Below are 70,984 nucleotides of genomic sequence, written 5' to 3'. Positions count from 1 at the left end.
TATTTCTGAATACATGAATTCAACAAATACGCATGCTTTCCAGGCATATGTATAAACAACAATCATAGCTGACACAGTAAACAAGTAAACTCATTCTGTAAAAGTAAATCTAAATCAGTTCCTTTGGGGAAGAGTTTGTGGTTGTTAAGTGTAAATCCCTTTTTTGTGACAATTTGTGTGGCTTCCATTCTGATTTTCTTTATTGTTGAGCTTCCCCTTCATTTCGCCTCTTTGTCCTCTTCTTTCACTGTGAAAACATAATAATTTCATGCAATATAGAATTAATACAAATAAATGCATCTGCAACTGTGTACTGCTTGCGTTACTGCAGAAAAGAATACAGATGGGAATGAAGCAGAAGAGTGAATGCAAACTCACTTGTAGTTGGTTCCTCTGCAGTCTTAATTCTGTGGCCACATCCCCATCCCCATCCCCATCATCTGCTGCCCTCTCTGTCGCATCTCTTGCATTGCTTTTTCCTGATGTTTCATTTTCATGACCTCTGCCTCGTATCTTTCATTGTCTATCCCAAAACGTTGCCCTTTGTTCGTAGCTACGACGAACTCTATGCACTGCAGCAACTGTGAGACCTGTCTGACATCAGCCCTGTCAGTATTGTTGATACGATAATACCTGTAGCTGCATTTGTCCACAACCCACTGAAGGGGCGCACCTTCACTATAAATGAACTGCTCAATGGGTGTTTCTCCCAGCCAGTCCCCACAGGTAAACAGCACCATGGTGTGATTCCATACATTCTCACCAAGAAGCTCTACGTGATCTTGCAGTGCTGCCCTGTGGGCCTCTGTGAATTTCTTGTCTGCGCGTATCACCAACAGCAGAGCATGGACTCCTGGAGGAAACACACACTGCAGATGCTGCTCTTGAACACTTACAGGAGTTTGAGCGAGACGCTCCTCTCTACCCCAGCCTGGTGTGTTAATAACAGTGACCTGCCTCCCTACCACTGCTCCGATTTTTGTCACACATAAGGCAGTTTTCTGACTACTAAACTCCTCTCTACCCAGGATGGTGTTTCCAACTGACCTTTTCCCTTCTTCTGCAGACCCCAGAAGCACTAGTCTAATGTCTGCAAGATAATGAGGGTTTCCTGGAAAACAGAGAGAAAGACGGGTAAGAATTAGGGCCGTCAATATCTTATCAAATGTAATCATGATTACTCAGTAATAAGAAATAATAATCAAAAGCCACAGTTAATGGCAGATTAACCACAAAACCATCCTATTTTTACTTGTTAAAATGTACTATAAAACAGCAAGTGTTAATACTCTTGTCAATATGGGAGTGAATACTGAATTAATAATACAAAACAATGACAGAGACTGTCCAATGACAAATATTGTCAGAAACCTTCACAGGTAGGCTAAAGCAAATAGCTTTATTTTGTATTTATATACACTATGGGTAAAGAAAATGTCATAGCAGAACCTACGTTATTGGTGTCAAAATATTTGTGACATTAAAAAAATTATTTGCATTATCGCATTCATGTAAATGAACTGTACCAGGTTGGGTAATTAGGACCTTCAAATACAATGGAGGGGTTTGTATCACCCTGAACGCCCAAACCTAACTTTGTACCATTTACCATTTTTATAAGGCTGAGACACAAAGCCATCAATAATTTCACAGAGAATATTAATGTGAAACTATTGGTTTGCCAGTGCAATGGTAGCTAGTAGAACTATAGCTATTTTAATAACATGTCCAGCCAATGGTCAGTTATCAATGGGAGGCCTAATCATTCATAAGGAGGTGACAGCCAAATGTCTCCACCGACAAGAATTGAGTATTTTGCATTTAAGTTGCGCAATATCTGTTTAAAAAATCACCTTTCTTCACTGAGGGGTACTATTTTTTAGGATTTTAGGCATAAATCTGAAAGTCAATCAAGTCGATCTAATAAAGCATTTAAGGACGGTTAAACACATGCTGTCTAATAATGGATCAATACTAAAGGAACAAATACAAAATACAAGTGCACTTACTAGTTAATGGTGCACCGGCCTCCATCACTTATTCCTGCTCTTTAACAGTTTTAGAAATCTTTGTCGACACCTACAATATGAACACATTGCAGAGTAAATGCAAATGAATACAATTCTATTGAGAAGATACTTGTAAATTCATACTGAGCACCTTCAATAAAGAAAACAATAATTTTCAGACATCGTTCTAATATAGAAATAAAAAATCTAAAATTGTATTTGCCAGTAAGTCTGACACAAAGTAAAGGGTAAAAGTATTAAACTTAAAGTAAAAGCATGAAAGTATTTCAATAAATATCTCTTTAACTGTAAGAAATGTGAATATTTCTTTAGACTGTTTCACTAAAATCTTATTATTAGCTTGCGGAGTGACTTACTTTACTTGCAAGCCTGCAATACAGAAAACCTGCAATCAAGAGAGAGTGAAACCATTTGTCATTTATGACCCTTGCACTTCAGAATGGATAGGGAAATAGATCAATGTCAGTCATATGTGTTTTCATCTCTGAAAAGAGCACTAATCTCAAAAGAACACTGAAACAATAAGTACTGCGATGATGAGAACTTTACTTGTTTTTTCCTCCATTCCCCCATGGTCTGTCATTGTAAATCACAATAACAACATCAGAAATGCTCACATACGTTTTGAAAGAAGCTAATTGATTAAGGATTGCAGATTAACTGCATAAAGTGACCATGTGCACTACAGTCATACGTTTAATACTATCAAAATATACAGCTTTCAGTTTTCACTGTAAATCAGAGAATATTCGTAGATTTCTTTTTACCTTAATGCTGGTTGAAGCCAAGTAGAAAAATGATCCCAGAGCAATCCCAGAGCAAAGTCTCTATGATATAGATAATAAATGTAGTTGATTATTAACACTGAAACACTGAATGTGGATAGTACACACTGAAATTAAAGACAGCCCTCCCTTCAGTGCTCCTGAAGCAATGTTGTTGATTGTGTGTTACTTTCCACAGGGGGAAAGGTGATTCTTGAGGTGAGGTGATCCACAGGTGATTTTTGGCACGATTTCTCCGCTTGTATATGAGTTGCAAATGCAAATGCACCAAAACAGCAGGTGGCGCTACAGGGGCATCTGCTTTCCATTCAGCTCATGAAATGGCTGGTTGGTCATGTGACTAGAGAACAAGAACGTTGATTTGTCTTATTGTTACATTAGTCAGGAACTATTCAGATTCTGTTGTTTAATTATTTTTAAATCTTTATTATCAGATGGTATTACAGATAGCACAGATGTATATCGCACAGATACACATCCAGACTGCACTTTTCCCTTAAATTTTCTATTTTTGATATCTGGATGCACAATCACGTTTCAGCTCCCAGAGCTTATCTTGTGTAAAGGAGGATAACAGCCCTTTACTTGGTCTCCTACTTTCAGCCTTTGTACTCTAAACGGTCTCCAGTTTCACTTTGTTTTTCAGTACATAACTTGCTGTGTCTACATCCATGTGACTGACATCCTTTAAAAAAGACCCTCCAGAGACATATTACTTAATCCCCAATATCTAACTTTAAACAAAAAGTAAATGCAGGTTTATAGTCCTGATGACACGAGTTGCTCAACAAAAATGAAGAGGGTCTTGGAACGGCGTATCTTCTGTGGATCTTCATACTCGCTGACAACAACCTCGCTCAGAACATAACATGTAATTAATTACATGGCAACTTAGATACCTAGAAAGCTAACCTTGCCGTAGCTATGATAAGTCATTTTTCTTTTTAATCCTGGTTCCAGCCAATCAGATAAGAAAATGAGAGTACAAACCCAGTGCAAAGTTCTTGAACGAAATGTTCTTGTTGTGGATCATAAAATGACATTATTATTGTTATCATTATTAAAAATTTGACTTACCATTTCTTAAATGAAGTCCTGACTTAAGACACTACAACTGTTGTATGCAATTAAATATGAATGAATATTCAGATTGCCAGTTATTACACTGTAAATTAAATCATCTGAAGGTGTTGTTCTTTGTCAAATCATCAGTTCCTTTGCTGGGTAGCCATGTAAGATGTGGGATAATGAATGGCCAGTGCTAAGGGCCAGTAGTCATCACAAAATGAACCCCCTCAGTGTGATACGCTAAGGGCTGTCTGCTCAACTTGTTATGGTTTATTCCGTGTTTGGCTGAATGTTAACTGTTGCACAGCCTTTGTTTTTCTGGCAGTTGTTAAGCAGTACATTTTGGAGGTCAAAACACAAAACCGTAAAATGAAGTGTAATATGTTTAATCTTCTCATTTGTATTTAAGAATTTTAAAACTATTATCTCAGTTTTATTTTACAGGGACAGCGTTACATTTGGTTGTATTAATTTAGCTTTGTTCTCTAAACAAGTGAAAGAAACCTATGCAAAGGCAAAATATTCTCACACATACACACACACACACACACACTCACACTCACACTCACACTCACACTGACACACAGTCACAAACACAAACACATATGCCATATATCTACACAATATTCACAAGCATCACCATGCACAATTTTTTGTCCTTAAATGTAATTGAAACACATATGTTGGGTATTTTATGATCATGATCCCAGGTCTTCAGACACTTGTTACATCTGGGCAGTTTTTAAATCAAAATACAGTCACACACTTTAGAATTCATATGAACTATCTTGAAACTGTCTGTCAATTTCCTTTTGTGTAATTCTGAATACATGCCTTCATCAAATACGCATGCTTTCCAGGCATATTACATATTTATAAACAACAATCATAGCTGACACAGTAAACAAGACTCATTCTGTAAAAGTACATCTAAATCAGTTCCTTTGGGGAAGAGTTTGTGGTTGTTAAGTGCAAACTCCTTTTTTGTGACAATTTGTGTGGCTTCCATTCTGATTTTCATTATTGTTGAGCTTGAGCTGTTGAGCATTTTGTCTCTTTATCCTCTTCTTTCACTGTGAAAACATAATAATTTCATGCAATATAGAATTAATAGAAATAAATTAATCTGCAACTGTGTACAGCTTGTATTACAGCAGAATAGAATAGAATACAGGTGGAAATGAACCAGAAGAGTCAATGCAAACTCACTTGTAGGTGGTGTCTCTGCACTCTTACATCTGTTGAGCATTGGATCATCCCCCATCCCCGTATTCTGCTGATTTCTCAGTCGCATATCTTTCATTGCTTTTTCCTGATAAAACATTTTCATGACCTCTGCCTTGTGTCTTTGACTGTCTATCTCAAAACATCGCCCTTTGTTCATAGCCACTACACACTCTATGCACTGCAGCAACTGTGAGACCTGTGTGACATCAGCCCTGTCAGTATTGTTGATACGATAATACCTGTAGCTGCATTTGTCCACAACCCACTGAAGGGGCGCACCTTCACTATAAATGAACTGTTCAATGGGTGTTTCTCCCAGCCAGTCCCCACAGGTAAACAGCACCATGGTGTGATTCCACACATTCTCACCAAGAAGCTCTACATGATCTTGCAGTGCTGCCCTGTGGGCCTCTGTGAATTTCTTGTCTGCGCGTATCACCAACAGCAGAGCATGGACTCCTGGAGGAAACACACACTGCAGATGCTGCTCTTGAACACTTACAGGAGTTTGAGCGAGACGCTGCTCTCTACCCCAGCCTGGTGTGTTAATAACAGTGACCTGCCTCCCTACCACTGTTCGACCTTTTGTCACACATAAGGCAGTTTTCTGACCACTAAACTCATCTTTACCCAGGATGGTGTTTCCAACTGACCTCTTCCCTTCTTCTGCAGACCCCAGAAGCACTAGTCTAATGTCTGCAAGATAATATGGGTTTTCTGGAAAAGAGAAGGAAAGAGACTGGTAAGAATTAGTGCTGTCAATATATTACCAAATTAAATCATGATTCAATATCCAGAGTTAATTGCAGATTAACCACAAATCCATCCTACATCCATCCTAATAATACAAAACAGAGACAGAGACTGTCCAATGATGAATATGGTCAGCAACCTTCACAGGTAGGTTACAGTAAATAGCTTTATTTAGTATTTATATACACTTTGGGTGAAGAAATAGGTCATAGCAGAACCTGCGTTAATGGTGTCAAAACACAAAATTAATCACGTTCACGTAAATTGACTGTACCAGGTTGGGTAATTAGGAGCTTGAAATACAAAGGGAGGGGTTGTACAATATGGAGGGGTTTGTATCACCCTGAAGGCCTAAGCCCAACTTTGTACCATTTTCATAAGGCTGAGAGACAAAGACATTAATAATTTCACTAAGAATATTAATGTGAAACAATTGGATTGCCAATGATCAGTTATCAATGGGAGGCCTAATCATTCATAAGGAGGTGACAGCCAAATGTCTCCACTGACCAGAATTTAGTATTTGGCATTCGAGTTGCACAATATCTGTTAAAAATCCATTGATCTTCACTGAGGGGTACTATTTTTTAGGATTTTAGGCATAAATCTGAAAGTCAATCAAGTCGATCTAATAAAGCATTTAAGGACGGTTAAACACATGCTGTCTAATAATGGATCAATACTAAAGGAACAAATACAAAATACAAGTGCACTTACTAGTTAATGGTGCACCGGCCTCCATCACTTATTCCTGCTCTTTCACAGTTTTAGAAATCTTTGTCGACACCTACAATATGAACACATTGCAAATTTGAATTGCCAGTAAGTCTGACATAAAGAAAGGGGTGAAAGTATTAAACTTAAAGTAAAAGCATGAAAGTATTTCAGTAAATATCTCTTTAACTGTAATTTTTTTTTTATATTTCATCAGACTGTTACAATAAAATCTTACCATTAGCTGGCGGAGTGACTTACTTTACTTGCAAGTCTGCAATACAGAAAACCTGCAGTCAAGAGAGAGTGAAACCATTTGTCATTTATGACCCTTGCACTTCAGAATGGATAGGGAAATAGATCAATGTCAGTCATATGTGTTTTTATCTCTGAAAAGAGCACTAATCTCAAAAGAGCACTGAAACAATAAGTACTGCGGTAAAAAGACTTCCCGGGGGAAAAAGTCACATCTGTTAGTTTTCCTACAGGCAAGAATTACACTTAGTTGTCGGTTTACCATTTAAATGAGGCAACTTCCTGAATATTTCACTGAATGTGTCTGATTAAGTTTTTCAGTGGATGAATTGTGAACTTTACTTGTTTTTTCCTTAATTCCCCCATGGTCTGTCATTGTAAATCACACTTCAATTCTATGTCTTCAAATAGCAACATCAGAAACTTTCCCATACGTTTGGAAAGAAGCAAGTTAATTAAGGATTGCAGATTAACTGCATAAAGTGACCATGTGCACTACAGTCATAAGTTAAATACTAGCAAAATATATAGTTTGCAGTTTTCACTGTCAATCAGAGAATATTCGTAGGTTTTTTTTTACCTTCATCCTGGTTGTAGCCAAGTACAGAGGAAAATGATCCCAGAGCAATCCCAGAGCAAAGTCTTGGTATGGATAATAAATGTAGTTGATTATTAACACTGAAACAACCTGAAAGTGTGCACTGAAATTAAAGACAGCCCTCCCTTCAGTGCTCCTGAAGCAACGCTGTTCATTGTGTGTTGCCTTCCACAGGGGGAATCATAATTAAAGAGTCCTTGAAGGACCAGACAATATCTGAACTCATCAACCCAAAGTACCACCCTTTTAGGTTGTGGAAAACCCCTCAACAGAAAGCTGTGCACTAAACCTAATTTCTTTTGCAGGCACCATGGATATGACTCCCGTCCCATACAGTATAACTTATGATCCTTAGAATACTCCACATCACTGAATGGACCCAGAAGCTTCAAATAGGCTTCATCCAATAGCTTATGCACATGTAGCAGGACGGATTTAAGCTGACGTCACTGCGCCGTCTGTTAACTTCTCCCCGTCCGTCTAATTTGCCAGTAATTAGGCGGCACTCTGTCAGTCTGTACAGCCCCTATAAATGAACAACGAGGTGCCATATGGGCATGCGTCGTATTCCACGGTACCTGTGGCGTCAAGCTCAGGTCCACCAGGTTGTGGAAGCGCTGAGCCTTATTTGGTTGGGTTCTCGTTCCCAGCTGTGCACCTGTATTACTTCGAGTTGGATCGTACGCTCGTTGTGCGCTACATACAGCTAGCGGACGCATAGTTGCAGCTGCATGTCGTCATGCGTTCCTTGCCGTTGGATGCTTGGAATTGGCCTGGGTGGTTTGACGCTGCTGCTGTTTTGCTTAGAGTTACTGTTTGCTGTTCGTTTGACTTCACGTCTCGTCCTCCTTGCAAGCAGCTTCTGTCCGCAACAGCTGCTGCGTGCGTGCGTGCGCGTGTGTGTGTGGTTGTTTTGGTTCTGTTTGTTTTGTGTTCAATGTTCTGTTGGCTGTGCTAGGTGCCCAAGGCTAGGTAGTCCATCCTTCCCCATCATAGTGATGGTAGTATCTCCCGTGTGCGATTTTGAGCTAATTTGATGTGTGTGGATTCACCTTTCACTAGGTTTATGTGCATTTGGTGTGAGCAGTGCACGTTTGCTTTGCCCTCCTGGAGGTAATACCCCACTTCTTAATACTCCTGCCTGACTGCTAAGCCTCAGTCCTGTGTCTGTGTTCTGTTCATTTATCTGTTGTGTACGTGTTACTTGTCTGTCCTATTGTTACCAAATTGTGTGTTTTGGTACTTTGTATTGTTGTTATTAAATAAAACATATTTATTATTTATGGAACCACGTCTCCAGCTTCCTCAGTTTTACGAACCTGTGTGCCCCTAGTGGGCTAGTTTGATTCCACCTCAACTATTTCCCTGGGCGCAACTCCCAGGGTGGCGTAGTCGTGCTCTCTTTAGTCCTAGCTCCACTCTATTTTGTTATGCCACACACAGATGGGTTTGGCCCATATGTTTTGTTTGGTATACTTTACTTTACTGTTCACATTCTTACAAAAATATAATTTCAATAAGGCAACCCGATTTAGCCTCGGTTTGATAATGCTTAATCCGGAATAAACCCTCTTAACCCTAGGTTGGTTTTCAGCTTTGAGGCTCTCCTCTGGACGTGTCAAACTGTGCTCCTCTTCTGTGCTCCTCCACTGTGTCTCTCCACTGTTGCTCTCCTCTGTGCTCCTCCACTCTGTCTCTCCTCTCTGCTCCTCCTCTGTGTCTCTCCACTGTGGCTCTCCTCTGTGCTCCTTCTCATTGCTCCTCCTCTGTGCTCTTTCTCATTGCTCCTTCTCTGTGCTCCTCCTCTGTGTCTCTCCACCTGTGCTCCTCCACTGTGCTCCTCCTCTGTGTCTCTCCACCTGTGGCTCTCCTCTGTGCTCCTTCTCATTGCTCCTCCTCTGTGCTCTTTCTCATTGCTCCTCCACTGTGCTCCTCCTCTTTGCTCCTCCACTGTGCTCCTCCACTGTGCTCCTCCTCTGTGGCTCTCCATTGTGCTCCTCCTCTGTGGCTCTCCACTGTGCTCCTCCTCTTTGCTCCTCCACTGTGCTCCTCCTCTGTGGCTCTCCACTGTGCTCCTCCTCTGTGGCTCTCCACTGTGCTCCTCCTCTGTGGCTCTCCTCTTTGCTCCTCCTCTCTGTGCTTCTCCTCTGTACACGTTGCACTGTGCTCCTCCTCTGTAGCAAGCACTCCAAATTCCTGTTTCCACAGGATGAAACCAAATGTAGCATTTCCTTTAAAACAAAATAAATAAAAATAAATGCTGACGAAATGCTGAACAAAAATAAAACACTGAGTTTTCATGGATTGTTCCTGGTGTTTTTCCCAGCAGCACAATGGATCGCAAACTCAGTCACAATCTAGAAGGAGTTTGAATCCATTTTACCTGCTTCAATGCAAGATTGCCAACATCCAATGTTTTCTATGCTTTTCTATGTTTTCAAGAGTACTTAGAAGGTCTACTATCTATTTAAAACCCAAGGTGTTAACGAGGAAATCAGCTAAATACAATCAGACATTCCGCATTCACCCATATCATGTTCCCATTTCTCCAATGTCCACATCCTCTGATCCAAATCTCCTATCGTCAAAATGTGTTTTCCAAAAAGCATATAGAAAATATCTAAATTATTATTCATTCAATGTATAGCTCTACTTCTGCCAGGATGAGTCTTGCATCAATATTTGAATCTCAAGAGGTCGTAAGTGGAGACTGCTGTTGCCACTATGGCTGACGGTCACGAATACCACAATTCATAATTTTGAAATAAGCATCGACAGTCCTCAAGGTCTGCACTCAATCTCCATGCTCAGAGGTCTAAAGCGGGGTCCTGCTGCTGCCGCTGGGGCTGACAGACACAAATACCACAATTCATACATTTTCCATGAGCATCGACAGGCCTCCAGGTCTGTTCTGTTTGGACCCTGTCCATTGCCTTTGCCGCTATGTTTGTCTTTACTTTAGCAAAGCGTAATTTCTTGCAAGTGCCATTTTAAAGCATTTGATTATCAACAGATCACATTAAAGTAATTTGACTGTGTATTCTGTTACCTTACTATTAGTAATAAGTTTTGTCTTTACACAGTTTTTCTAGATATGTTATAAGAAAACATATTAATATCCTCTATTAATCTTTTACCACACTCCTTTTTCATACAGCCCTTTTCACTCTTGCTTATCTGATTTATGGTCATTTTGTCAATCATTACTGAATTCAGACTAATCAACTGGGCCCTCAAAATGGAAGACATTTTCAGACATTTTATCGGTGTCTGCTTCGTCGTGCACATGATGTGGGCCGTAGGTGGCGGACACATAGAGGACAGTGAGGAGACGTTCACTGCACTCGCCAAGACGTGTATTGGAGAATCACGGGCTGCTGCTTTATGACACCACAACTTGTGCCTTGTTAAACAATAGTGTAATCAAGTAACAAAGAAACCTTTTCGGAGGTAGACGTATGATAATAAATGAAATCTGAATATAATACAAATGATTGTATTTATTGTTAGTAGTCTGGTCTTCATGAAAGGTGAATCACAGTTGTGGCACAGCAAATACAATCTTTTCAAATAATGTTGTTTATACAATTGTTGATTTTGGTAGGTAAGTAGCTATGTACCAAATAGGATGACATATAGTCAGTATGGAAAATGGACTCCCTCGGTGTGATACACTATATCCTAACGGTACAGTAGTGCCTGATCATTTGGACAGTGTTATGTGACATTAATGGAGAATGTCATTGTGATGAATTACTCAGTAATTAGACAAGACTCTTTTGAGATGTTCTAGCATGTTTTTAATCACAAGATATGGGAAGGTAAATGGCAACAAATATACCAACATGCCCCAGATATGCAAAGATTAGCTATGAATCTAAAGTCAGACACCAGGCTGGAACATCCAGCATAGAAAAAGATAATTTAGAGCTTGCATTCTGGCACACTGGATTTCACAGGTACACTGTATGTAATGAAGGAGGCCATCCATAAATATGTGTCATGTATGTCGTTTGGAGGCAATACAAAGATATTTATCAGTACTGCAGTTTTTAGCATATTTACACTTTAGTAGGAATTCTGTCATACTGAAGTATGCGCACGATTAACCAGGACCAAAATTAGCACAAAAAGACAAGGAGAATGAGATACATTCATTCAATTATACAAAATGCCTATTTTTTGTAGTGTGTGGTGTCAATTGTCAATCAGAATTTCTAACAGGCTGTCATGTGAGACAAATTATATATTTCACAGAAATCTCATATAGTAGTAAAACAGTGTTTGTAAAAACATTCAAAAGTTTTTTGCTTTAAAACATTTTGTTCAAATTAGCAGCACTTCAAATGTCATATTATTGTCACTGTGATTGGCATAGTTTCAGTCATCTTGTCTGATTCAGAATTCCATGACCCTGTTATCAATTATTGTCTGAATTTCATTCGCAGGTCCTGCCTCTTTTTCTACTGTCATGCTTCTCTTATCTGCTCTCCACCTCTCTGCTGTCTGGCTCAAAATGGCCGCTATTGTTTCGGGACACCATATGATCAATCTTTTCTAGCAGTTCTGTCACCTGTCTGCACTCATCTTTGCCATTACAGTTGAGCACATGGTACCTGTTCCCACATCTCTCAGTGAGCCACTGGAGAGGCTTGCCTTCGCTCTCAATGTACTGCTCAACTGTGATATCTCCCAACCAATGCTCACATGTGAATAGTACCATACAGTGGCTCCAGACCTTCTCGCTGAGAAGCTCCAGGTGTTCTTGCATTGCTCTTCGGCTTGCCTCCGTAAATTTTAATCTCACACTTACAACCAGAAGAATAGCATGAGGCCCTGGCGGACACATAGACAAACCGAGCGTAATCTCTTGCTTAGTCAGTTCGGGAGTGTCTGTCAGAAGTTGCTCCTTCTGCCAGTCGGATGCTCTGACCACCGTAACGAGTCTTCCTGCTACCCGAGCCTCTTTCTTGACACTCTGAACACTCTGCCTGGTGTGGAAGGCTTCACTGCCCAAGATGGTGTTTCCAGCTGCCGTCTTTCCAGCTCCTTTGTATCCCAGCAGCATGATCCTGAGCTCTCGGAGCAGACGGGGACTTCCTATCAGGAATAGCCAATGGACACAAAACAGTTTTACTCATGGTGATTTTATGTTTTAAAAAGAAAAACACGGCAACAGCAACAGGCATTTGCAATTTAGGCCTCAATGATACAAGCGTCCTGATTGATGTGAAGAAAAAAACACATAATTGCCAGTTACAAGAAGCTAATGGAACAAGCAGGTGTGCATTACAGTTGAACCCACCTGGCTTGTCACTTGTGTTCATCTTCTTCAGGCTTTCACACATCTCATCATCAGAGTCAGCCAGTCCCTTCCACTGCTTTATCACCTTCTCCTTCCTTTCTTTTGCTCTCTCCACCTCTCCCCTTCTCTTTTGTTCTACTTCCTGTAAGACCCCTTTCTCCATCTCATAATGACAGCCACCGTTTTCTGCTACCACCCTATCAACAACTTCCAGAAGGTCTTTGACAAAAGAACCATCTGGTCTATTCTTATTATTAAGGATGCAATACCTGTTCCCACATTTTTCTAAAAGCCAATGGAGGGGTTTCCCTTCTCTCTCAATGTACTGCTCAATAAAGGCATCTTTCAATCCATCCCCACAGTTGAACACAACCAGTGTGTGGTCCCATACTCCTGCACCTAGGAGATCCATGTGATCTTGCACTGCGCTTCGATTTAACTCTGTGAATGTCTTCTCCACATGTAAAACCAAGACCAGAGCATGAGGTCCTTCATCAAAGTGAGACACACTATGCATGATCTCTTGTCTGATGAGTTCAGGAGTGTCGCTAAGACGCTGCTCCCGTCCCCAGCCCGGGGTGATCACCACGGTGACTTTCCTCCCTGCCACCCCACCCTGGTCCTTCACAGACTGCACTGTATTCTCTGAATCAAAGGCCTCTCTGCCTACCAAACTGTTCCCTACAGAAGACTTCCCTGCATCCGTGTGACCAAGTAAAACCATCTTCAGCTCTTTAGAGACACCTGTAACATGAGTAATGTAACACATGAGTAATGTAACACATGTGTAATGTAACACATGTGTAATGTAACACATGTGTAATGTAACACATGAGTAATGTAACACATGTGTAATGTAACACATGTGTAATGTAACACATGAGTAATGTAACACATGGGTAATGCTTGAGTGCGGATGAAAGGGAAATCAAAGATCCTCATTGTTTCTGTGTCATCTATACTTGATGTTGAATTTTTGCTTTTAAGGGAGTGGAAACTTGTTTCGGCCAAAACACAAAACATTAAGAACTTTTTCTCAGCCATTTGTCTGATGGTAAACAGAAAATATGAAAGATGTTAGTACTGCTGGAATTCACACAAAAGGGAATGAGTCTTAATGGTGGATCCTGAAGTGATTAATACTTAATTCATTTGATACGCTATGTGTCATGAGCTGGCAAATTAGACTAATTTAGATAGAAAAAAAATGAACTCACCTGTTGAGTGTCTGGATGCAGGCTTGGTCCTCCCCACAGGCTTGGCATCACCTCCTGTTGAACTCAAGTAACCTCTCTGCCCCCCAAGCTTACTCTTCATCTGCTCTGCTCTCATTTTCTCTCTAGTCTTTCTCTCCTCTATTGCCTTCAGTGTCATTGCATCTATTTCATAATGATGACCACCATTCCCTGCTACTGTCTCGTCTATTTTCTTAAACAGCTCTGACACCTGAGCTTTGTTGGCCTCGTCTTCACTATTGAAGACATGATACCTGTTCCCGCATTTCTCTACAAGCCACTGGAGGGCTTTCCCCTCACTATCGATGTACTCCTTAATGCTCCTCTCCCCCAGCCAGTCTCCATGTGTAAAGAGCACTGTGGTGTGACTCCATACTCTGTCGCCTAGAAGCTCCACATGCTCCTGTGCTGCTCTGCGGCTGGTTTCTGTAAATCTCATGCCTGCGCGCATGACTAAGAGAACAGAGTGTGGTCCTGGAGGACACAGAGACACACTGAGAGTAATTTCTTCCTTCATGAGCTCAGAGGTGTCTTTGAGAGGTTGCTCCCTTCCCCAACCCGGAGCCTTAATGACAGTGACAAGTCTGCCAGCCACGTCTCCCTCTCCTTTAACACGCTGAACCGTTGTCCTACAGTGGAAGTGCTGTCCCCCGAGGATGAAGTTTCCTGCTGAACTCTTCCCTGCGTCTCTAAAGCCCAGCATCACCACCCTAATGTCTAAAGGGTGAGATGAGAGATCCCATTAGAGAAAGAAGGACAGTGAGAGAGAGAATTAAATGTTATTAAATATCATTATTAATGATGATTATGTGTGTCACCAGTCAGAATGTTCCCCAGTATAGAAAAGTGACATCAAATCAATAATATACCGGAATTCTGGTGCTTCCCTAGAAGTTCTACAATTCATCAAACTTTTAAAATAAAAAGACTGTTGTACTGTTTACTCACCAGACATTTTTCGGGCAGCCATTGATGCTCTCAGTTGTTAGACAAGAGCAATTTTGCAGTCAGCTTATTCCCCTTCACAGAGATGGAAGCTATGAAACAGCATAGGAACTCCTATGATACACATGGTCATGTCAGAAATCAGGACAGTTCACCCCAACTCTAATCTGAGATGATGTGTAGTTAGTTATCAAGAACAAATACAATACACTTCACCTCAGAGTCTCCCAACTAACCTTTTGTGATTTGTTACCACATTACCATATCCCTTTTCGACACAGAGCAACCAGTATACGGTGACTGATTCATGGTCACGACTACCTCTTGCAGCCTGTGCAGCTCCACCCTTTCTTCAAAAGACCAACCTCTTCTGCCCATTCCACACAATTTAACCCTGCTTCCAACCTCTTCTGCCATAACCTGCCCATTCCACACAATTTAACCCTTCTCTACCTCTATCTGCTGCTTGTCTTCTCTGCGCTCACTTCAGCTTCCTACCAGCTCTCTGGACCTTGAGTTTGGTGAAACTGAAGTGTGGGTTTAATTACTGCACCTTGCTTGGTTTTCTCCTTGGTAGCCTGGCTTGTGTTGTATCTCACTACATGTACCCTTAACACTAGACATAAACCATCCCTCTAATGCAGATTCGAATGAACTGGATCTTGATTCTGTATGAAATGTGCAAATCAATAACTCCTGTGCAAGTCTTAAACTGGCATAGATAAGTCAGAATAAATGACCTGGATGACCCGTCTTGATTAGAATGAAAGACTTAATAGGGAGGGAAAGTGAAAACCTACGCCCCATAGTGGCTTTATTCGGTATCGGAGAGCAGATTACATGTAAAATCTCATAGGCTGTTTTTTCAAACAAATTTAGTTCCTTATCACCTTGTTACAAAAGAAATCTATATAAATCAAATTAAGGATGAAAATAAACTATGATCACCAGAACCAATTAAGTTTATTTCAAAGATATGTCACAAAATCCGTTCCACTAACTTCTTGATTTTTCTAAAAACGTCTCAAGACAGAGTGACATTCATTTTGCTCAGCCTTAGGACCAAAACCACCTGGGAGTGACTCCATTACTTTTCCTCCCTGGGGAAACTCTTATGATCAATAACTCAGTGTGTTTACATGATGGTATAATTCGAATCTTTGCTTAGTCGGACTATGCTTTCTTTCGAGGGTAGGTGCTATTATCCCAATGTACATGGCAGTGAATAAATCGAATCATTGGCCGAAAGCATGTCATATCCGATACGATAGGTGGCGCTGTTTTTATTACAACTAGTGGTGATACAGCCCTTTCCGCTTGACCTCTTCACCACTACCAATAACAACAACAGTTGATTGAGCATGAATCGCGTCTGTTCATCGGTCCAGAAATGCGTGTTGCCTCTTGGGTTGTTTGTTTGTTTGTTTGTTTGTTTCTGCCAGGCCGATGTGTTTATAAGTTACATTATTCAAAGGTGAAAGATAAAAGGCGAGAGAAACGCATGCACATTCACACACACACACGCGCGCAAATAATGGGTTACAGCCAAAACGCATTGCCCTTCTGCCAGTTGCATCAAATTGTTTAAGTACTTCTTCGCTGTCGATTTCCAAATCTGTGTGAATATTCATAAGAGCAAGTCCAGTCAGTCTTTTGTCAGTCATCGTACTTCGTAAGATATGTCTTAAGACGCCCCATTGTACTGAATGACCGCTCAGCAGACGCTGTGGAAACGGGCAAATGTGCCGAACTTTCCAGGGCTTGATAAAGCTCACTGCATTTGGGCTGTAGGTCATTTAGCTGTTTCCAGCTCTATATCTGCATCGTCAACGCTGGGCATTAGTTGTCCGTACTCCGATTTTATAGTTTCCCCATCGTAATAAATATGCATTCATGATATTTTTCTATGACCGAGTTTGACAGGTATTGGTCAGGTAATAGTCGAGTGACAGCTGATTTCACAAGCATTAACTTTAAACCAGAATATTATAACGTGTCGGCATAGTCGCCCCGTAATGCCGTGCAGCGGGCGCATACTGTTATACTTTATGTTATGCATGACGTTCCCTAGGCTATATGTTCCTTACCGTTCTAATTACATGTCGTTGTTCTGTGTTGGGACAGAGCTTATACAGGTGGGTGACGGTAGCACAGTCTGTTCGTGGGCATAAAGCCCGTGCCATTGTGACAGTGTGTTGTGTTTAATAAAAAGCCATAACAAATATACCACGCTTCCGTGATTTGTTACAATATAATGGTCTTGCTTCTATAATGTATAAACACGTAGGTTACAGGGTGGGTGTGGCAGAGAGAGAGAGGGAGAGCGATGATGCACACGGATATATCAGATTTAGCGACCGGAGCAAAGTTATGTTGCTGTAACGTTGAACTCTTTGCAATCAATAAATACAGTACTTAATAGGCTAATTGATACAATATCTCCTCGTTTGAGTGTGGTTGTTTGAGTGCAATGGGAGTGTATGATCGTTATTGTCTATAAAGCACTGTTTCTCAAACTTTTTCAGACCAAGGACCACTTAGCCAATAAAAATTCGCGGACCATTTAACTAAATATCCCCGGAACAACATGCCTCCTACCCAAGACCTGGCGCCAGACAATTGTTAGCGCACACATGATTTTCGCGGGCTCTCCTTTTGTACGTACCAGTAGGCTAGTTATAGATATGACAATGTGCAAGGCAAAGCATCTGGAACCCTGCTCCATGTCGCAATAATGTCGTAGAAATGTCGCAATAATTTACTTGTGGCCGTCGCGGACCACACTTCATCATATTTGATAGAATGAAGAACAAATTAGTTGTGAATACTATCACCGAGTTTGAAAGGTATTTGGTCAGGTAACAGCCCTTTAACAGCTGATTTGCTTTCTGATTTGACAGTACTGCTGTGTGTTTTAAGCAAATAAAATGTGGACTGTTTACAAGCGGGCACCTGCTATCGTTGATTATACAGTAAATACGTTGTGAAATGAAACAAAAACACATCACAGTTAAAGATGTATTAGTATTGATTGATTCACATCGATATGAATGGATGACATGACTAACAAGTGGTGGGAAATTAATATGAAAGTATTTGTTCGGTGAATTAGCGCGCTCTGTCCAAACAGTCGCAGTCAACGTTTTTGTCAACACTGGCACCACATAAGTATCGTAATTTGAACGTCATTATACGTTTTTAAGGAGGGGTTGTAAAGGTACTCATATCTTCGGACCTCTTCTGTTATGTTTGTTCATAGTCAACAAGAATAAGCTTGTGAGACAGTCTGCAGGATATTCATAAATAAACGTGTCATTAGTATGAACAGCTGAGACAACGTATCGTCTCTTTCGTCTTCCGGGTCACGACCTGGCAGGGAGGGAGGGAGGATGGCGGCGGGATCTCAAGCATGCGCAAAGACGCAAAGTCCAGTTCCTTATCCAATTCACCGTTACATGCCGCAATAGTCGAACTATCAACTGGATCGGATCGAGTTATCCAGGGGTGTTAGTCCGACTATGTGCGGTCCGACTACGATCCGACTAAGGTGCTTACATGAAACGGATAATGCGATTTCAGTCCGACTAAGGCAGTTATTCGAATCCATGTAACCACGGTCAATAAATCAGCATAAAACATCTATGGCAGCTAGATTTGAGGCAAAAATAATTTAGTCAGACTTCATACTAAAGTAGTCATCGTGTCATGATTGTATGATGTACAGTTCTAATTTTTATCAAGACAGATTCAATACGTTCCATAAAGAACACTTTCATCGTATGTGTCATTAGGCCTATAGCGAAGTGATTTTATGTCTTCATAGTGACGTGTGCAACAGTCAATCAATCTAACACGAGCACTTGGTACATAAGCTTTCCGACCTTGAATATTGTTACTGCATATGAAGTTACCCGATATAATAATTGTGTTGTAATACAGGCATGAAACAAAATAGGGCACACATTTTCCTTATGCACCAGCCTAAAATCGCCATATGAAGGGGAAAAAACTGGAAAAATATTTGCACTTGGATACACAATGAAATAGCCCTGAAAGCCGTGATTAGAAAAGACATCTATACATTCTTAGACATATTTGTTTCAAGTGTCAAGCTGCACATTTTAACACGATTCCTGTCTTAATCACAACTTCAGCCATATCATAACAGTGCTAAAACTAGCCCATTGACACGGCATTAGCCTAACATTCAGTCTTGATTTGAAATAATTAAAATACGCTTGTTTTACAAAACATTTGAAATTACCTGACATAGTCAGCGCAGCCCAGGGAATGCAAGCGAAAGTAAGAATAGAGCACAGTTCAGAGCAGTCCCATAAATTGCGTTAAATATTAACTGACTAAAATGACTATGAGCTGCTTTCTTATCTGTTCTCAATAGCTTCAAAATAGAGAACGTTGTTTCCTCTTACCTGCAAAAGGGTATTTAATATATTTTAACACACACACACACACAGACACACACACACACACACACAGTACATCACCTTTGTGTGATTGCCACTGTCCCCAGCACTTCCTTTAATTTGAATAATTCGTATTCATGAATACTGCGTTATTCATGTTATAACCACACAGAATTACAATATCAACAAAATATGATCTCAGTTACTGAATCATCTCTACATTTCAGCCCCTTAGTGATTCTGCTGCCACAGCATTGAGCATCCCACAGAAGGTAAAGGCCATGAACCACACCAACATTCACCAAATTTCCACAGGTATAGACTACAGTCGCCAAAGTGACTGGGGTTCCATATGCTGATCAGATGCTCAACTGTCCTCTGCAGATTTGGTTCAGGGGTGAGCCGTTAAGTGAGCAGAAAAAAATCACGCACGAGGACATGCCCCGGCACGTAAATCATTCGTTTCACCTTGCACATTCTCACCTTGCCTCACCAATTTATATGTAGACAAGTTAAAGCAAAAAGGCTGGAGGAACAGTATGAAATTAAGGTGGACCACTAATTTAAGAGTTCATCTAGAAGTTTATTTATAAGTGTGAATCATTGTACAAGCAACCGTACATTCAGAGCAAAGTTGAGCGGAAGAGACTGGAGGGCTATAGACTGCAGTTGAGAAGCACAATGCAGATTTCCACATGGCAGATTGGCATGGGTAGGTTGCCACACTGTGGAGAAGTCTGGTGTAGGACAGCGTACAGTGGAGTCATTCTTAAGTGGTTGTGAAGGTACATAAAGCAGTACAGTACACAACATCTCAGAGAGACACCCCCCCCCCAACACACACACACACACACACACACACACACACACACACACACACACACACACACACACACACACACACACACACACACTCACATCATCCAGACACACACACATGGCTAGACACTTCTGCAAAGGCAAATAAAATGTTTGTTAAAAGGCCAATGACACACAAAAGCATATGCATGTGAACATACAAGGATACATACACACCTCTAAGGACAAGAAAATAAGGTTAGCTAACAGACCAATGTCATACACATGCATATGTGACCATACAAAATACACACACACAAACACACACAGATTTGTGATGTGGAGGAATATCAGCTTTGGCCAAGGTAAGAAAGACAAGGAAAGACCATATAACTTCACGTGGGTTATCCAGCAGAGGACAAGAGAGGAGAGAGGAAAGGGGAAAGAGAGAATAAGAAAAACATAAATGTGTCTAACATAGACCAGCAGCGGCCTAATGTGAGAGGAGTGATGGAAGTGAGATGAAAGTAGAGTGGAATTATGATGATGATGATGATGATGATGTCCTCTGTGGACAGATGGAGGGGCAGGATGAAGGAGAGTAAAGGGGCAGGAGGAAGGAGAGCTGAGGGGCAGGAGGAAGGAGAGCAGAGGGGCAGGAGGAAGGAGGGCAGAGGGGCAGGAGGAAGGAGGGCAGAGGGGCAGGAGGAAGGAGAGCAGAGGGGCAGGAGGGCAGAGGGGCAGGAGGAAGGAGAGCATAGGGGCAGGAGGAAGGAGGGCAGAGGGGCAGAAGAGCAGAGGGGCAGGAGGAAGGAGGGCAGAGGGGCAGGAGGAAGGAGAGCAGAGGGGCAGGAGGAAGGAGAGCAGAGGGGCAGGAGGAAGGAGAGCAGAGGGGCAGGAGGGCAGAGGGGCAGGAGGGCAGAGGGGCAGGAGAGCAGAGGGGCAGGAGGAAGGAGAGCAGAGGGGCTTTAGTTTGGTGTTGACTACAATTAAGGGACTTGGACATGAGATTACAGATCTTAACCCATTACTAATGTATATTTGGTAGGGATGCACCGATACCACTTTTTTACAAACCGATACGAGTACGAGTATTTTTATTTGTGTACTTGCCGATACCGAGTACCGATACCGATACTTCTTAGATTTGGTCTCCATGAAAGTGCAATTAATTTGGAGGCAGATCTTATTTTATCCTCTGCAGATTATGTCAAGCCTATAGTACAAAATTAACAGAAGGCTATCCCAAGCCAAAAATAAACAGAGCTTTCTGGTTTTAACACACAAAAAAAGCCTTCAAACAGACAATATCATCACATTAGACAAAATGCAAATATAACCAGATAAAGGCAATTCAATTTACTGCATAGTTAACAACACAGTCTCACAATGCTCCATGCCACACAGCCAGGTCAGTGAAGGTGTGGATGAAGGACCACCGGATCAGGACCCTGTCATGGCCAGCCCAATCCCAAGACCTGAATCCCAATGAAAACCTCTGGAATGTGATCAAGAGGAAGATGGATGGTCACAAGCCATCAAACAAAGCCGAGCTGCTTGAATTTTTGCGCCACCCAACGGCAATGTGAAAGACTGGTGGAGAGCATGCCAAGACGCATGAAAGCTGTAATTGTAAATCAAGGTTATTCCACCAAATATTGATTTCTGAACTCCTCCTAAGTTAAAACATTAGTATTGTGTTGTTTAAAAATGAATATGAACTTGTTTTCTTTGCATTATTCGAGATCTGAAAACACTGCATCTTTTTTGTTATTTTGACCAGTTGTTGTCAGTAGTTACAGAATAAAACAAAAATGTTCATTTTACTCAAACACATACCAATAAATAGTAAAACCAGAGAAACTGATCATTTTCAAGTGGTCTCTTATTTTTTCCAGAGCTGTATAAACCTAGCTAGTCATCAAACGTTAGTTATCCTGATGATTTATTTGAAGCAGTTTATTGAACAGAGCGTAGTTTAAACCGCTGTGGCATCGCCGCAGTAAAGGGAAACTGGATGTATTGCAGAGTATTTGTCCCTTCCTGTGTCTATTCTCTCTCTCTTACACATACACACACAATTCCACCAGGATAGGTCTCAAATTTCACCAGGTCTGGCTAAAGCAGTAACTGTAGTGATGATAACAGGTTTTATGGTCGCAGCCAGAATTATTACTACGTAAGTGGAAGAGCCCACACAGACCAGAGGTTACAGAGTGGCTCAAGCTCATGACAGAGATAGCCGCTTTTGAACTTATGATAGGAAGGGTGCAGAATAATTCAAGCAAAACCAGCCGAGCATGGCTGTATTTTGTCTCCAGTATTGTCACAAACTCTTAGAAGGGATGCAGGACTTTAATTAATATAATGGAGAGGGGTGTATGTGTATTACACTTAATGAATATAATGGAGAGGGTTGTATGTTAATGTAATGGGTCTGAGGTGCTGCGATGGTTCACATGGACTGCCTTTAAGGTTTTGTTTTATGTTTGTTTTTGTGTTTTTTTTGTTTGTTTGCTTGTTTGTGTGTTTCCCCTTTACAATGTAAAATGTATATTTATTGTCACTGTCTTCTCTGTTCTGTATTTGTATGTATTTTATTTTAGTATGGACCATGTGTCCACAATTAAGACAAAAATATTATGTTCACGTAGTGTGAGTCCACAAGATTACTGTATGCAACACTGTTTAGCAACAACACCTGCCACCCCTGCACCGCCCAGTATGCCACTAGCTGCTGCTGCTGCAGCTGCCCCACCTGCCACCCCTGCACCCTGTATGGCGTTAGCTGCTGCAGCTTCCCCGTTAGCTCTAGCCTCTGCCAACAGCCCTCTCTATCTCCTGTGTGAGGCGGTTGGTGAAGTACTGGTTCTCATTGCGAACCACAAGGCTGTCAACCATTTCCAGCAGCTGGGTCACCTGACTGCGGTCTTCCGAGTCCATATTGTTAAAGGCTACATAGCGACCATCAAACCGCTTCACAAGTTTCTGGAGTCTCGGGTCTTGCCTGATGAAGTCCTGGATTTGATTTCCCTCCAGCAGGTCTGCATGGGTGAAGACGAGACTGATGTAGCGCCTGACTTCGGCCTGGAACATTTCCTCAATCATGTCGATGCTACGGCCTACCTCGTCAGTGGGGTTTCCGAGACGCACTGTTAGCAGCATTGCATGTGGCCCCGGGTAGGAAAATTTGAGGCGCCGGATTATCTCACGTTGCATAACCTCTTCGGCAAGCGTTGTGTCAAACAGGCCAGGTGTGTCAATCAGAACCACATCACGCCCTTGCACAGTGGTGATCTCTGTCTGGCATTTTTCTGTTACAGAGCTCATGCTGAGCTCTGAAGGGGAATCTCTCCCTGCCCAGGATGGTATTTCCTGTTGCACTCTTCCCCGTACCAGTTCTTCCCACAAGGACCAATCGCAGCGGGCTGGCATCGTTGGCAAGATCCAACTTGCGTACATTACGTATATTATCAGCCATCTCTAGGAGCTGGTCCACTTGGCGTCCATCTCCTGGGTCTTTGTTGTTGATGGCTAGGAAGGCTGAACTTCTCTACCAGCTCCTGAATTCTTTGACTCTGTCTGGAAATGTAATCTTGGATGGACTCTCCCCTCAGCATGTCAGCATGGGTGAAGACGAGTATGGTGCGACTGGGCACTTCATTACTGAAGAGTCGCTGGATTGTGTCGACTCCCTGGCTTTCCTTTTCAGTGAAGCATCCCAGAGGAACGATCATCAGCACCACATGGGGACCTGGTGAACACAGCTCACGGCACCTCTGCACTTCCTGCTGCACGGCATCCTGGGATAGCATGTCATTAGAGAAACCGGGTGTGTCCACCACAAGCAGATTTCGCCCTCGCACAGTGGCACGTGCTCCCTCACATTCTTTGGTCACTGAGCTCGTACCCAGCTGTGAGCGGAAACACTTTTTCCCCAGTATGATGTTTCCTGTTGCACTCTTGCCTGCCCCTGTCCTGCCTACCAACACCAGTCTCAGTTCAGCAGTTGAGGGATCTGTTGGCATGGATGAGGAAGTTCTCCCCGATCCTCTTCCTTGGTCCCTGGCTGTCTCACACGCCCTCTCATCTGTAAAAAGAGAGGAGAATATAATCTAATACCAGGGGTCTCAAACTCAAATTTCCCGGGGGCCGATGAGCGTCCAGTCTGGTCAGTGGGGGGCCAGATTTGTTTGATCTGTTGGCGTGCCTATCACAATACTGTAGATACCACTTTTGAGTGTGGAACATGTACCATGTGTGATCAGTGCTACAATGGTTAGCGTTGTTGAATAACAAGTAGCTGACCTTGGTTTCAATTCCTGTGGAATGCAAGATGCTCTTTGGATGAAGGTGTTTGTTATAGTTGCACTTTTGGATCACTTTGTCTCATTGATAGCCAATGACTTACATATACAGCATTATTAGTGGGATAATGTCTTCATCGATAACTACATCTATATTTTTCCTTCATAAATGCACATTTCAAAGCAAATGCTGTACTGCACCACTTTTGTATAGTTGGTAACAAGGCTGCAAACAAACGAAACAAAGCAGAAAACTGAATAAAGTTTATTTAAGTTATTTTATAAAAGTCATTTTGTGTTAAATATAATATATAAATATATTCCAAGTGTATAAATTAATTTGTCTGTAAAAATACAGCAACTTTCCATCTATAGTGATCTAAAATGAATAGTTTACTGATATGCTGATCATTGATGGTGCACCGTCTGTTGTTATTCCTCAGATACCCCTTTTCCACCAAAGCCGGCCAGTGCTGGTTCCGGGCTGGTGCTTATGCGGTTCTTATCTAAGAACCAGCTCGATTTTCCTCCAACCCAGAGCCAGAGTAGGGCTACGTCTTTAAATCACGTCATACGCCTCCGTTGTTCTAGCTGAACATTTTGGAATGTTGTGACTAGGTTACTAGTTATTCACGAGTGGTTTTATTCCAGGGAGAAAGCAAACAAATTTCGATAAAACTTCTATTATGTTTCATTTTTAATACCATACGAGCTTAAGTTAATGTTCTGTTTACTTGCCAACGGGTTTTCTATATTTCCCCACATAGATCAAACGAGTGACACTGAAGTTCATGACGGGAGTTGACTAGACTACATACAGATACTTAGATCACTTTACATTGTGGTCTATAAGTAGCCTACATACCATCTTTGTAATTCCCTTCTCTGTGTCCTCTTTCTATATTTTCTTATGTGTAATTTGCGGATTCCGTTGCGTAGCACTTGATGAAACTGGTTGCGAACAGCATAAACAGATCAACTCGGACACAGGGCTAAACTTAAATCCAGAGAGGGAGGGTTTACAGCGAACCGAAACTTAACATTTATCTCAGGGGTGTACAATAGGAGGTACGGTTGCACCGGGGCCCGTAGTCGGGCGCAGATGCATATATATGTCTATGGACGGGCGCACTCTAAACGGTCTCCAGTTTCACTTTGTTTTTGAGTACATAACCTGCTGTGTTCACATCCATGTGACTGACATCCTTTAAAAAATACCGTCGAGACTCCCATTACTTAATAACCAATACCTAATTTTAAACTAAATGTAAAGGCAGGTCTATAGTCCTGATGACACTAGTTGCTCAACAAAAATGAAAAGAGTCTGTTGTGGATCTTCATACTTGCTGACAACAACCTCGATCAGAACATATTATGTAATTACAGGGCATGTTAGATACCTACATAACTGTCCTGGCCTTGCCAAGATAAGCCTTTTTTTTGGTTCATCCTGCTGCAGCCAATCAGATAAGAAAATGAGAGTACAAACCCAGTGCAAAGCGTTTGGAAGAAATGTTCTTGTTGTGGATCATAAAATGACATTATTATTAACTTACCATTTCTAAACCAAATAAAGTCCTGACTTAAGACACTACAACTGTTGTCACTGTTGCGGCAAGACAGCATCTCACTACACCTTTTTTTTCAATCAGAAGACCGGAGACTAGATGAAGAAATCTGGAGATTTATTGTAATCGATAAGCTACAATAAGGAGAGGCCCATTGATCATCTCATTGTATGAACGTTCTGCATGCCTTTTTAAGGCCCATATTTTCATGTGGTCTGTTCTGTTTGGCTGTTTGTCAAAACCAATCAGCATTTACTATTCACTCTTCTCTAACAGAAGTTGGACCCCCTGAGACCCCCTCCTCACCGGGGGTTTCTTGGAATATGCCTGTGTTTTGTCTTTTAGTGCTGCTCACTTTAACGTCAGTGATTCATGTCAATAGCTAAGTTACTACTTCCCGCCTGGTCTGCCTTCCAAAAGTGAGACTTTCATACTGATGAGTTAATCCATGTTCATCTAAACATAAAAAATATCCCACATCACCCATTATGCTATTCAATAACGAAATAGAAATAAAGTGCTTAGACATATAGGTACAGCATATGCCATTAAATATGAATGAAGATGCCAGTTATTACACTGCAAATTAAATCATCTGAAGTTCATGTTCTTTGTCAAATCATCAGTTCTTTTGGTGGGTAGCCATGTAAGATGTGGGATAATGAATGGCCAGCGCTAAGGGCCACTAGTCATCACAAAATGAACCCCCTCAGTGTGAGACGCTGTCTGCTCAACTTGTTTTGGTTTATTCCGTGTTTGGCTGAATGTTAACTGTTACACAGCTTTTGTTTTTCTGGCAGTTGTTAAGCAGTAAAGTTTCTGCAGGTCAAAGCACAAAACCGTGAATCTTTAATCTTCTCATTCGTATTTAATTTTTAAAGCTATTATTTCAGTCTTCTTTTTACAGTGACAGCAATACATTTGGCTGTATTAATTTAGCTTTGTACTCTAAACAAGTGAAAGAAATCTATGCAAAGGCAAAATATTCTCAGACACACACATACACACTCACAAACACACATGCCTTATATCTACGCAATATTCACATGCATCACCATAAACCATTTTTGTCCTTAAATGTAATTGAAACACATATGTTGGGTATTACATGATACTGATCCCAATTGATCAGACACGTTTTACTTCTGGGCAGTTTTTAAATCAGACTTTGGAATTCATATGAAGTATCTTGGAACTGTCTGTCAATTTCCTTTTGTGTAATTCTGTATTCAGCAAGTACACATGCTTTCCAGGCATATTTATAAACAACAATCAGAGATGACATTGTAAACAAGACTCATTCTGTAAAAGTAAATCTAAATCAGTTCCTCTGGGGAAGAGTTTGTGGATGTTAGGTGTAAATCCCTTTTTTGTGATAACTTGTGTGGCTTCCATTCTGATTTTCTTTATTGTTGAGCTTCCCCTTTATTTTGCCTCTTTGTCCTCTTCTTTCACTGTGAAAACATAATAATGTCATGAAATATAGAATTCATAGAAATAAATTCATCTGCAACTGTGTTCTGCTTGTATTTCTGCAGAAAAGAATACAGGTGGAAATGCACCAGGGCAGTGAATGCAAACTCACTTGTAAGTGGTGTCACTCTACTCTTAGGTCTGTTGAACATTGGAGCATCCCACATCCTCCTCATCTGCTGCGCTCTCAGTTGCATCTCTTGCATTTCTTTGACTTTGACTGTCTATCTCAAAACATTGCCCTGTGTTCATAGCCACCAAAACCTCTATAAACTCCAGCAACTGTGAGACCTGTGCGACATCAGCCCTCTCAGTATTGTTGAAACGACAATACCTGTAATTGCATTTGACCACAACCCACTGGATGGGCGCACCTTCATTAGCAATGAACTCCTCAATGGTTGTTTCTCCAAGCAAGTCCCCACAGGTAAACAGCACCATGGTGTGATTCCACACATTCTCACCAAGAAGCTCTACATGATCTTGCAGTGCTGCCCTGTGGGCCTCTGTGAATTTCTTGTCTGCGCGTATCACCAACAGCAGAGCATGGACTCCTGGAGGAAACACACACTGCAGATGCTGCTCTTGAACACTTACAGGAGTTTGAGCGAGACGCTGCTCTCTACCCCAGCCTGGTGTGTTAATAACAGTGACCTGCCTCCCTACCACTTCTCGACCTTTTGTCATACATTCGCCAGTTTTCTGACCACTAAACTCCTCTCTACCCAGGATGGTGTTTCCAACTGACCTCTTCCCCTCACCTTCAGTACCCAGAAGCACTAGTCTAATGTCTGCAAGATAATAAGGGTTTTCTGGAAAATAGAGAGAAAGAGACATGTAAGAATTAGTGCTGTCAGTATATTACCCCATTTAGTCATGATTAATCAGTACAGGCTACAGCAAATAGCTTAATTTAGTATTTATATACACTATGGGTGATCAAAAGGTCAGAGAGCCCTTTGCGCTGAAAAAAAAAATCACCCAGGAATGTTTTGTATTTGTCATTAAAGAAGAGTAGAAATATTACAAATTAATTTGAGCAAGACACATATGAAGTTACTGTACTGTATGTTAGTTCAATAAACATACAGAGGTGTGTTTACGCGTATTTTGGTCTTATTTAAAATGGTAGCTTTCTCATATCAGATTAGTGGAAGTGTGCGGCCCTATGCGGCCCTCTGGTAGCAATGAAGAAAGAAATTGTGGCCCTCTCCATCATTAAAGTTGCCCATCCCTGCTCTATGACATGTTAAGATATAGCCTGGTGAACCATGGTTGTTTGTAAATGTCTGGCAAAGTAAGCTGCCAAACATGTTGGAGCATATATACATGTACATATTTTTATTAAGTTTAATTTTTTTAGCTTTTTGACTTGATATGGATAAGACAGTGAAGAGTGACTTCACTGGGAGTGGAATCAGGAAATGACCGCAGGTAGGATACGAATGATGACCTGTTCATGATTGGGGTGCGACCGCTTGCACCACGGCTCCTCCCATGGGTCAATACATTTGAAGGCAACATTTTTATACATGACAAAAAGAGCTATGTGCGTCGCCAGTCAGAATGTGCCCCGTTATAGAAGAGTGACATCAAATCAATAATATACCATAATTCTAGTGCTTCCCTGGAAGTTCTACAATTTATAAAACTTTTAAAATAAAAAGACTGTTGTATGTTTGACCTTTTTTACTCACCAGACATTCTTTGGGCAGCCATTGATGCTCTCAGTTGTCAGACAAAAGCAATTTTGCAGTCAGCTTATTCCCCTTCACAGAGATGGAAGCTATGAAACAGCATAGGAACTCCTATGATACACATGGTCATGTCAGAAATCAGGACAGTTCACCCCAACTCTAATCTGAGATGATGTGTAGTTAGTTATCAAGAACAAATACAATACACTTCACCTCAGAGTCCCCCAACTAACCTTTTGTGATTTGTTACCACATTACCATATCCCTTTTTCGACACCGAGCAACAACCACGATCCGGTGACATTCATGGCCACCGCTACTTCTTGCAGCCTGTGCTGCTCCACCATTTCTTCACCCTTTCTTCAAAAAACCAACCTCTTCTGCCATAACCTACCCTTTCCACACAATGTAACCCTTCTGCCATAACCTGCCCATTCAATACATTTAAAGCTCCTGCCAAAACCTGCCCATTCAATACATCTTACCCTTCTGCCATAACTTGCCCTTTCCACACAATGTAACCCTTCTGCCATAACCTGCCCATTCAATACATTTAACCCTCCTGCCAAAACCTGCCCATTCAATACATCTTACCCTTCTGCCATAACTTGCCCATTCCACACAATGTAACCCTTCTCTTCCTAACCCTCAAGCTTGTCTTCCCTGCACTGCTTCCTACCAGCTGTCTGGACCTTGAGTTTGGTGATTCTGAAGTGTGGGTTTAATTACTGCACCTTGCTAGGTTTTCTCCTTGGTAGCCAGTCTTGTGTGGTGTATCTCACTACATGTACCATTAACACTAGACATAAACCATCCCTCTAATGCAGATTTGAATGTACTAGATCTTGATTCTGTATAAAATGTGCAAATCATTAACTCCTGTGCAAAGTCTTAAACTGGCATAGATAAGTCAGAAGAAATGACCTGGATGACCCGTCTTGATTAGAATGAAAGACTTAATAAGGAGGGAGGGTGAAAACCTACGCCCCATAGTGGCTTTATTCGGTAACGAAGAGCAGATTACATGTAAAATCTCATAAACTGAATTTAGACAAATTTAGTTCCTTATCACCTTGTTACAAAAAAACCTAAACAATTGAAATTGTGGATGAAAATAAACTATGATCACCAGAACCAATAAAGTTTATTTCAAACATATGTCACGGAAGTCATTCCACTAACTTTTTGATGTTGACCAAGATATAATTTTTCTAACAACGTCTCAATGCAGAATGCCGTCCATTTCGCTCAGCGTTAGGAACAAAACCACACGAGCACTTGGTACATAAGCTTTCAGACCTTGAATATTGTTACTGCATATGAAGTTACCCGATATAATAATTGTTTTATAATACAGGCATGAAAATACAAATAGGGCACACATTTTCCTTATGCACCAGCCTAAAATCGCCATATGAAGGGGAAAAAACTGGAAAAATATTTGCACTTGGATACACAATGAAATAGCCCTGAAAGCCGTGATTAGAAAAGACATCTATACATTCTTAGACATATCTGTTTCAGAAGTCAAGCTGCACATTTTAACATGATTCCTGTCTTAACCACAACTTCAGCCTTATCATAACAGTGCTAAAACTAGTCGATTGACACTGCATTAGCTTGATTTCAAAAACGTTTGTTTTACGAAACATTTGAAATGACCTGGCATATCTAGTCAGCGCAGCCCAGGGAATGCTACCAAAAGTAAGAATAAAGAGCACAGTTCAGAGCAGTCCCATAAATTACGTTAAATATTAACTGACTAAAATTACTGAGCCGCTTTCTTACCTGCTCTCGATAGCTTCAAAATAGAGAACGTTGTTTCTTTACTTTCAATAGGGTATTAAATATACATTTTAACGCACACACACACTACATCACCTTTGTGTGATTGCCACTGTCCCTAGCACTTCCTTTAATTAAAATTATTCTTATTCATAATGACTGCGTTATTCATGTTATAACCACGCTGAATTATAATATCAACAAATGATGATCTCAGTTACTGAATAATCTCTACATTTCAGGCCCATGGTGATTCTGCTGCTAGTTACATCACAGCATTGAGCATCCCACAGAAGGTAAAGGCCATGAACCACACCAACATTCACCAAGTTTCCACATGTATAGATTACAGTGCCCATCCCTCAGTCTGCCTCAGTCGTCTCCAAGGTGACTGGGGTTCCATATGCTGATCAGATGCTCAACTGTCCTCTGCCGATTTGGTTCAGGAGCGAGCCGTTTAGCAAGCAGACAAAATCACCCACGAGGACATGCCCCGGCACGCACATTATTCGTTTCACCTTGCACATTCTCACCTTGCCTCACCAATTTATATGTAGACAAGTAAAAGCAAAAAGGCTGGAGGAACAGTATGAAATCATGGTGGACCACTCATTTAAGAGTTCATCTAAGAGTTTATTTAAGTGTGAATCATTGTACAAGCAACCGTACATTCAGAGCATAGTTGAGCGGAAGAGACTGGACGACTATAGACTGCAGTTGAGAAGCACAATGCAGATTTCCACATAGCAGATTGGCATGGGTAGGCTGCAACACTGTGGAGAAGTCTGGTGTAGGACAGCGTACAGTGGAGTCATTCTTAAGTGGTTGTGAAGGTACATAAAGCACAAACAGAGCGCTCTAACTTAGAAACAGAACACAGGCTGCAAGAGGAACGGCACACACTTCAGTACACAACATCTCAGAGAGACAGAGTCATATGCTCACACACACACAAACACACACACACATCATCCAGACACACAAACATGGCTCGACACTTCTAAAAAGGCAAATAAAATGTTTGTTAAAAGGCCAATGACACACACAAGCATATGCATGTGAACATACAAGGATACATACACACCTCTAAGGACAAGAAAATAAGGTTTGCTAACAGACCAATGTGATAGACATGCATATGTGACCATACAAAAAAAAATCACACACACACACACACACACACACACACACACACACACACACACACACACACACACACACACACACACACACACACACACACACACACACACACACACACACACACACACAGATTTGTGATGTGGAGGAATATTGTGTGCATACTTCCATAAACACAAATACAAACCAACACACACATCACATCAGTTATTTTTGTATCAGCTTTGCCATATAGCATCTGGCCAAGGTAAGAAAGACAAGAAAAGACCATATAACTTCACGTGGGTTATCCAGCAGAGGACAAGAGAGGAGAGAGGAAAGGGGAAAGAGAGAATAAGAAAAACATAAATGTGTCTAACATAGACCAGCAGCGGCCTAATGTGAGAGGGGTGATGGAAGTGAGATGAAAGTAGAGTGGAGTTACGATGATGATGATGTCCTCTGTGGAGAGATGGAGGGGCAGGAGGAAGGAGAGCAGAGGGGCAGGAGGAAGGAGGGCAGAGGGGCAGGAGAGTAGAGGGGCAGGAGAGCAGAGGGGCAGGAGAGCAGAGGGGCTTTAGTTTGGTGTTAACCACAATTAAGGCACTTGGACATGAGATTACAGATCTTAACCCATTACTACTGTATATTTGGTATTACAACATATCTGTGTGACCGTGTGCGTGTGCGTGTGCGTGTGCGTGTGTGTGTGTGTGTGTGTGTGTGTCCCAACCCATTCCACAAAACATCCATCCATCCATCCATCCATCCATCCACACAGAATGAAGACAGACAGTGACATAAAAATAACTTGAGTAAAATAATCGGCATACTAAATAAAACAGGTAGTGGTTCAAACCAGCACTGGAAGCCATAGGGGTTTCTTTCAGTACAAAAGCATTGCATAGCTGCACAGCTGTGTGAGGCTGTTAAGCTGGGGTGGTGAGCGCCACAGTGCTTCATCACTGAAGCTGCCATCACTGGAGCCACCATCACTTGAGCCGCTCCATATTCCAAGGTCTAGCCCTCACTCTCAGTACCGGTCACTGCAGAGTGCGGAACTGGACTGATTGCACTGTGGATTCAGACTGACCAGCAGAACCGCGTGCGGTCATGTCCCTCTAGCGCTGCTTATGGCTGTTTCCTGGATAAGGATGACGCTCGCTCGCTCGCTCGCAAGATTCAAAGGCATTTAGAAAAGAGTCTCTTAATTTGAGTTCCACTCCTGTTCGCTTGGAATAAGAGTACTCCCAAAACTTTAGCAAAGCAGCAAATGTTTGAACCATAGTGCTGTGTTCACAGGTGTCCACAAGGGGGCGATGAGCTGTAGAGCTATACTCAACCAGCCTGCTCCTCTCCTCCTTGTGTCAGGACACTGTCTTTACAAAGGTATAGCAGAATAGTTGTGTGTAACTGTATAGTACTGCATTTTTGCTTCTGAGTGTTCATACAATGCGTGCGCACACTCACACAGACATTAGCACTTGCTATTCAGTCAACCTCGCAGCTGTTCTTCTCCCCTTCCTGGTTTGTGCACAGACCATGCAAAAGGAGGAAGTCCAGAGGTCAGGGGTCACTTGAGGTGAAAGGGCAGCAGTGGCCGCTCCTCACGCTTCTGCCACAGGCTCTTCTTGTTCTCGTCCTCGCCGCTGTCGTCGGGGGCGGCCAGCTCGTCCGGAGGACTACTGCCGGGGGGAAGCTGTGCGTGTGTCTGAGCGTGCTCAGTCTGGAAATCATCTTCGTCCTCGTCCTCGTTGTCCTCCTGCGTAGGCGTGGGCTCGGGCAGAGGCGGGGGAGAGTGCAGAGGAGGGGACATGGGGGAGGGAGGAGAGGGGGACATTGAGGACCCCGTGTCCTCGTCTTCCAGGTCTCTCCTCTCCTCTTCCTCTCTCACTTGGTTTCCGTCCGACGGCGGGCTGTGAACCGGTGTCCCTCCTTTGCTGCTGTCGCCGCTGGAATCTTCCAGAAACACCAGCTGCGTGTAGGTGACATTGGGGGGTGGGGGAGGGGAAGCAGCTGGCGCAGCCGACTTGGCCGTGTGCTGAGCCGCCTTCCGGACCCCCGTCGGCGCCCGCCGCCACCCTGGCCCCCTCACCTCCCCCATGTCCACGCCCGAGTCCAGGCTGGCGTCGTTGCCGCGGCCGGCCGGCGTGGGGCCCCGGCCCGCCCCGTGCAGGTCGATGTAGGAGTGGCGGATGTGCGCGTTGGAGCGGCCGTCCAGGGAGACGAACCAGGCCCTGGGGTGCGGCAGCGGCTTGCCCCCCCGCAGCTCCATCAGGGCCTTCTCCGCCAGCAGCTGGTCCTCGCCGTTCATCTGCACCAGGCCGAGCCCAGTTTGACCCAGCCGCTCGGGGATGGACAGATTCTGGCTCCACTCCCCCTCTCCACCTCCCCCTCGGTCAGTCTCTCTATCCTTCACCACCACTCCTCCCTCAATCACCTCACCCCCTCCCTCCCCAGCGGGCTCTCCTGAGCTCACCTGGCCCAGGGGTTGATGGGAAGCGGCCAACTCGGCCTGGATGCTTTCCAGCTCGCTGCGCTCGTCCGATTGGAGGAGCAGCGCCTGGCCCGAGAGGGGGTGTGTCCCGGGCAGCCGCATGTAGTGGGCGGGGATGACGAGTGTGGGGCGGGGCCTCATGTAAGCCCCTCCTCTATGGGCCTGACTGACGGCCAGCTCCGAGCTGCAGCACAAGAGGGCCCCGGGCCGGGGGAGGGAGAGAGAGAGGGGGCCTCTCTCTAATTGGTCCACGGAGCGCGAGAGCAGCTCCCCTACGCGGCGGTCCAGCCCCACCTCTAAGCACGGGGAGGCGGGGCCGGGGCTCCGGGGCGTGTCTCTGAGCGGGGAGAGGCGGGTCTCGTCCCGCTGGCTGCAGCGGTCCTCGGAGCACAGGCGCAGCAGCGGATGGGGGGATGACGAGCAGGAGACGGAGGTGTGGAGCGGGTGCAGGGCGGAGGAGAGCACGGAGGTGTAGCTGCGGCGGTAGTCCGCCTCCGAGGGCTCTGCCGAGCGGCCCGCCTTCAGCTCGAACGTCTCCGCCGAGCGGCGGAAGTGGTTGCCGCGGGAACCGCGGCTGCGCGGCAGGTCGTCGCGGGACGCCCCCAGCTCGTCGGCGGAGGAGGAGGAGACGATGTACGGGACGGGCTTGAGCATGGGCGTGTGCAGGTCGGGCTCCAGGCCCTGAGAGGTCAGGTCCAGGGGGTCCAGCTGGGTCTCGCTGATCAGGTTGACGTGGGACATGGAGGTGGACTGGTCCTGCTTGGTGCCCTCCAGGGCTGAGGACGACACCAGCTTCCTGTGGGAGTGGGGGTGCGAGTGAGCGCACTTCCGCCTGGCAGGAGGACACAACGGCACACCATACATAATATTATACAGGGACGCCCTCGCCAGCATCGGCAGACATTATATTAATACTGGGACATGGCACAGTACTAGTCATAACAAGAATAGCCAGTCTGACTCATTCAATCAAGACTTAAAATTTACATGCAGATATATGGGCAACATATTTCCATGACAAAATCCTAAATGCAACCGTATACAAACGCATCTACATGGTACAAATGTACATGGTATAATGTTGTCTAACACTGCCGTACTGTAAGCTGCAGATTTATTTTCCAAAGACCACAGATGCTGGCAAACACAGACACACAGCCACAGCCACAGCCACACAGACACAGACACAGACACACAGACACACAGACACCGACACAGACACAGACACACACACACCCACAGCACAGACACAGACAGACACACAGACACAGACACACACCTACCTGCAGTAATAGAGAAGCAGGCAGAGCAGAAGCAGCAGAATCAGGCCCATGCCTCCCAGAATAGCCAGCAGGAACACTGTGTGATATGTGCTGATGTCTTTCGCAACCACTGGACCTGGAACACACACACACACAAACACAGACACACACACACAGCAATGAACACGGATACACACACACAGACACAGACACACACACAAACACGCTCGTGAGCACTTAAACAATGCTGAGGTCAGTATTAATTATCTTGTTGGCGCATCAATATTATCTGCTAGGATACATAATATGGAAAGAACATTCTTGACTGGGCCCACCATCAGCACCAGTGTTCCGCTGTGACTTTATTTCCATCCCAGTCGTCAGTCTGGGGATTACTGAACCCCATCTGCTGCGTTTGACTATGTGCTGGGATCTAGGGGTGGGCCATCTGACAATTTTATATGGTGACCGATCTCGAGGACGTCTATGATCTAGCTATGATTGCCTCCTAGATGTCTATGATCTATGATTGCCTCCTAGATGTCTATGATCTAACTATGATTGCCTCCTAGATGGCTGTGCTGATTGGCGCATGTCTCTTTCATAGGTTTCTCTTATGTGCGACCTGAGCAAGCAGCGTGGTTGATGAGGAGCTGGTGCTTACAAAGGACTCGCCGTCCTTGTGGCAGTGTGTTGTGTTGTGGCAGTGGTTTGGGCTGCGCAGAGTCAGATATTTCTCAAAGCAAACTTATCTGTGAACTTCGTCGGACAATGCTTAGTACTTCTGGAGGTAATTAAACTAATCAACCGCCTTAAAAGAAAGCATCCAAAGGAACGTGCCTTATCTCTTGACTGCTGATTACAATAAAGTACACCAGGTTTTAATGACCATTTTGAAAACAATGCCTTAAGCGTAACATTGCGTTTTATAAGGTGCAAATAAATAAGTCCATAGGGCTGGTTCAAGTCTGGATATTCTTGACAGTACATTAGTACATTTCAAAATTGGGAAGAAAATTGTGGAAGTGGATCCTGGATTGTGTGTTAAAAAGATTGTGATATGTTTTTCTGGGCAGGTCGCCCACCCCTACTGAGATCTATCGTTCTATTTAGAGGGTTAGGCTACATACTTGTGCTCTTCCTAACAGCTACTGCTTTGATGTTGTGTGTGTTTGCACAGATGTTATCCAGTTTGGTTAGAAATATGTTTCCATGCAGATGAATGCCCTGGTATAGGCTAGATCTTAATACACAAGTTGATTGGTTTGGTCTGATACAACTTGTGATTTAGGACAGTACTAATTTGGTTTAATGGATGCGGAAACGTAGAGGTTGACTGGTCTGGTCTGGTCATATCCGTGTGTCAATGCAGATGTTTCATGAGTTTGATCTGAGGTCCTGTAGGTATCGTTAGTGGTTTGGAAATGGCAGATGAAAAAACAAATAACAGTTCCTGAAATATGAGAATGTGTAAATTAAAATAGCAGACAAAATGTGTCCCTTTAAATCTTCACCTAATGTGTGTTTAATGCAGAGATCGATGGGCTTCTTTGGATGCATCATGCAGGTGCTAATGCAGATGTTTACATGTTTGACTAGACTTGCCTGCTAAAGCTGCCTGTGCTGCTTGCAGCTTCTGTTACTGCCCTCGGTCACTTGTGTTTAGATTGTGATGTGTGCGTGTGCGTGTGCGTGTGCGTGTGCGTGTGCGTGTGCGTGTATCAGTCACCTGTGTTGAGAGGAGACATGGCTGCGACCCAGTAGCCCAGCTGTGATGCGATGTAGGTAAGGATGAGCTCGTCTCCTTCTCGTTGCACGTACCCTAGACTGCTCTTCAGCCACGCGCCTGAAACAACAACAGCTGACACTTCAGAGGAACTCCACCCTGCATCAGCAACAACAGCAGACACTTCAGAGGAACCTCCGCCCAGCATCAGCTACACCGGTCCCATGACCTCGCTCACATGCAAGAGAAAACATCTGATTCAACCCCAGGAGACGCCTCCTAAATACTCTAAACGAAGGTCACACACAGGGCTGTGTTGGTTTTTGGAAACTCCTTTAGCAGAAGCTCCAGTCTCACCATGCCTAACCAACATAACAGAAACCCACAAAAAGAAAACTGCTTCTTGGATTTCAAAGCGTGATGGTATGAGATTTACAGTTCCACATTGCGCCAGCAGGTGGCAGCCTGCCTGAAGGATCCCAGTGACAGCTTTATGACTTGCCAAACAGAGGTGGAGGAAAAACACAATAGAGCAAGAAATGAATATAAATGACTACATTAAGTGCGATGTAAAGAGGGAAGGGAGGGAGGGAAGGAGGGAGTGAGGACGGTGAGTCAGCAGTCTCTCTATTTTCTGGATTTCTCTCCGTCTTTCCATCGCGCATTCGTGATTTCTCTCCCTCTCAATTACAAAGGAAATCATTGATCTCAACTTGACCTGCACATAGTCAGCAAGCTCTCAGGTGTGTGTGTGGTTAAATTAGGCACTCACACAAGCAAAACAACTACACACACACACACACACACACACACACACTCACAGAGAGAGGGGGAGTGGGAGTGGGGGAGAGAGAGAGAGAGAGAGAGGGAGATAGAGAGAGAGAGAGAGAGAAAGAAGTCTGTCTACGAGGAAAAAGGTCAGGTTATATGGAAAAGTTAGGGAACCGTCCAAGCCTACACAGACTTGATCCAACTTGGATGAAACGTCTCCCGTGTTAACACAACACAGGCTCCACAGCTGCTGATCAGCGGGTTAGAGCTGGCCATGACCGCACCAGAAACAGCCCTGGTATGGGACACTACCCACCACACATCGGGAGGGAAAGGACCCAACACACCAGGCGGCCTACACACATCATGAACACCAACCCACACACGTGTGTGTGTCTATGTGCTACGATGTGAATGTGCTACCATGTGTGTGTCTATGTGCTAAGATGTGCTACGGTGTGTGTGTGTCTATGTGCTAAGATGTGCTACGGTGTGTGTGTCTATGTGCTAAGATGTGCTACGGTGTGTGTGTCTATGTGCTAAGATGTGCTACGGTGTGTGTGTCTATGTGCTAAGATGTGTGTGTCTGTGTGCTACGATGTGTGTGTATATGTGCTACGATGTGTGTAGTATATGTGCTAAGATGTGTGTGTCTATGTGCTAAGATGTGTGTGTAGTATATGTGCTAAGATGCGTGTCATGTGATACGATGTGTGTGTCTGTGCTAAGATGTGTGTGTCTATGTGCTACGATGTGTGTGTCCATGTGCTACGATGTGTGTGTCTATGTGCTACGATGTGTGTGTCTATGTGCTACGATGTGTTTGTGTCTGTGCTACGATGTGTTTGTCTATGTGCTACGACGTGTGTGTCTATGTGCTACGACGTGTGTGTCTATGTGCTACGATGTGTGTGTCTGTGCTAAGATGTGTGTCTGTGCTAAGATGTGTGTGTCTGTGCTAAGATGTGTGTGTCTGTGCTAAGATGTGTGTGTCTGTGCTAAGATGTGTGTGTCTAAGAGTTGATTGTTCTGTGGGAGACAAATGGCTTGTGCTGCCGTTAGTCAAGTTCTCTCTATTTAGTGATCACACAAAAACATACTGCGCGCGCACGCACACACACACACACACACACACACACACACACACACACACACACACACACACACACACACACACACACACACACGGGAAATCTCAAACTCTCAATGGGAGGAATTGAGTTAGCAAGCTGCTGTTTATGAGCCCCGTACAGACTTGTGTTTATGGAGGGTTGCTGGGAAACATCTCCGTAACAAAGAACAGACTAGGGATGCCTGGTGTTGCGAGTGTAACTTGGGACACACACACACACACACACACACAGAAGATGGAGACACATCATGTGCCTCTTTCAAAATAACACTGTTTTGTTCTCAGTGTGCGGAACCAGGTCAGCATGCTCACACAGAGAGGTGTTTGTTAGGAGAGTGTGTGTGTGTGTGTGTGTGTGTGTGTGTGTGTGTGTGTGTGTGTGTGTGTGTGTGTGTGTGTGTGCGCAGTGCAGTGCAGTGCATCTTTGTCTTAATGAGAAGTCAAGCCTCGCAAGCCTCTCACTCACTAATGCATCTGATATCACTGAGCTGCAGGATGTTTGTGGATGTGCACAGCAGGCAGGCATATGACATGTCACTGAATGTGTGCATGAGACACACTACCCTTCACAGGCCATCTGGACTCACAGTAAACCAGGGTTGCCATGGTACCCCAGTGTCATACTTACTGGGACAAATCTTAAAAAGTGTTTTGTTCAACCGGCCCCTGAAAACTGAAAACTTCCCATAGTAAGATGTGTTTACACACACACACATATTAATAGCTTGGAATCTTTAAACTAACACCTGATAAGAGATCTCTCTGGTCACATGATGATGGCATAAAAGCTACAGCTCACACGCAAGGCGGCTTCACAAGGTCTGTCCCATATTGATGAGGTCATGGCAGCAGGGTTACCCGTGTGGTGGGTTAGACCCTGGGAAGAGGACAGGAATAGCCCTGTCACAAGGGCCGCTGTCATCTGGCCGAAATAAAATTAGCGCAATTATGGCGTTAAAAGTCATTAGGGCTTTAGTTTCCATGCCAGGCCGAGCTGCATGAAGGGGACGTGCTGTTGGCCGGGCCCCCGAGAGAGAGGCCATGCGTGGGGTGGGCTGGGCCGAGGGGACGGCCTGCACGGAGCCATAAGGCATCATGGGAGCACCGGAGCGGCTTTTACTGAAGCAGCGACTCTGTTATGTAACAACAATGTCTGTGATGGGAAAAACATGAGCGAATGCTGTAGGGCAGAGTTCAAAAGAAATGAACGACGGTCAGATGAAGTCTAATGATTAATTACTATTTTTTGGTTTTATGGAATATGCTAAACTGTAGTGACAGCAGCTAAGCACACAAATATGAGAGAGTTTTACACCTGTGTGTGCAATCTGTGCATGTTTGTGTGTGTGCATGTGCATGTGCGTGTGCGTGTGCGTGTGATCTGTGCATGTTTGTGTGTGTGCGTGTGTGTGTGCGTGTGCGTGTGCGTGTGATCTGTGCATGTTTGTGTGTGTGCGTGTGTGTGTAACTGATACTGAATACTTGGCAGGAGTGATCTCAACCACACCCATGACCCAGAACAAGCACGGGAGAGAATGAGAGAATGATGGAGGAAGAGAATGATAGAGGGAAAGGATGAGAGAATGATGGAAGGAGAGAATGATAGAGGGAGACAATGATAGAGGGAAAGAATGAGAGAATGATGGAAGGAGAGAATGATAGAGGGAGAGAATGATGGAGGGAAAGAATGAGAGAATGATGGAAGGAGAGAATGAGAGGGAGAGAATGATAGAGGGAAAGAATGAGAGAATGATGGAGGGAAAGAAGGAGAGAATGATAGAGGGAAAGAATGAGAGAATGATGGAGGGAAAGAAGGAGAGAATGATAGAGGGAGAGGCAAATAAAGCCAGTGAGCAACATGAGAGGGCTGGTGGGAGAGACGATCAAACTGGAGGGAAGTTAGAGAGGGCAGCGGCACACAGGGAGTGACAGGAAAACAGACGTGTGGCTTTGACCATGAAACCCATCTCTTGGCTCCAATGAAACTGACGGCTCTTACATCAGACCTGAGGTCAGCTCGGCTCGCCTCGGCTCTCACATCAGAACTGAGGTCAGCTCGGCCCGCCTCGGCTCTCACATCAGAACTGAGGTCAGCTCGGCTTCTATATTGGGCTCCAGTGAGCGTTCTGGAATGAGTTAGGTCTATTGTATTTCCAAGGCCCAAACCCACAAACGCGAGACACAAAAACACAAAACGACACAAAGCACAATCTCTGTCATAACTCATCTATTTAAATACCCATCTTTAAATGCAACTTACACGTACAGCATATCATAATGGTGGTTATTATAATGTGTATAGTGTATGCCACCACATGGGTGAATAGACCGCTGCCTTGCTACCCTCTTTCTCCATCTCTCCTCTGGTCTCGGCCCCCTACATCTCCTCCATGTTCACAGACGTCTCCCTAATGTGGGTCTTAATGGGATCCCCCCCATGTGATTCTAATGTGACCAGAGTGCAGTACTTGTCTGCGCATTATTCGATTATGAGTATTATAAAAGTTTTTTGCTTGCCATTGTGCAACCCGTCCCCTTAGCAGAAGTGGGGCAGCGAGCGACCGGCACAAAGGCACTCTGTGCGCACTGCTGCGGAAGCCCAGTGCCCAGACAGCTTTGAGTTACACAGGAGCGGGGAGCTGGCACCGAGCTCATGCCCACACAGCTTTGTGCCCCTTCTGCTGCTGGGAAATAAACACGCTGGCATGGGGGGTCACGTCCCATGGCCGACAGGTAGTTTGCTCGTAGTAATATTAGAAGTAGTCGTCAAGAGAACGTCTAGTTTTTGTCTGTCTGTCTGTCTGTCTGTCTGTCTGTCTGTCTGTCTGTCTGTCTGTCTGTCTGTCTGTCTGTCTGTCTGTCTGTCTGTCTGTCTGTCTGTCTGTCTGTCTGTCTGTCTGTCTGTCTGTCTGTCTGCAAGAGGGGTTTAAAGAGAGAAATGACACAGACAGAGAGGGGGGGGGGAGGGAGAGGGAGAGAGGGGAGAAGTGAGGGAAATGCAAAGGCCTGTCATCTGAGGCAAAGGCAAAACTATCAACAAAAAAAACAAACCCGGGGTGTGTTGCAACACACTTGTGTTCCCTGCCAATGATGACCTAATGAACTTCCACTTCATTCCACCACCCCATAGCATTCCATCTAACAGACCGTAATATCCTGATAAGGTTCCATCAACATTCTTCAAGCATTCGATCAACAGGCTGCTGCCATACCAAAGCTTTCCCTCCCTGCAGCGCCTGGACCACTTCATTCAGATAATCCCTATGATTAGGAGATCAAGGGGACAGGAAATCTGGGGACCTTTGAAGTATTCACACACATGCACACACACACACACACACGCATGCACAGACACACACACACACGCATGCACAGACACACACAAACACACACACGCATGCACAGACACACACAAACGCACACACACACGCACACACAAACTCTTGTTCTGTACCTAACCTCTAAATATACATTCTAGAAAGCTGCCTCTGGCACACAGATAAATACGCTTACATGTAAACACATACTTTCGTTTGCACACCCTCTCCCCACATGCTGATGTCTACAAACACACACACACACACACACACACACACACACACACACACACACACACACACACACACACACACACACACACACACACACACACACACACACACACTAACACTAACACACACAGACCCACACACAGAGACCCACACACAGAGACTCCCAAATAGAGACTCACACACACACAGGAAGCCTACCCTTAGCCTCAGCAGACAGGAAAGACTCTGGCTCCCACCAAGCGACATTCTGGAATATTCTAGGAGCACAGCTGATGGTGGGAACCATGCTGACCAACACACACACACAAACACACACACACACACACACAACACACACACTCACCCAGTTTGGGGTCAAACCTCCAGGCGGGGATGTGGTCATTCTCCTTCAGGCCGCTGTTAGCAGGAAGAGGCACACTCACGCTGATTGGCTCGTTGACCTGAAGCTCCGCCCCGTCACTGCCCAGCAGGTGCACGCTGATTGCTGCTACGGGAGTCAACTCAAAACCCCCTGCAGACAGACAGAGGAGAAAGAGAGGGAGAGAGACAAAAGATGGAAAGAAAAATGGGGAGAGGGAGAGTGGATTGCTTTTGTAAATTTCCTTATACCAAATGTCCCCCAGGGGATGTGATTACAGTCTGAGTGGTTTAAAAAGATGGATAGACAGATGACAGAGAGACAGAAAGAGAGAGAGAGAGTAAATGAGGGAGAGAAGGAGGGAGAGGGAGAGAAGGAGGGCTAGGAGAGTGGCGGCGGTGCTGAAGGGGGTTTTGAGAAGGCCTTTAAGATGCTCCTGACCCCCATCACACTACCACAGGACCCACTTCATACATTTATTAGTGATGGTGCGTGTGTGTCTGATTTATGCCAAGCGACTGAACCTAAATACGCTTGGAGTGTGTGTGTGTGTGTGTGTGTGTGTATGTATGTGTGTGTGTGTGCCTGACTCACAACTAAAAGCCTTAATTGACCTCATATCCAGACATGTGTGTATGAATGTGTGTCAGGCTCATAGTGTGTGTATGAACATTATACGCATGAGTGTGTGTCAGGCTCGTAGCGACTAACCTTAAATAAAATGTGTGTGTGTTTACAAGGCAGGTGGTGTGAAATAAAGGGAAACAGTGTGTGTGTGTGTGTGTGGTAAATCCAGGGGTCTCGAGTCCCATTGCAAGAACGCCCTTTGGGTGTGGGCTGAGCCACGGGGGGCAACCTCAAACCAATTAAATCACTGTAACTAGCGCTGAACTTCCACCAGGGGCGGCTGCGTGGCGTTCTGGCAGTGTGGCGTTCTGGCTGCGTGGCGCACTGGCTGCGTGGCGCTCTGGCTGCGTGGCGCACTGGCTGCGTGGCGCTCTGGCTGCGTGGCGCTCTGGCTGCGTGGCGCTCTGGCTGCGTGGCGCTCTGGCTGCGTGGCGTTCTGGCTGTGTGGCGCACTGGTTGCGCTGCCGGTTTGTTCCGGTCTGTTCCGTCCCCTGCAGGGCTGCTTACCCCACTGGGAGTGTTTCAGATGCGGAATATTTTGTCTGCTCAATTTAGTTGACTTTCTGATTTGGTCAATTTACTGAGATTTTTGTGCTTCTTCTACCAAGTAGGCCACATAGTTAAACGGTTTGTTATTGTGTCTGTTTTAGGTGTGTTTATTTTTGTAAGGCCATTTCCTACTGTTGTGCTGCAGCCTAAAAAGTTAATACAGCTAAGTCCAGTTATGAATGACATGGATCAAAGATTGTTAAAAATGCAATAATTTCCTATTTATAATCTATTTGTAGCAAAGACCAAAGCAGTCCAATACAACAGTCTTGCAATAATAACGTTGATGAAATGAAGGCACATTTCTTTTTTGCAAGGTGAAAACACATGCATGAATATTCATGAACAAATCGCTACCTGATTGGACGGTCGACCTGCTTTTAGAAGCGTTCCAGAAGCTGAGCCTCTGAAATGTGCTGCCTCTGAAATGTGTCACCTCCGGCGACCGGGTCAATATATTGATTTATTCATTTCATATATTGGTGGTCTGTCATAATGGTCATACAGTAAGACATAGTAAAAAAAATGAACATACTACTTTCTATTGTTTAGGGAACAGTGGTAATGGTCACTGCTATGGAGGAGGGTGGGTCCGAACAGGAGAAAAGGGCAGCCAGTGTTAAACCTGTGCGTTACACTAAACAGCCCCACCATCTCCACTGGAGCTCCCGATTCCCCTAAGGAAAATACTGATGCACTCCTTCCTCTGTCTGTCCGGCCCTCACCTTCACTCACTCACTCTCTCACTTCCAGCTTTTTAGTGGTTGTTCAGCAGACATGATCGAACGTATTGATCTTGATAATGTCTTATCCCAAACGAATTAAGGTGAGCAGCCAATCAAGGAGGGGCATGAATTATTATATGCCTGCCTAAATCGGGAATTACATTCGCAGACGCACACACACACACACACACACACACACACGTGGTTCGTTACATGAGCGTTTACGTTACGTACGACTTACGTGTATATGCATCAGTAGTGCTTGTGAGTAGAGTTGTATGTGTCTATATTTGTGAGTGTGTGTGTGTCTTTATGCACACACATGTAGTGTTACCCTTGAAGGCCTGCAGGTGTGTTCGTGTATGCATGTGTGTATAGGTGTGTGTGTGTGTGTGTGTATGTATGTATGTTTGTATGTATGTGTGTTTGTGTGTGTGTTTGTGTGTAGGTACCTGTAGTGTTGGCGTTGAGGGCCTGCAGGTAGGACAGGCGGTGTGTGTCGTGGGGCGAGTGTGTGACGGTGAGCAGAGCGGTGAGGTTGGTGTAGGAGGCGTTTGGAGGAAGACTCAACGCCCGCCGCTGGAACTGGACCCACGGCTGCAGTCTGGAGCCTGAACACACACACACACACACACACACATACACACACAAACAAACAGACACACACACATATTTAGTAACGTAGATTATTTACGGCCAATAGATATGCCACTTTTTTATGATGGAGAGAGAGTGTGTGTGTGTGTGTGTGTGTGTGTGTGTGTGTGTGTGTGTGTGTGTGTGTGTGTGTACACACATACATGTGCAGAACATTGTAAGTCTCTAGAGAGCAGTGATGTCATTGTGTTTCCACTGCGGTGAGTCTACATTCCAGAGACATGAGAGCATCTGGTGGGGGCATGAAGGCACACACACACACACACACACACACACACACACACACACACACACACACACACACACACACACACACATGTTCATACACACACACACACACACACTTTCATACATACACGCAACACACACACTTACATGCGCGCGTGCGCAAACACACACACACACACACACACACACACACACACACACACACACACACACACACACACACACACACACAGACAGGCAGACACACACGCACACAGGCATACAGCACACACACACACACACACACACACGTTCATACACACACACTTTCATACATACACGCAACACACACACTTACATGCGCGCGTGCGCAAACACACACACACACACACACACACACACACACACACACACACACACACACACACACACACACACACACACACACACACACACACACACACACACACACACACACACACACACACACACACACACACACACACACACACACACGATGTTATGTGCTGTGCTCATTAACGCTACCAGACTCTGCTCTGTACAACGATGTTAAGATGTCAACACCAGCAGTATTGGCCTGTGTCTGCTCTGACTGAACTGATGTCACCAGGCTGCACCCCGATTTGCTGCCCCACCTGTCTGTCACACACACCCACCAATCCCCAACTGGCCTCTCCCCCGGCCACCACTCCTCTCTTTTCCGCTCTTCCATCTCCCGATGGACGGATAAAGCGGCAGCATCACATCACTGAGTGCTGCCAGAAATGACACTGATATGTCTCCTGCAAGTATACATAAGCACACACACACACACACACACACACACAGCATAGTAGGAGCGCTGAATACAGTGTACGTATACGTAATACGTATACGATGCTGCTGTGCGTGTGTGTGTGTGTGTGTGGACTCTTACTAAATGCACAGGGTTCATCAGTGTGTACCCTGCAGATGGATCAGATGCCTGCTACATGGTACAAGGAGTTGCAGAGAGAACGCGGCAGGAAGAGGGAGAGTGTGTGTGTGTGTGTGTGTGTGTGTGTGTGTGTAAAGGAGTAGGGTGTCCCTTTCCTCTGGGGCGGTAAAAATACTGCAGCAGATGGGAGGGGAGCTCTCCACACTGGAGGCGTGTGTCTGGCTCTGCATGCAGAGTGTGTGTAGGGGTGTGTGTGTGTGTAGGTGTGTGTGTGTGTGTAGGTGTGTGTGTCTACACACACTGTCTCTGATCTTGTACAGGACCTTACCAGACCATCTGAGGCAGGTGTGTTTCGGTGCTTAATGGAGTGTGGGTTTATGTGTGTCCGTGTCTGTGTGTTTGTGTTTCTGTCTACTTATTATGCACAAGTGCATATTCCCTTGATTAAAAGTCCAGAGCTCCCTTTTGTGTGTCGGACGTGGACAGACACAGAAGGAGAAAGAAAGAGAGGGAGGTAGAGAGAGGGAGAGAGAGAAACAGAACGTTTGCAGAAACCGTTTCTGTGGCGTAAATATAGTAACTCATTTTGATACTATATCATAACACAGAGGAATGCACTAAATTGATATGGAGCAAACACAGCTATGCAGACACACAGCCACACAGAGACAGACACACAGACGGCAGGAATGACACTGAGCATCATGCAGAAACAAACACACACACACACACACACACACACACACACACACACACACACTACACTGAAACATAGGACAGAACCTACTGTCCCATTCCACTAAAACATACACAGCCTCATGGCTCTGTGTGTGTGTGTGTGTGTGTGTGTGTGTGTGTGTGTGTGTGTGTGTGTGTGTGTGTGTGTGTGTGTGTGTGTGTGTGTGTGAAAAAGCCAGAGAGGGGTAACACAGGATAGGGGAAATAAAAAATCCCACATGGTGACAGGGGAAAGGGACCAGACGCGGAAATAAGAACACACGCTTAATTTAATTATGAGCATGGGCAAGTTTTAATGTGTGTGTGTGTCTATATATACAATAGTGTCTGTGCATCTATATGTGTACTTTACACGTGAGTGAGTGAGTGAGTGTGTGAGTGTGTGAGTGTGTGAGTGTGTGAGTGTGTGAGTGAGTGTGTGTGTGTGTGAAAGATGAGGCTCTAAAATGAACTACACAAGTTGGGTGAGTGTTGTTGCATAACTCCAGAAATATTGCGTGAGAACACTGACACATACGAGCAAGAGTCTAAAGCAAAGTTTAAAACCAACAAGCGTTTATTTATTTGTTTTACCCATCTTTCCTCAAACCATGTGCAGATATGAAGACATGAAGATAACGAACCTACTCATTACATGAAAGACACCCACTGGTGCATCCTACAGATGTGTGATGTTTAGCATCAAAAGTCCACTACAAAAGAAATTCACTTTCACACAAGGGTCCAACACTAAACCTCCACTGACCTCCTGTACCTCACTTGTGCCCATCCACAACCACCAAGCCCTCAGACCTCTGTCTATAGGTATTACACTTTTACATGGTGTCTGTGTGTGTGTGTGTGTGTGTGTGTGGGTGTGAGAGAGAGTGTGTGTGTGTGTGTGTGTGCGCGTGTGTGAGAGAGTGTGTGTCTTACCTTGATATCCCGACACAATCTGCACCACATCCTCATACACCATCAGAGTTGCAGCTCTCTCAGGGAGCAGGTCCAGACTGAGGGAGGAGAAGACTATTGCATGCATACATACACACACACACACACACACACACACACAGTGAAAAGGGGGTGTTGGTTATCTCCTCATATAATATGCATCCTGCACACAACACAGAGATCTCCTCCCCATGCATGCTCTGCCACACACAAACACACACACACACACACACAAACACACAAACACACACAAAAGCATGTGTGCAAACTGTGTGTATATATTGAGTGTGTCTGTGGATGATGAGACAAGGCTGCCTTGGGACCCAGGTGCTCAGTCTAGGTTACACAGACAGACAGACAGGCAGACAGGCAGACAGGCAGACAGGCAGACAGGCAGACAGGCAGACAGACAGACAGGCAGGCAGTCATTCTCCCTTATAGCCCCTCAACTACAGGCTGCTCACATGAAACGTGCTCGCCTCTCTCTCACACACACACACACACACACACACCCATGAAACGTGCTCCCCTCTCACACACACACAAAAGCCCTGCATGAATCAAGAGTTTAACTCCAGATCTACTAAAGCACATTCCTATTTAACCACTAATCCCTTCCTTTCCTCATTAACCCTGTGTGTGTGTGTGTGTGTGTGTGTGTGTGTGTGTGTGTGTGTGTGTGTGAGAGATTTTTTTGTCCGTGTGGACAGTCTACACCTCTCTTTGTTTACTTTAAAGCAGAGATGGTTAGTGTGCTAATCCCTTTAGCTAAGGATCTTACTCCCTCACTCAGTCACAGTTCTATGTGTGTGTGTGTCTATGAGTGTGTTTGATTCTGCACTTCAGTGAGTGTGTGTGTGTGTGTGTGTTTCAGGAATGTGTCATGTGTGGCTGTCTGTGTATGCACTTCAGTGAAATGTGCGTGCATGTATGTGTGTGTGTGGCAATATATATGATGACATGTGTGCATGAGCATGCACACGCATTTGAACTTATGCCAGTATCCGTGTGTGTGTGTGTGTGTGTGTGTGTGTGCATGTCTAAGTGTGTGTGTGTGTGTGTGTGTGTGTGTGGCAGCAGGTGGTTCATTAGTGTAGTATGGATGCAAACCCCCCAGTGTGTGAGAGCAGCTAATCCCAATAACCTCATAACATCCTCACACCCACCGAGAGAGAAGGACAGAGAGATAGGGGGGGGGGGGGGGAGAGGGTCAGGGAGAAGAGGTCAGAGAGAAGGGGAGAGAGAGAGAGAAAGGGTGAAAAAGAAAGAAGAGGGAGAAATAGGAACTGAAGAAAGGAGGATGGGGGACAAGAAGAGTTAAAAAATAAGAGGGAGAGAGAGAGATAGAGGGAGGAAGAGATAATAAGTTTAAGAAATAGAAAGAGAGAGGAGAGTGATTGAGAAAGAGAGAAAGCACTAGAATGAGTGATGGGTGAGAGGGCAGAGAAAGGGTGGGAAGGAGGGAGAGGGAGAGAGAAGGAGAGAGAGGGAGAGAAGGAAGGAGAGGGAGGGGGAAGGAGGGAGAGGGAGAGAAGGAAGGAGAGGGAGGGGGAAGGAGGGAGAGGGAGAGAGAAGGGGAGGGAAGGAGAGAGAGGGAGAGGGAGGGAGAGAGACTTTGTGGGAGGAGAGAAGTTCAAGGTCTGTTGCTAAGATCTGTTGCTAAGGTTGGTTGGTCATTACCTGGCAGTCTGGTGGGACGCCACGGGGCGGAGTTTGGCACATAGCCTCGCTTCGTGGCCGTGACCACCAGCAGGTCGCCCAGGCGATAGCTGAACCTGAGGAAGACGTTGCCGTCGCCGAGCGAGGTCTCCGTGGCAACAGAGGTGTGGTTGGCAAAGATCTCCACAGTGACTCCAGGGAGAGGCTGGTGGGTGCTGGAGTCACTCAGGTGCACCTTGAGAGTTACCTCTGCAGACAGACAACACCGCAATATAGTCATCGGTTTTCTCATAGAACTGCACAGGTAAGACACAACACATGGCAAGGTAATGGCCTGGTAATCACACAGCCATACATGAAATAAATGAAATAAATGTAGCACACAAAAATAAAGTAACACCTGTTAAATACAGCAGACAGAACAATTTATCTATGAGAATGGTTTGGAATGGTGGGAAAAGCATTCATCATGTATCCTTACATTTTTTACAAATCTTTAAAAAAATTGAATAGACAGAAAAACAATAAATTCTCTCTTGACATTCTTGAGTTTTTATGAGCGGTCTCTACAACAATCTTGAAGAATTTCAACATTGCGGTTTTGTTTCAAATCAATACAACACCTTGAACTGCTAATGATAACACTAAATTAGCCTACTAGTCCTTCTTACAGTGTGTAACCAGAGACGCTACAAGGCTTAAATCAAGTTTGAGTGGGAAGGTTTCTGTCAATACAGCCCAAACTCCCATCAAGCTACGCCACAGTAATTAGTTGCTTTCAGTCTTAAAAAACTTAAAAATCACGCTACACAACTTACAGCAGTTGGCCAAACACAGAACATTTTCATTTGAAAGTTGTTTGAAAAGATTCATAGCATAAAACTCTGTCTCAGGACAAAAGAAAGATAAAGACGCCTACCGGCCGGTTCCCTGTTGAACCTCTTCGAGGCGCTTTTCAGACTGACAACAAATCTCTGCATTCCAATTCCCTGCTAACTAGCCAATGGCATCGCCTGTTTAAAACAATGGCCTGAGTTTCCGTGTCTGAGTCAGTCTCCACTATCTCAGGAAACTGCTCCCCGCACCAGCACTTCCTGTTCAGGACATCCTTAAAGTTATGTTAGTCTGCCATAACCCGCCTGACTCAATCAAATGGGGTCCACCTTAACCCCCCCAACTATAACTTTCCCTTTGCGACCAAACAGGACAGGAATGTCACTGACGGCACAAAGGCAATTTCTTGGTAGTGGCAAAGAGGACCTATTAGAAGACTACACGATTAGAAGAAGACTATAGTGTTCTTATAGGTCCTTTTTGCCATGTTTCTTTTGGTGATTGGGAGTAAAAACAAAGTTTTACCTACCAACCTAACCATTTGTTTAGATTTGAATGTTACGGCAGATCAACACATTTTTACGGATGACCTCGGTTCAAACTGCAACTCCAAAAACCCATGTACACAGGGACAGTTAGCACTGTGTTGGTATTTATACTGTAAGAGGGTGTTAATTGACATCTGAATTGTTGTATTAAATGTGTGTGTCATCTTCATGAAGGATCAGTGCGAGTATAATGTGTTAAAAACAATTTGTGCTTTCAGTGTCTGTGCTTGCGAATTGTTCGGTGTATTTTGAGACACACATATTGAGTCCCTGATATACAGAAGGGGAATTGGCAGAATGAGCACACGTTGCGGAGATAACTGCGCCTGCTGCACGTGTACTAAAACATCTGTCAACCTCTCAACCCTGGTGGTCTCTAATATTTAACTTAAGTGCTTCCTCTATCCTCCATCTCCCAGGACCTCTTGCTCTCCACATTGTTACGGCCAATTACATAATAATGAGCCAATTACATCACAATGGCCTATTACATCACAATGGGCCAGAGCATCACAGTGTGCTTGGAGTTTCTAAAAGGCTGAAATAAGGGGTGGATCGCCTGGGAAGCCCCAACAGCGTGTTGAGAAGAGGGTCAGGTCAAAGACACTTAACAACTTTGGTGGGTGCTCTGATGATTGATAGGCCCTTGTCCAGTGGGACAGGCCTGGAATAAGGCGGGGACAAACATCATGACCTCATGACTATGAGTTTCCCAAAAGGCAGCAGAGATGCAATAAAAGCATCAGCATTACAACAGAGGCCTTTCTCAGCTGGTGTGATAAACAGTAGGGTTTGTCTGGATAAGAGCATTATTACAAACACACAGAAACACACACACACACACACACAAACACACAAACAGACTTTATCAGGCAGATTTATAAGTGAACTACAGTGTCTGTTTATTTCAGTCTTTTCCTAATGCATAATCTAAAGTGAAAATAGGTAATGGAAAACAACTCTGCCCATAAACAGCCTTTTAAATAGCTTCCCCTTCGATCACAACATAATCCCATTTACTGTGTAAGAGAGAGCAAGAGAAAGACAAAGATACAAAGAAAAAGAAAAAAAGAGAGAACAATGAAGGCAGCGGAAAAAGGGAGATGGATACAGAGGCCCCCATCTTTGTCTACCCTTGTCTGAACCCTTCATTAAGACTAAAAGGGTCCGTTTGGTCTCCTGAGACCAACCTCATACATACAGTCATTAAAGAAGACACACACACACGCACACATACACACTTCTGGCACATTGTGTAGAGAGGTTAGGCCTGCATACATCTGTGGGCGTGTCCTCCTTCCAGTTCAATTAAGCCACTGCAACATTTACCTTGTGCTGCCATGACAACCATAAGTAGGAGGAGTTATTGATCTCACCCGAATAGGACCCCACGAGTGTGTGTGAGTGCGTGTGTGTGTGGTGTGAGTGTGTGTGTGTGTGTGTGTGTGTGAGATTGGTAGGGCAGGAAGGGTGATATAGATTAGCGATGATGGCAATGAAACTCAGATTCACATTCACAAAATGGACCTGCAGCTGACTTTAGGCATGTGCTGAGTCATGCAGAGACGTAGGAAGAGGGAAAGAAAGATTTAGAGGACAGAGAAAGAGGGAGAAAGAAAGAGACAGAACGAGATAGAAAGAGATAGAGGGAGAAAGAGAGAGAGAAAGAAGGGATGTAGTAGGCCTTGAGAGCAGGACCACTCAGCTGCAAAGAAACAATAAAGCCATCTGTCACTATCAGTCATCTCTCTCTCTCCTTCCATCCCGCCCTCTGCCATATTTTACTCTGACGGGAGATGCAGACACACACACGCACGCACGCACGCACACACACGCGCACACACACACGCACACGCACACCAGACCTTCAACAAGGCAGCAGTGACCCATAACTATGCCAAATCCTTTCCGCCACAATGCCAAGCCTTTCAACCACAAGAATGCACACGTACACACACGCAGACACACACACCCATACGCACGCACGCGCACACACACACACACACACGCACACACACACACGCAAGTGAATACAAACACAAACACCGGAACTACATCTACTGACACACTTTCCATACGGCTCTGTGTTTGAGTTGTGGCCTGGCAACAGTGTCTCATAGTCTGCTGAAAACCCCGTGTAGATTTATGGCTCCTGGGGACCTCTATGTGGCACAGACACACACACACACACACACACACACACACACACACACACACACACATAATAACAGACGCTGAATGGCCCGCACACACACACACACACAGCAGCCTTAAGAGATCTGTGGTATACTACGGATTAGGGCTATCAGGTTTGAGAGGTTGGATTAAATTGTAATCCAATCAACACTGCAGGAGGTAATCTGAGATTACATAAAAGGGATTATTCCAGGGTTTTGAATGACACACGCTTATTCCCAAACAGCAGAGATGGGAGGCTTAGAAAGGGACATGCACAGACGCACAGTCATCATCTAAGAAAAGGCAACAGAAAGGGAGAGAGAGAGAGGGAAAGAGAGCGAGAGACAGAGAGTAAGAAAGAGCGAAAAAATAAACAAGGATGAGAAGGCTATAAAAGGTGTGCTCTAGAGAAATCAGCCTACATACAGATGAACCAAAGAGAACCAAATAAAGATAATAAATAATATAATAATTATTATAATAATAATAATTAAAGAAAATATATCAAGCAGCGACGAGGGCTCAAAGCAGCGCTGCAGAGTGCGGTGGCCATTGCAACTTGATGTCATCGTGTCAAGGGCATGGCCGTAAGCACTCACAACAACTTTCATGTCAATTGACCAAAGACAGAGATATGAGCTCACTTCCTGTTTGGTGGCTTCACTACCGAATTCAATTGGCTGTAAAGGACAAACGTTTTCAAAAGTCTAAACTCCACCTGGTGACTTTTGTGAGGCCATCTGGAACAAATACAGTGAAAATGGGACAAAACCAGTGGCCTGTGAAATACTTTTTAAACCTTTCAATAAGATTCAAAATGGCAACTGCATCAAATATGAGACCTCCCATGGTATTACCGGAAACAAGAAGGCAAACTCATAACAGTTATTAGCCAGTTTTTTTGTGCTTCCTCAAAAAGGTCTCACACCGAAAGAACCAGAAAAGAAAAAGGAAAAAGAGAAAGACATCTCAGCTAATCAAGAGCAGGTTCTGGGAGCAGGCCACCACCCGATGAGGGAAGCACCATGCAGCAGCAGCACCATGCAGCAGCAGCAGCACCATGCACAACACACACACACAACACACTGCCCTCCACACAACTTGTGTGTGTATGTGTGTGTGTGTGTGTGTGTGTGTGTGTGTGTGTGTGTATCTGACAGGGCCGTGAGAAGAGGAAAAGAGCAGAGTTGATCAATGGATGGACAACAGCAGAGGATACAGAGGTCAAGACGCAGGTTAAATCACACACACCATGGCAGAGCCATTGGGTACACACACACACACACTTAGTATGGGAAGCTTGGGTGGGACTTAATGGAAAATGACCCGTCAACTGTCTCTTATCAGAACCTATTTACTGGGAATATGAGTTAAGACACAAACACAACTTCTGAAGCCACATACGTTTCTTCAAAGTGTGTGTCAGATAGTGACTAACTTCAGATGAGTAATTTTCCTCGTAAACACCAGACCTACCCAGGGGAACAGACACACACACACACACACACACACACACACACACGAAGGGAGCCTGGTGTCTTTAACTGACCATCCATCTGGTAACCTATAGCTAAACCACCACAACTGCACCTTACATCAGAGGAAAGGAATGGATTTCAGCAAGTGAGAGAGTGAGTGAGTGAGTGAGAGTCTCTTCACTTTTCCTTCCAAGGAGAAACAGAACAATCACACACACACACACACACACACACACACACACACACACACACACACACACACACACACACACACACACACACACACACACACACACACACACACACACACACACACACACACACACACACACACACACACGCCTTTGATGTTTGGTTAATATTAAAAAGGCCTCATTAGGGCCTACAGTCAGAGTAATGCCACTGCTAAAGATGTGATGTCAGCTTTTCCAGAGAGCTCACCGAGATGCTGTGTGTGTGTGTGTGTGTGTGTGTGGGGGGGGGGGGGTTGCAGCTTTCTATCTTAAAAGTAATCGATAACAGATGACAGTGTGTGTGTGTGTGTGTAGTACACAGAATGAGAATGATGGCAGAGAATGCACCACAGACCACTGGTGCACCACAGATGATTTTCATGTAGCCCAAAATCTCGGTGACAGCATGTAGGACTGTATGTGTGTCTGTGTATGTGTGTCTGTGTGTGTGTGTATGTGTGTGTGTGTATGTGTGTGTGTGTGTGTGTGTGTGTTCTATCTAACACACACACACACACACACACACAGATGAATGTTGCCAGTGTGTAATGGTGTAAGTGTGTGATCATTAGCATAGCAACACTGTGAGGAGCTCTGCTGGTCTGCTCTGTGTCCTGCCTGTGGAATGGACCCAAGCTCAGCGATCCCCAAAGCAGGTTCATCCATAAACACAGCAGACAAGAGGAATAAAGACAGCAGTGTTTCACTTCTCCACCTGTAACCTGAGGACTGCACTGTCTATGTTACTCGCGGACGCAAAAATGGTTGTGTGACATGAAGGGTTCTTATTTATAGGGGATGACTTATTTTCCTCATTCCATAAACTCCAGCTATTGATTGGATTACATTACAAACACAAAACACACAATGACACTTTAACTTTCACCGGGTGATTCAGGTAACCATTGGCATGAAATTGTAATAAAACAGAGATGAACAAAGACAAGGCCCTAAATGTGGAGACAAAAGACGGAATGTGAGCATACGTTTGTGAGCATCACAGCCAGACTCCAATAAGAATGCTTCTAGTCCAGTCGTTCTCAAAGTGTGGTCCGCGGAACCACTGGTGGTCCGCCAGTGCCCCGTAATGGTCCTCGACTGCCAAAAGTAAATTATTGCGACATTTCTAACATACAACTCAGAACGAAGAGAACACAGCCAGTAGTAGCCTAATATATTAAAGAGTTGCCTAATCTATTAACAAGGTCATGGATTGGTGGCTTAAGACAGGGACTATGAAAAGAAAATTAAATGAGAAAGCCTCTGACACAGACAAGGAGAAGGTGCAATGGCGAGATGGTTCAGCCTCATTGGGCATTATCCCGCCGCGGAGCTGCATTCAAACAGCGTTTTTTTTCTCAGAGACAGCTCTGACAGCAAGATGATAACTATATTCTTTGTTGTGTGACGTTGGATAATGACAGCTCTTAATTATGAAAAGTTGACTACTAGGATGGCTGTATTAATGCCAGTGGGCTGGCCTACTGTTGGTAGTGAATTACTGCGGTCGGTATGCGCATCGTTGTGTTTTGTGATACATTGGCGTGTCCGAGTGTGTGATGGGAGTATGAGGCTGTGAGCGAACTATAGTTTGTAACATAATCAAGTCACGCATGGAGCAGGGTTCCAGATGCTTTGCCTTGCGCATCGTCATATCTATAACTAGCCTACCGGTATGTAAAAAGGGAGAGCCCACCCGCGAAAATCATGTGCCGCTAACAATTGGCGCCAGGTCTGGGTAGGAGGCATGTTCCGGGGATGTACTATTTAATTAGATGGTCCGCAAGTTTTTTTTTATTGGCTTAGTGGTCCTTGGTCTGAAAAAGTTTGAGAAACACTGTTCTAGTCTAGCCGTCATACGAGAGAGAGAGAGGAGGAGACACACTCACCCCATACTAGAGAGAGGAGGGGACACACGAGGTGAACAGGTATCCCAAACTCTTAAAGGAGAACTCAGATTTTTTTTTAAACCTGGGCCCAATTTTCACACCTTTTTGGATCAAAATGTTTTACTAGGGACAAAAATGATCGAAATTGGTCCAGTATTGAGTTGTAACGCTATAACGGGCAACTGTAAAACGGCTAGATAATTTAATAAAGCATCCACGTAGACGTAAACTGCTTGTTTCTGGCTTTGATAGTCTCATAATGTTATTATTAGCATCTAACAACATGGAAAGGATCCCTACAGAGATAGACTTGTATATGTTTACAGTTGAAGAAAATTACTTTGGAAGAAGAGAAAGATAAACTAAACAAATGGGAAAATAGGGCCCAGGTCAAAGAATCCCAGAGTTCCCCTTTAGCAAACCGTATGTGGAACAGAAAGCCAGGGAAAGCGAGAGAGAGAGAGAGAGAGAGGAGAGAGAGAAAGAGAGAGCTATGAAACAGATCATTACTCTGTAAGGGTTAATTCAGTGGAACTAACAAGTGTTTCCCATGCTGCTCTCTGCTGATTGGCTGGAATGAGAGTAATGCCTCTGACTGTGGAAAAATGGGACGTGGGCAGAAAACATGGGGGCTTCCATGGCAACACAGATAAATAACAAACGGGTGCTGGACGGACACACACACACACACACACACACACACACACACACACACATTATACAGTATCAAGCACACACAAAGTTACACTGGCTGCTTCATGTATCCCTCCCAAACACACACCACACACACTCTTTAATTAAGATTTTCCACATGATCAGCGTGGCTGCCTGCGCTGCGGTAGTAGCTGTGATACAGGCCCCATGTGGGGAGCCTGACTGTGTTCTGCTCTCGCACCTCGGCAGACTGAGCTGTTGGGAGAGGCGTGCTGCCTTACGCTGCGCTCCCAAACCTCCACTCAACAGCCCAGCCCAGCCCAGCCCAGCCCAGCCCAGCCCAGCCCAGCCCAGCCCAGCCCAGCCCAGCCCAGTCCAGCCCAGTCCAGCCCAGTCCAGCCCAGTCCAGCCTAACCCAGTCCAGCCCAGTCCAGTCCAGCCCAGCCCAGTCCAGCTCCTAATCTGCCTAAAAGTGAACCATCACGTCCCTCGCTGTTTCACTGAATGTAGTATTAACCAGTTAGGGTAAAATGTTACACCGTAAGACAAAGACAACAGGACATATCTGAATTTAGGCTAGGCTACATGTTTAAAAATGACATAATGCACATTTGGTTGATTGTTTTGGTTAGTTGTTCTTCTGTCAATATCAGTGCTGTGTCAGACCTGGTTGAAGCAAATAATAACCCACAATCACATGCAACAGCCAGCAAAGGACCATTGGGTACCCTCGACCCATACATACAAACACACACACACACACACACACACACACTCAAACACACACTAAAAAGTAGGTCAATGCCGGCGGACAATGTGGACACGTAGCGTGTTTATGCTCCTGTATATTTCCCCCTTCTTGCTCTCAGTTCATAACTGTAATCGATGAGACAGCTGGCAGCTCCATCAGCTCGCAGTGTAAACATCGGCTCACTGTGCCCCATTCCACCACACAGCAACCGGGCAAAACCAACCAGCTCACCCGTACAATCCATCGTCCCATCCCAGCACCCAATCAACCAATCAGATCCAACTCTGTCCCATCACAGCACCCAATCAACCAATCAGATCAAACTCTGTCCCATCCCAGCACCCAATCAGATCAAACATCTCCAAATCAAAGAAGCCTATTACTTGGCTAATTCAGGTCCCTTCGCCAATCAGTCTACCAGTCTAACCGTGCCCAGGTCCTGTCCTATCCCATCATGCAGTTGAGGATGCATGGTTACACCTACATTACACAGAGCTGGACACACGTTTCCAGTTCCAGCATACATCAATGAGAACCTGTCAGAGAAGTGACTTATGAGAATGCAGTCATAGGTTAGGGAAAACCATATGACTTGAGTGCCTAGACGAACGTGCATTCCTAGACTAGACCTAGCTCATGAATGTCTGTCTTGTCCACCCTTGATTAACAGGCCCAGATATCATGCCTGTCGAAAGTGGTTTACGGTGCCGTGAATGGAAGTGTTTCATCTGGTAGTATCTGGTAGCCCACATGTATGTCTTGGTAATTGAACGCACGGTTTTGGTATTACTCCAGCAGATGAGGACAAGTTCATCTTAAAAAAGCAAGAGACACCACAGCTGTTTCAAGGCAAAGGAGACTGAGAACATAAAGTCTTCATCCAACCAACCTCATAGTGACTACTGACTCACACCCTGGAGCAGCAGTGTGTGTGTGTGTGTGTGTGTGTATCAATCTATTTGAAAATTTAGCCTCCAGCATTATAGAGGTTAACAGGGTACATCTCTCTCTGTATTCTGTGTGTGTGTGTGTCTGTGTTAATGTGTGTCTATGAGTGAATGTGTGCATGTGCGTGCATGTTTGTGTGTGTGTGTGTGTGTGTCAGTCAGATTACTGTCTGATAGGGCTGGTGAGGATATGGGTGATCTGGCAATCTGCACACATACAGGGAACATGCAGAACATGCTGCATTGCAGTCACAGATAAAAGTGAAAGAGGGAAAGAGGGGGAGAGAGAGAGAGAGAGAGAGCGAGAGAGAGAGAGAGAAGCAATGGGAGTGAGTGAGTGCGAGTGAGCAGGAAGAGGGTGAACGGAACCGTGAGTAAAAGGCTGACTAGCATTTGGGGGGCAGGGAAGGAAGGCAGACATGTTGATATCTTCACAAGCATCGGTGCCTGTGAACCCTCTAAGCAGCCATGATGCAGAGGGAAGAGGATACACTCAGCAGGAAGAGAAGGTGGTGTGTGTGTGTGTGTGTGTGTGTGTGTGTGTGTGTGTGTGTGTGTGTGTGTGTGTATGTGTGTGTATATCTGTGTGTGTGTGTGTGTGTGTTTGTGTGTGTATTTGCAGGGAAACATGTGCGTTGATCATTAACTGAGGAGACATTCAGTTGCACCAGTGCTCAATAACTGAGAGGTCACCCCGATTAACCTCTGCATACACAGCCTCTTACTCTCAGGCTCCAGCATACTGTACCAAACACCTAGGCCCCAGATGAATACTGTAAGGTTGTGTGTGTGTGTGTGTGTGTGTGTGTGTGTAGTGTAGGCTCCACTAGCTAGAGCAAGTCTGGGAAAAACCCAGGATATTGATTGACCCCAAAGCCCTGAGGATGGACTGAAGGATAAAGCATCATTGTCTGTGAGAGGAAGAGAGGGAGAGAGGGAGAGAGAGGGGTCATTGAAGGTCAGAAGGAGAAGGAGGAGGAACACAAATATAGCTAAAGAATAATTGTAAGACAGAGAGATAGAGAGTGTGTGTGAGAGAGGTATAAACCAGATGATGGAGTGGATGTTGTTTATGTTGCCCGCTCCCAATACCCAAGAGCGCACACACACACACACACCCCCAACCCAGAGGAGTGGGTGAGTAAGCATTCTCTGCCTGCTGCCAGTCCTCTGCTGTTCTGCTTCTCTGCAGTCCTGACAGAGCACATTCACTAGGGCACTGAGAGTGGTGTGTGTGTGTGTGTGTGTGTAGAAGCAGGAGAGGCAGTCTGCAAAAGCACTTTCTTAATGCCGTGTGTGTGGCATTCCTTCGAAGAGTCTGTTAAAGTGTGTGTATGTGTGTGTGTGTGTTTCATACAGCACTTAAGATCAGTGTGTTTTCCTGTTTCTCACAAATGACTGAACCAGATGTGACCAAGGCAGCCTCCTACCCTCCCCCGTCACACAACTCTCTCTCTACCACACTCACACACACACACACACACACACACACACACACACACACACACACACACACACACACACACACACAGTCAGTCTGTCTTCATACCTTCTCTCTCTCATCCATCCAGGCATACACAGTATGTCTGTCTATCTGTCTGTCTGTGTACCTCTGTCTATCTCTCTGTCTCTTAATACACTCCCCTCCACACACACTGTCTGTCTGTCTGTCTGTCTCTATCGTTTTCTCTTTCATCCCGCTGTCTCTCTCACACACACACACTCTCTTTGTCCTATCTATACCTCACACACACAAATACACTAAAATCACCCTCAATACGTAAGTGAGTATGTGAGTCTGTGTGTGTGTGTGTGTGTGTGTGTGCGCGTGCGTGTGTGTATCCAGACAGTTTGTTTAAAGTGAATGTGTGTGAATGGCATAACTCTACTCTCATTCACACTGTGTGCTCCTTCAAAAACAAACACTCCATTCTCCATGATCTGTTATGACATTAGGATTATGACTTCACACACACTCTGTCTCTCTCGCTCTCTTTCACTCAATTGCATGCGCACACGCACACGCACACACACACACAGCATTCTATGCTTCTTGCAAACATAAAATGATTCAGACTCCCAGGCATACAAATCTAAAGCTCCTCCTTTGACCACCGTCTTCACACAAGACAATTTATGTGTGTGTATATGTGTGTTTGTGTTTATGAAACAAGCTGAAGCAGTGGCCCAGTATTAAAAAGACAACATGTGAGAGAGAGAGAGCAAGCTGACATGTTTGACAGGTTTGCTCTGGTTATGTGCCCACACGTATGTACACACACACACACACGCACACACACACACACACACACACACACACACACACACACACAATGGGCCACCTGTCCCCTATGACTACCAGAAACCTCAAACAAATCTCTCCAACGGCAAACATCAGTTGATCACCTGCCAAAAGCACTCATTCTCAGAGCCAGAACATGTCCCGCAAAATGATAACAATCTTGTTATATAAGAGCACTCTTTAGGCCTGTGGAAAGACATTATCCCTGACGTGTACTACGTAGGTGGGAAGCTGTTACTGATTTGTGTGTGCATGCGTTTGTGTGTGTGTGTGTGTGTGTGTGTGTTTTACTTTCTCCACTCCGTATTGGAGCTTCGCTTACGCTCCGTGAAGTGGCTGGTTTCCTGGAGCCTATTGTTTCAGACCAGGTCGTAGATATGGCAGGAAAACCCCTAAAGAGTCCATTAAAATGGTGTGTATCTGTGTGTGTGTGTGTGTGTGTGTGTGTGTGTGTCTGTGTCTGTGTGTATGTGTGTGTGTGTGTGTGTGTGTGTGTCTGTGTGTATGGGAACAGGATGGAGAGGAACACAAATTGTGTGCAAGTGAACACTGTTTGTGAGTGAGAGTAGTCAAGTTGTAGTAGTTTGCTAGTAGTTGTAGTAGTTTGGTAGCAGTTGTAGTAGTTCGCTAAAGCATACTATAAACATCCTATTTTAGCCTAAGGCTACACTCCATTTTAAATATAGAAAAGTCCACACTCAAATTACTTTCCACAACCTTTCTTCTTATAATCTCATCTGTGTTCAATAAAGCTAGATGCAAACACCTAAAGGGTTTCCCAAGAAATGGAGAGCAACACTAGCAAAAGGCCACACATTTCCCCCTGGGGATCTGCTGCGCCCCTCCCAAAAGGCACAGGTGACCATGATAACACATCAGCTAATAAGCAGCACTGAAAAGGACAGGGAAACTGAGCACAAGAGCAACATGTGCTGGCCTGACGTACAGATTCCAGGTTGACAGTCAATCTGAGTGGGCACTACCAGAAGGATGTTCAGAAATATCAAGGAATGTGAGTGGACGACATGTGCAAGATTACATCGATTCATCATATCCACACACAGGTCACACCCCAAGTTTGGAGGATCGCAATAGGCAGAAGGCCATTCCTCCTTAGTGCATGGTATGTGTGCGCACACACACACACAGGGAGTTTTCCAGATGGGGTATCCTGAAACACCCACACAAACAGCAGTAGTGCCCTCTCCATTCAAGAGGGTTTTCCTCCCCACCCCCTTCTAACCGGATGCCTCACAGCCACAGCTGACAAACTGTAACCCCCACATCTCTCTCTCTCTCTCTCTCTCTCTCTCTCTCTCTCTCTCTCTCTCTCTCTCTCTCTCTCCGTCTCTCTCTCTGTTCCTCTCTCTATCCCTCCCTCTGTTCCTCTCTCTATCCCTCCCTCTCCTTCTCTCTCTCTCCCTCTCCCTCTCTTTCTCTCCCTCTCACACACACACACCCTCTAGAGAGCGAATTAAGCTCCTTTTTAAGCGGGGGCTCATCTGCTGTGTCACACATGTCCTAGTCTCAGTTATTCACACACACACACACACACACACACACACACACAAGCAGGCATGAGTGTAATGAAAGGGACAGGACCATCTGCCAAACCTTACTGTACTGACAGAGGGACCCAAAAGAAGACAGGGGTTGGGGTAGGTTGGATCAGCGAAATGTCACACCGAGTCGTGTGTGTGTGTGTGTGTATATATGTGAGTATCTGGATAATGCGGGAGGGGAAGACACACGCCCGGCAAGTGTTAAACCTGTCCATCTCCCTGCTGCAATGCATCGATCGAGGTTGCACCAGTCTAAATACAGGATTGCTTAATAACAGTCACAAAAACAACTGGTAGCTAGGCTATATTCATCTGGGGATTACGTCCACATTCAGCCCAACGCAGAGTCTAAGCCAATAATCACCAGTGTAGGCTAAATATCGCTTTAGTATTTATAAACGATATCATTTTAGCTACCATTATTCAGTTAAGAGTTGCATTGTAGTTGGGAGTCTACTGGTGTTGGATGAAGCTTCTGATTTACATGTTTATCTAGTATTCGGCAGCTAAATTAGAACATGTTTGGTAGCCTACAAAGGATGGACTATTTACACATTTTTTACTTGGCTGTACATTTTTTCAAAATGTGAAATCATAGTCACCTCAGGATGGATATTAAGTAAGTAAAATATCGTTATTTTCGGCGTGGGTGCTTTACTGAATCAGTAAATTAATCAGTGACTACTACTTTGCTGGGTAGCGCTACCCAGGTAAATTAAATGCATTCGAGATAACTTAAAAAAAAAAAAAAAAACATTTGTCGCATTGTGAGAGACTAAGTTTGTAAACACTACCGTGTTTTAAAATCACGATTGTGTTACAAGGCGTTTTGACAGTTTGGAATTTGTAACAAACCTATCGCTAGCGTTACAATAACGCTGATACTAGCTAGTTAATTCATAATCATCTCCACAACTAACGTGATTAGCCTGTCTGATCTGGCTGGCTAGCGAGGGTAACGTTACCTCAAATGGTAAGGTTAGCAGATAACAGTTGTGCAGGCTTCCAGTGCCTGGTAACGAGAGTCTAACGTTAAAATCTGAGCAATTTTTCTATGGCAATAAATGCTGTATCGGCTTCAAAGTGTTTAATCACCGTTAGCTAATGGGTTTTTCTCTTACCTTTAGCATCAGTATCCTTTTGCAGGGTTTTAGTAACCACTTTCCAGACATTGCATCCTAGAAGGCAGAGCACAATCACTACGGACCTGCTTCGGTCCGTACGAAGCATTGTTAAGACTTCTCACTAAAAATAAATCTCGCCTTTAAAAAGTAACTTCACACCACCAAAACGTATCCTACACCATTGTGCTTCGGATCCCCCTCCATATTTTGCTACATCAGCGACCTCTATTTCTGATGTGCTTGTTATTGTATTCCAAAAAAGTCCGGATTCAAGCTACATCCTCGGTTGTCTTGCCGCCCTATCGGTCCCTTTTTTCTTCTGTCCTGAAAGACTTTTCGTGTCAAGGGAGAAACAGCTCCACCAGCGTTAACTCTTCCACTACTAGATAAAGTCCACTGACAGAGAAAGCGTGAATAGAGCGACACCTACTGGATAATATTTGATATCTGTCTTACTGACTCGGCCGACTTCTGTCTAGCGTCCGTCAGTGGCCTTGTTACTGAATGGCTGGAAAGGAAACCAAAAAATGGATAAATACATATAGGTGTGTGTCCTTCGGTGTTTAACATGTTCAATCACAACAGTAAACAGTGGCATAAAGCACGTGGATACATGACACATCGGATTTTTTGCAGACATGCATTTGTTGCTCATCACAAATTATCCTCAGGTCACAGATAAGCCGTCATTATTGGTTGTTTGAAGGTGTGATAAAACACCTGAAGATGATAAAACACCTGAATATGGTAAAACACCTGAAGATGGTGAACATGGTGAAGAACAAGGTGGCTTCCAAAGAGAGGGCATGATGACCCGTCAGTGAACAGCAAATCTAGATTGTGTAATAACAGTGAGACCCCTATATAAGATAACTGAAGGAAGACACAGAAGTGTGGGACCATGAGGACCACTGCGTGTGTGAGGTCTGGTTTTGCTGATGGTGAGTGTTGGGAGAGCGGCCAATTCATGTTTTCACCAGAAGAGGGCGTGGAACATGTGGTGAGGGGTTTTCCAGCTTGAGGAACTAGTGTTGGTTGCCATCTGCAGGAAAAACTGATGGCTCTAAAGCTGAGCAGCCTCTGAGACAGGCTGTTCCATCTGCTAGGGAAGGTGCACCACAGTGGCCATGGACAAGTGGAGTGGCTGGCTGAATGGCACCTTACAAATTATCTGTGGTTCTGGATGGGTGGTGTTGGTACACCTCACAAATTCCCCTTGATGCACAGGTTGTCTGTGTTCAAGATGGCACAATGTCACCCAACATATAGCCTTTCCCTGGTGCAATAGCCATTACACTCATAGACTACCCATAGTTTGTAGCAAGCTACCTGCTATCTGCTAGTGAACTTATTTCCCCTGTCAGAATGTATCTGTTTTTGCAGCTTATTCTGAGTTGGTCTTTGGGATACCATAAGTTACCGCCTACCAGTAGGTGTCTCTGTTTGGGAACATACATATACAGAAGACATTTTATTACCACAAGAGCTTTCTTTGCCTATTAGAAATAGAAAACAGGCTTGGCAACTGTGTGTTAAAGGTTTGTTGTTTAATGTGTAGGCAGCTCCTTCAAGTGTGCTCTCCCACTGTTACATGCGGCTTAAGCGGTAAGATCCGGAGTGGAGCGAGAACACAGAAATTATAGAAGAACGGGAATACTTTCTCAGTGAACGTGTGTGCCATGGCGAGCAAGAGCGTGTCACTGACGGGGTCAGAGAACGAGACCCGTCCTCCGTCCCAGTCCAGAACCACTCGGATCTTCTGGATGCCCAGGCTCACTGCGAGCGGAGTAGGGCACTGTTCCGGAGACTGGGACTTGTACTCCCCAAACACGTTCCACAAGCTCCAGACTCCATTCCAGATGGCCTTCCCCTTACGGAGGGTGGACTCGGTCATCACGCCCAGGTACCAGAGGGAATTATCCCCAACCTCGATGTCCCAATGGTGCTTGCCCGAGTTGAAGCCCTCAGAGCCCAGCACACAGTGGTAAAAGTCAAATCTCTCAGGGTTGTCTGGCACTGGGTCCATGTTGTCGCTGTACACAAGGCTGGTCAGGTCTTCACACATCAGGAGGTGAGGTGCTGCTGTGTTGGGGTTCAGGATGACAGGAGCTGAGGAGATTCAAGAGAGAGTTAAATGAATAATTGCAACTTCTGGATTCATACTTCACTATCGTCAACGTGAAACAAGCCAATCTGCACCTGCAGATCAGGCTATCCTACAAACAAGCGAATGTACATGCTTTTCTACAGGTGAATTAAATAGATATAAATATTGAACCTGGCTGAATGTTTATGTGTGTGCACGCTCACTGAATTCAATGATCTCTTGCATCTTCTTCCAGACTTTAAAGCTCAGGTTGCCCATATGCTTTGCCACATCAATTAGAGCATCGGAGACCATCTCTGGGATCTTCAGGGTGCACTTAGTCCTAGAAACAGTATTCAAGTGTTAATCATCACTGATTTCATTGAGGAACCACAGACTAAAAAGAACAATATGAGTATTTGACTTACTTTTCCATTGTAGCCTTGAAGTTCTGTTTGAAAAATGAGAAAATGTATTTAGTGTGCATGTACCACATTACCTCTGTTTAGACATAATCTTCCTGGTGTGTGTGTGTGTGTGCTTTAATGTCATTGACAGGCAGCGAGCAAAGCAACGAGAAATTAGCAGAGTCCACTTTGAATGAACTAAAGCTAATTTAATAACTTGGAAAAAGAATTTTACTAATACAATACCATAAGTAAGATCCTAAGCGCAAACATGGGTGGTTCAGTGCAATGCTCCCACACGCCACACGCTTTGGTTCATGCGTGACAAACTTGTTGCTTTGCTTGTTGCCCGTCAATGAAAATTACGGCCGTGTGTGTATGTAATGTAGTTAAAGGGTACAACTCATTAAATGTAGAGTTGAATCATACGTTAGTGACATAGAAGACATACCATTCTTTTATAGACATATGACTCATACAGAACCACTGAGTCAGATGCCGTGCACTTTGTGTTTATTTGTAGACTACATGTGGTGAGGGTCTAGTTTGTAGGCCTTTTTGGTTGTTTCCTGGTCGTTTCATTCGCGGTACCTCAGTGGTGGTGACCTACCTATTGCTGTCTGATCCAGCGACAGCCTTGGTACATTCAACAGTATTTACGTACCTCACATTTACATCTAGTCCTTTAGCAGACGCTTTTATCCAAAGCGACGTACAAGGGAGAGAACAATCAAGCTATGAGCAATAGAGACCTAGTGTAACAATAAATACTACTTTACATAATAAATAAAAAAGTGCAGGAATGTAAGTGCGAGTTAAGTACTAGACTTGTACTTGACTATTTGTTCTGATCACTTGTAAACTAGTTCATTTGTTTCAGCCATATATTTTTTTAATATATTTATTTTGGTATTATTGTTGTTATTGTAATAATTGATAGTTTTACTTGAATATGATATTTAATATTGTTATATGCATTTTGTTGCTTTATGCTTATTGCCTAATTTTCTCATTGTTGTTTTTACTTTTACTTTGATCTTTAATCAAATATTTTTGTTAGTCACTTTAAAGGATAAAAGCGTCCACTAAATACCTAAAGCATGAACTATAATCATAACTATTTTACTTTGAGAGTCACAGATTCAGTATGTTTGTGACGACAAATAAACAACTTTCAAGTCGCCTGTGATTATTACTTTCAAGTCGCCTGTGATTATTACCTGCACGAATGACACATCGTCTTGTTTGAGTTCCTCCTGTATGGCTTGAATGGTGTCAGAGACAGATGAAATCTCCCTGCTGATTGTTTCGATCTTCTTCTTTATCACGTCGCTCTTCTGCCTCTCCTCCGCCTTCACAGATTCTATTCTGGCTGCCTCTTCATCTTGGAGGAACTTGTGAAGTTTTTTTAATTTCATCTTAATCTGTATTTCAGTGAGCTGGGCCTGGCTCTGGTGTGGGAGATCATGAATAATTAAATGATCATTTTATTTTCAACACCTTGAATTACATGCACAAATATAGTAATAAAATACATAAATACACATTTACAGAGAGGTATTGATATAATATAACTGCTGACTTTGAAGACTGTCTGTCGTGAGCAGGTCACTTTGGTGTTAGGCCAACCCATGATATTCATTTCTTTTAGAAACGCAAGACTGAAACTAAAACTGTAACAGCTTCCCTCTCATGGAAATCCCCACTAGTCACAGTTGAACATTTTACGTCAAATGAAAACTAACATTAAGAGTGACAGGGTTAAACTGAGAGAAAACATTTATATATCATGTCTTTACCAAATACTTAGCAGTATACAGTGTATTACCTTAATGAGCTGAGCGGTTTGGTCATAGGTGTTTTTAACGTCCTTTAAAAGCTTCAGCTTCTCTTGCAATGGCGTCAGTGCAGTGCTGAGCTCCTCCTAGACACACTTATCAGTTTATATCACATCACTAAACGCTGTTTGTCACAATCAGTCACTTCAAAGACAGACAGACAGACGAGAGACACATACTGAATACAGTACATCAACTCAACAAACAACATGACAAACTCCACCCTTCCATACAGTCCCTCTGGGTGGTGTCAGTCTTGTTTCTTTAAATGTTCAGAAAATAAGTTCAAATATTTATCTTTAGGACCATCAGGGCTGTGTGACACCCAAGGATGCACACACAACATAATGCATGTCTTCAAACTGCACACTGTATGACAAATTACATAGAATTAATGGTAAGAAACAGAGTGTGAATTATGCTTAGCAAATGGTGTGTTTGGGGATGGGGGTGTATCTTCTTAGACAGTACACATGTTAAAGAAATACACAATGTGTAAATGCCAGATTGAAGTTGATTTTAGTTGTCAGGGTTCTTTGTGACATTTCCTACAGCATTGTCCTTTGGTTCTAACGCATCGTTTTCAGTTAATTCTCTGACAAAGCCTTGAAATACATAAACTTTTGCGGGTATGGACTGAAGACGGAAAGAACTAAATGTTTTGTCTCACCTTGTGATCGAGGGCAGCTTCATCAATGGGGCAAAAATCGTGTTGCTTGTGTTTTTTTGACGTCTGACAGACGACGCACACAGGCTCTTTGTCATCCTGACAAAAAAGCTTGAAACTTTCACCGTGTAGACTGCAGAGCCCCTTCGGTGGTCCAACACTTTTCCCCTTCAGGACGGCCTCGCACAGGTTTTTCAACGCCAGGTTCCGCGGCAGCTCACCTTTGGATGACTTCCGTCTACACACCGGGCACTCTCGGGATTTCTTGACTTCCCAGCACGTCTGCAGGCAGCCCTTACAGATGCTGTGGCTGCATAGCTGTATGACCGGGTCATTGAAGATATCACAGCAGACTGGACAGGTGAGGTCCTCCTCGGGGAAAGAACGTTTGGAGGCCATTTCTGCCGGTGCTGCGTCAGTAGCCTATTATTCTTTATGTTGTCTCAGCTCTCTAAAACGGGATTGAATCTACTTTCACTTTAAGTCCGACTGGTTTGGTGATTAAGTGCATTCCTATTTAGCCTGCCTACAAGGGGTTGTACTCGTATCAAGTTTTCCATGCTAAAAATACACACATTCTCGAACAAAACAAAACAAAACAAAAAACCGACTCGCACACCAGCTAAGCAATCGCGGAAGTCTGGTCGAGGGCGGACTGTGCCAAATGGGAGGACCAGGTTATGATGAGAGGCTTTCAAAGGAGCTATCTGTAGGCCAGACACCAAGCGTTTCCAATCGGTAGTGCATTCCAAATTCCGTATGAGTAGCCTACACTGAACACTACCGGAACGAGCGCATAACGACCTCAACATTAAGCTTTTGTGAATGGCAAGCTACGACGTCTCTTATACTGTAAATAGAATTAGCTTATGTATATTTTCAGTGATTCTATTATTTCGAAGTTAACCTCAGGTCATATGAATGTTTCATACTCTGTTGGTGTTAACTAATTGAATGGGTGGCAAAAGTGGAGCGGTTCAACTTAATAGTATTGGGTCAGAAAATGAGATACAGCGCAAATGTTTTCCTACAGCGATATATTTCACAGTAACGGTGTTGTAATCACTTTGA

The 70,984-nt window shown here is 44.3% G+C and overlaps 4 protein-coding genes, 2 long non-coding RNA genes and 1 pseudogene across 10 annotated transcripts in view; all 7 read right to left on the bottom strand.

The window, feature by feature from the left end:
• LOC116222483 overlaps positions 1 to 2,914 on the bottom strand; it is a 3,321-nt gene extending 407 nt beyond the window's left edge. The window contains exons 1-5 of the long non-coding RNA XR_004164689.2: positions 2,798 to 2,914; positions 2,387 to 2,415; positions 2,010 to 2,079; positions 379 to 1,111; positions 1 to 247 (exon numbers count right to left, since the gene is read on the bottom strand). The exon at positions 1 to 247 is cut by the window's left edge and continues 407 nt beyond it. This is a non-coding gene — a long non-coding RNA (uncharacterized LOC116222483). The remainder of the gene's footprint in view (positions 248 to 378; positions 1,112 to 2,009; positions 2,080 to 2,386; positions 2,416 to 2,797) is intronic.
• A 1,339-nt stretch (positions 2,915 to 4,253) lies between these two features.
• LOC116222482 (GTPase IMAP family member 4-like) lies at positions 4,254 to 7,780 on the bottom strand. Of its 3 annotated transcripts, none has more exons than XM_031576791.1 (5): positions 7,413 to 7,780; positions 6,816 to 6,867; positions 6,581 to 6,650; positions 5,093 to 5,827; positions 4,254 to 4,956 (listed from the first exon to the last, which is right to left on the bottom strand). In XM_031576791.1, exons 3-5 carry the CDS (start codon positions 6,603 to 6,605, stop codon positions 4,904 to 4,906), a joined length of 813 nt encoding a protein of 270 aa, XP_031432651.1. In that variant the 5' UTR covers positions 6,606 to 6,650; positions 6,816 to 6,867; positions 7,413 to 7,780; the 3' UTR covers positions 4,254 to 4,903. The 3 variants fall into 3 exon arrangements, with proteins under 3 accessions (XP_031432651.1, XP_031432653.1, XP_031432652.1); XM_031576793.1 differs by having other exon boundaries at positions 6,839 to 6,867; XM_031576792.1 differs by having other exon boundaries at positions 6,816 to 6,851.
• Positions 7,781 to 11,205: 3,425 nt separating this feature from the next.
• Positions 11,206 to 19,237, bottom strand: LOC105891786 (GTPase IMAP family member 8-like). 2 transcript variants are annotated; one of them, XM_031576983.1, is made up of 5 exons: positions 19,180 to 19,237; positions 14,919 to 15,029; positions 13,953 to 14,687; positions 12,736 to 13,479; positions 11,206 to 12,530 (listed from the first exon to the last, which is right to left on the bottom strand). In XM_031576983.1, the coding sequence occupies exons 2-5, from the start codon at positions 14,938 to 14,940 to the stop codon at positions 11,911 to 11,913; spliced, it is 2,121 nt and encodes a 706-aa protein (XP_031432843.1). In that variant the 5' UTR covers positions 14,941 to 15,029; positions 19,180 to 19,237; the 3' UTR covers positions 11,206 to 11,910. The 2 variants fall into 2 exon arrangements, with proteins under 2 accessions (XP_031432843.1, XP_031432845.1); XM_031576985.1 differs by having other exon boundaries at positions 14,919 to 15,007; positions 19,180 to 19,203.
• Positions 19,238 to 22,646: 3,409 nt separating this feature from the next.
• LOC116217886 lies at positions 22,647 to 25,661 on the bottom strand (annotated as a pseudogene).
• A 2,243-nt stretch (positions 25,662 to 27,904) lies between these two features.
• On the bottom strand, positions 27,905 to 30,025 carry LOC116217913. Its single transcript, XR_004164592.1, has 3 exons — positions 29,917 to 30,025; positions 29,183 to 29,293; positions 27,905 to 28,297 (listed from the first exon to the last, which is right to left on the bottom strand). It is a non-coding gene; the product is annotated as an uncharacterized LOC116217913 (long non-coding RNA).
• Positions 30,026 to 31,579: 1,554 nt separating this feature from the next.
• Positions 31,580 to 65,960, bottom strand: fam171a1 (family with sequence similarity 171 member A1). 2 transcript variants are annotated; one of them, XM_012817962.3, is made up of 8 exons: positions 64,913 to 65,960; positions 50,437 to 50,664; positions 48,739 to 48,831; positions 45,737 to 45,895; positions 43,369 to 43,536; positions 37,575 to 37,691; positions 35,867 to 35,981; positions 31,580 to 35,415 (listed from the first exon to the last, which is right to left on the bottom strand). In XM_012817962.3, exons 1-8 carry the CDS (start codon positions 65,019 to 65,021, stop codon positions 33,660 to 33,662), a joined length of 2,745 nt encoding a protein of 914 aa, XP_012673416.2. In that variant the 5' UTR covers positions 65,022 to 65,960; the 3' UTR covers positions 31,580 to 33,659. The 2 variants fall into 2 exon arrangements, with proteins under 2 accessions (XP_012673416.2, XP_042564981.1); XM_042709047.1 differs by lacking the exon at positions 64,913 to 65,960 and adding an exon at positions 51,335 to 51,676.
• A 485-nt stretch (positions 65,961 to 66,445) lies between these two features.
• Positions 66,446 to 70,604, bottom strand: LOC105891784 (nuclear factor 7, brain-like). Its single transcript, XM_012817961.3, has 6 exons — positions 69,917 to 70,604; positions 69,237 to 69,332; positions 68,629 to 68,859; positions 67,430 to 67,452; positions 67,226 to 67,344; positions 66,446 to 67,024 (listed from the first exon to the last, which is right to left on the bottom strand). The coding sequence occupies exons 1-6, from the start codon at positions 70,310 to 70,312 to the stop codon at positions 66,483 to 66,485; spliced, it is 1,407 nt and encodes a 468-aa protein (XP_012673415.2). The 5' UTR covers positions 70,313 to 70,604; the 3' UTR covers positions 66,446 to 66,482.
• Between the last annotated feature and the right edge of the window lie 380 nt (positions 70,605 to 70,984).

The sequence above is a fragment of the Clupea harengus genome, chromosome 11 (assembly GCF_900700415.2).
Source record: "Clupea harengus chromosome 11, Ch_v2.0.2, whole genome shotgun sequence".
Lineage (NCBI taxonomy): Eukaryota > Metazoa > Chordata > Actinopteri > Clupeiformes > Clupeidae > Clupea > Clupea harengus.
Note: the sequence above shows the minus strand (reverse complement) of the source record. Positions and strands in the feature narration are given on the sequence as shown.

Excerpts from the sequence above, each read along its gene's own strand:
- LOC116222482 (XM_031576791.1), bottom strand. The coding sequence starts at position 6,605 with ATGGAGGCCGGTGCACCATTAACTA. Across the intron at positions 5,828-6,580 it reads GGCCGGTGCACCATTAACTA|AAAACCCATATTATCTTGCA; the intron begins GTAAGTGCACTT and ends TCTCTTTTCCAG. Across the intron at positions 4,957-5,092 it reads TGCAGAGACACCACCTACAA|TGAAAGAAGAGGATAAAGAG; the intron begins GTGAGTTTGCAT and ends ATGTTTTCACAG.
- LOC105891786 (XM_031576983.1), bottom strand. The coding sequence starts at position 14,940 with ATGGCTGCCCGAAAAATGTCTG. Across the intron at positions 14,688-14,918 it reads GGCTGCCCGAAAAATGTCTG|ACATTAGGGTGGTGATGCTG; the intron begins GTGAGTAAACAG and ends CTCACCCTTTAG. Across the intron at positions 12,531-12,735 it reads GAACACAAGTGACAAGCCAG|GAAGTCCCCGTCTGCTCCGA; the intron begins GTGGGTTCAACT and ends TATTCCTGATAG.
- fam171a1 (XM_012817962.3), bottom strand. The coding sequence starts at position 65,021 with ATGCTTCGTACGGACCGAAGCAGGTCCGTAGTGATTGTGCTCTGCCTT. Across the intron at positions 48,832-50,436 it reads GCGTCCCACCAGACTGCCAG|TCTTCTCCTCCCTCAGTCTG; the intron begins GTAATGACCAAC and ends TGCATGCAATAG. Across the intron at positions 43,537-45,736 it reads CCTCAACGCCAACACTACAG|GGGGTTTTGAGTTGACTCCC; the intron begins GTACCTACACAC and ends GTCTGTCTGCAG.
- LOC105891784 (XM_012817961.3), bottom strand. The coding sequence starts at position 70,312 with ATGGCCTCCAAACGTTCTTTCCCCGAGGAGGACCTCACCTGTCCAGTC. Across the intron at positions 69,333-69,916 it reads AAGCTGCCCTCGATCACAAG|GAGGAGCTCAGCACTGCACT; the intron begins GTGAGACAAAAC and ends AAGTGTGTCTAG. Across the intron at positions 67,453-68,628 it reads ACGATGTGTCATTCGTGCAG|AACTTCAAGGCTACAATGGA; the intron begins GTAATAATCACA and ends TTTTTCAAACAG.